Source organism: Thalia democratica, chromosome 6, assembly GCF_965202585.1.
Source record: "Thalia democratica chromosome 6, ktThaDemo2.hap1.1, whole genome shotgun sequence".
Classification (NCBI taxonomy): domain Eukaryota; kingdom Metazoa; phylum Chordata; class Thaliacea; order Salpida; family Salpidae; genus Thalia; species Thalia democratica.
The window spans coordinates 46657656-46729525 of NC_139170.1; the positions used below are offsets into that span (position 1 = coordinate 46657656).

General features: G+C 24.8%; 3 protein-coding genes across 4 annotated transcripts; 2 read left to right on the forward strand and 1 right to left on the reverse strand.

The window, feature by feature from the left end:
• The first annotated feature begins 19603 nt into the window (after positions 1 to 19603).
• LOC145839165 (TBCC domain-containing protein 1-like) lies at positions 19604 to 21295 on the forward strand. Its single transcript, XM_082946774.1, has one exon. It carries the CDS (start codon positions 19604 to 19606, stop codon positions 21293 to 21295), a length of 1692 nt encoding a protein of 563 aa, XP_082802900.1.
• A 1087-nt stretch (positions 21296 to 22382) lies between these two features.
• On the forward strand, positions 22383 to 38510 carry LOC145838454 (thioredoxin-related transmembrane protein 1-like). 2 transcript variants are annotated; one of them, XM_082946046.1, is made up of 9 exons: positions 22383 to 22527; positions 26933 to 27048; positions 29108 to 29153; positions 30535 to 30663; positions 32977 to 33022; positions 33719 to 33820; positions 36995 to 37118; positions 37336 to 37433; positions 37965 to 38510. In XM_082946046.1, the coding sequence occupies exons 1-9, from the start codon at positions 22388 to 22390 to the stop codon at positions 38151 to 38153; spliced, it is 990 nt and encodes a 329-aa protein (XP_082802172.1). In that variant the 5' UTR covers positions 22383 to 22387; the 3' UTR covers positions 38154 to 38510. The 2 variants fall into 2 exon arrangements, with proteins under 2 accessions (XP_082802172.1, XP_082802173.1); XM_082946047.1 differs by having other exon boundaries at positions 37339 to 37433.
• Positions 38511 to 48795: 10285 nt separating this feature from the next.
• On the reverse strand, positions 48796 to 60655 carry LOC145837925 (casein kinase I). The gene is made up of 7 exons (XM_082945413.1): positions 60507 to 60655; positions 59212 to 59315; positions 58752 to 58841; positions 57908 to 58144; positions 55709 to 55889; positions 54867 to 54965; positions 48796 to 49569 (listed from the first exon to the last, which is right to left on the reverse strand). Exons 1-7 carry the CDS (start codon positions 60627 to 60629, stop codon positions 49345 to 49347), a joined length of 1059 nt encoding a protein of 352 aa, XP_082801539.1. The 5' UTR covers positions 60630 to 60655; the 3' UTR covers positions 48796 to 49344.
• Positions 60656 to 71870: the final 11215 nt, after the last annotated feature.

Here is a 71870-nt window from a genome sequence, read left to right on the forward strand (position 1 = left end):
TTTAATTAAATTTTCGACACTCATTGTCAAAAGAAGTCTTATTCAGTAATATGTTAAAGAATTAAAATATATAGAATCAAATGACAAAATTTTGAAATATTTGTACTAAATTTACATTAACTATATGTTTTTTACCAAACTATAAAAGCTATTTTTTTAATATAAAAATGTATTTTACATAAGTTTTTTAAATGCAGACAAAATTGCAGTTTGTTACAAAATTCATGTCATAATGCTTAGTTCATGACAAAATTTAAACTATGTACTTTTTTTACATGGTTTTAGGGCATATAAAAAGCTAAAAGAAGGTTTTTTTTTTTCCTACTACTGCTAGGATTTGAGTGAAATTGCAGAATCTTATTTAAATAGTTGATCAACGCCGCTTTGCAAACTACTTTTTAATTAATCAGTTGACCTTTGGGTATATATAGATTTTACTTTTTTTTTTTATCATACAACTTAAACAAGTGAAAATTCTGGTATAACTTTGTTTAGTAACAAAAAATGTAACACAGTTGATTGAGTTATAAACAACGAATACTTAAAAGCCAAAATATTATTGACTTAAGTTGTATTAATAAACTGAATAGTAGGCTGTTTGTTTTTTTTTTAAAAGACTTTAAAAAAATAATAAGTAAAATATAAACTTGTCTACTTATACATCTCAGTATACAATATTTAACATACATTTCACTAATCAAAACAACACAGATTAATGATTTTTTAAGCTTTTGTACTATAGTTGCTTGTAATTAGTACAATACACTAATTAGTTGAAATGAGTCAAAACTTAAAGCTTCCAGTTAACAAAAAAGCTGTACAAAAGAGCTTACTTAGTCCATTATAGACAAATTACTATTAATAGTTAAAAACTCTAAATTTAAAACCTTCTACTAGAGCTAACTAACAATAGTAGGTTGCGTTTAATACCGTCTGATAGAATACAAAACACTCAACACAAGGATAAACACTAATCAGCCTTTTCTCTAACAAGTCGTAGCTAAAACTGTCTGATAGAGTGTAGTACATAGGTTAGAAAATAACCAGCTTTTTTTTCTAATTCTGTTTTGAACAGCCACTTGCGGTGCTAGAGAGATGAGAGTATATCAAAGACTGAAAACAGAAAAATTTACTTTTTTTTTCAGATATAGGTGAAAAAAGCGACTTTGATTTAGCAAGATTCTTTGAAATTTTAGATATTAAGTAACAGTTGCTAGTAATGTAAGAAGTATTAAACTAATTTAAAATTCATATTTTTAAAGGCAAATTAAACAGTATTCTTTCATTGTTACACTAACACATGTTTCTTTGAAATAAGGGGTTAACACACTTGAACGGAACTATGAAAATCAAGAAACATATGTTAACACAAAAAAACTTGTGTTTGTGTAATAAAGAAAGAGTACTGTTTAATTTGTTATTATTATATATTCCAGTGAACTTGTTTCACTCGGATCTTTGGTAACAAACGCTTAAATTTATATTTTTAAATAGCTAGTTATAAAGTTATAAACTACTTTTAAAACGTGCAAAACTAATAGTAAAGTTTTATTCAAAAACTAAGTCATATTTTCCGTTTTATACAACTAGAAACTTCAAAAAACCTTGTTTCAAAATATGAAAATATCAAACAGCTTCAAACAATTTAAGGGTTTGATATTTAAAAATAAACATTTCTTTTAATTTAAAAATATTCTAGTTCTTATAAATATTCTAACAACCGTCTAGTTTTTATAAACTTTTATCTGAAAATGTAAGAAATAAACTTGATATAGAAAATTGCTAAGTAGATATTAGATAGAATTAAGATCCAAAGTTATATAAAAAAAATACCCAATTTATTATTAAGCATTAAGATAATTGCTAGAATTTAAGGTATATGTAGCTTAAAATAAAACAAACCTAAGAAAAAAAATTTGACAAACTTAAAAAAATAAACTGAATGCTCAACAACTTTTAAAGCTCATAATAGTTAGTGCAAAAAAGAACGAAATATACACCACTCAGCAAAATATATAAAAGTTCAACATTACACTACCAAATCAGCAAAATCACAAAAAGTGGAACAATGCTTTACAATACTTGACAAATAACTAAACAGTGCTTCAAACTTATAACGTTAACTAATAAAACCAGACAACTTGGTTGTGTAATAAACCACAATTACTGCAATTAATAAGTCAAAAGTAAAAGTTTTGATTTCTAAATTAGTTATTTTATATAACTTTCTGCTATCAGAATCGCTATGTTGATTTATGTAAGATAAACGTACTTATATCGAACTTTTAAATAGTTATAGTTTTTATTAGCTGCGTTTCTAAACTACTCAAAACAAAATAATTCATATTGATAACACATTAACATAAAAAGATATAAACATGTTTAAAATAATTCCAAAGACAAAAACAAAAAGCATAAGTATTTAGTCAAAATAAAATTAATAATAAATTTATTGTAATTTTTAAATGAATGTCTTTTTAATAAGTTTTGTGATATGCATTTTGAAAGGATATTTTTGTCTAAAATACAATAAATGAACTTATTTTTCTTAGTTTTGAAATAAAAATTAACTATTACTCATAAAGTAAACTCAAAGACAATATTGTTTTAGTAAAAACACGTTTTCTAAGTTAACTTTAAATACTGTTTAAAAAAGGTAAAAAAAAAGAAGGCTTAGCTGCCGAACAAAACTTTTGTATTTTGATGGATACAATATTTTAAATAGGAAGATAAGTTGCGTATAAAAACACATCAGTAAAAATTGTTAAACTTTTCAAAAGTTTGTACCAAGTTAAAATTTTAGTACAAATTACTATTTTTTTGGTTGCAATTTTATTTATAAGTCATTAAAAAAAATTAAAACATATACGTTTCATATTAATGCTAGGGTTAATACAAGTATTTTTTCAAAAAAAATATAAATAAATTAATTAACAAAAGCATTTTTGATGAAAATACATTTATGAAGATAAAGCAAGCAAGTTGTATAAAGTGTAGTTTAAATGCAAAGAAAAACAAATTAACATTTAAAAACTCAATGAAACTTAAAGTGATTTCGAAAAGAACGTGTATTTTTATATTGAAAAAAAATCAAGCAACTTAAACTTGTAAAAAAACTACTATCATGTACATCTTTATTGAAATAATAAAAAAATGTTTGTGCACTTGAATTCATAAAACACCCATGAGTAATCGAACGAAAATCTTACGTAATACTGCATAAACAATCAAGTTATTACTTTGGATTTTACAGAATTTTTGATGTCATGCATTTTCTTTTTAGAACTTTTACAATTATTGAAAGGATTTATGGATCTTAATGAAAGTAAGTATTTTCTTTAGGTAGCTACTTTTGTTTTGCTTTAAAAATTTATAAATAAGTTTTAAATATCATTTCTTTTTAGTAAATATGACGATCATAGCTACCAAAGTTAAATCACCTAAATATTTTTCATTAACTATCATTTTAAAATGTACACTAAACACTATTATAGTTTAACATGTTTACATTTGGATTATTAAAAGTTCAAAATTTTTTATTTATTTATTTATATTTATGAACAAGTATGAATACTACCTTCGCCTTGCATAAAGTTTTTTTTGAAGTACTTATGACGACAAATTTTTGGAAACATTGTTATAAAATATCACAAATTTAATTTTTTGCCTAAACTGATAAAATAGTGGAATTTCAACTAGTTCTACTGTTTCTCTTTGCCTACAAAAATTAAAATTTTTAATTAACTATTGACGATACAAATAGTTCTACAGTAAAATTGCTCTAGTTGATATTAAAACTAGTTGTGGAGTTAACATAAGAAAACCTCATGAAGGTATATCGAGTTGAATAAATTATATTATAAACTTAACTGGGCCTCAAAAGATTTTATTATAAACAATCAAAAAGTTAAAAACTTAGAATATATGTAAAAATAGTCATGGTTGAGAAATGAAATTTTTTTTAATGTATTAACTTTTAAAATTATTTTTAAAACGAAGAATGTATAATATATTTTTATAGTTATTTGTAAGTGGTATTTAGTATCTTAAGTTAAAGTGTTTACTTGCTTAACATAACCTATACAAAGTTTTATGTTGTTGCTACACTTAAAACTTAAAATTTCATGACGTTTTATTACTAAAATATACTTATCTTATCTTAAATTAACCTTTAACTTAAATCCAATAATGTTAAATATATCGATTTTTACCTCACTGTCTCAGAGATAATGGATTATTTACGTCAAAAAGAAATTACGCCTTTTTTTGTTAATTAAACAAAAATATTTTCAACAACGTTTTTGTAAAAGGTCCGGTTTTAATTATTCATGTTTTGATTTCTTCACTAAAAGTTTTAAAAAATTTATTGACCTTCTAGTCGCTTAGTTTTATTCTAAATATTAAAAACAAAACAGAAAAATTGCTATAAGGTGAAATGCATATTTCGGTAGACTTAAAAGTAAGTTTATTTAAAATTTTAGTTTGTTAGGCTATTAGCTTGATAAAAAACATTTTTTACAGTAATTTTGAATACTATAAAACGAGAGCAAAACTTAATTACAGTTTTATGAGACATCTATTTATTTTTGGCTTGTAAACAGACTTTTTTCATACTCAATATGAACTTAAGTTTTCTAAATAGATATGAATTACGCAATTTCTTCCAATGTAAAAACTTCTGATATTAACATTTTTCTTTATCAAATATTTTACATTAGTACAGTCTTTATTTCTTAAAAACATTTAATCAACACAATATGATGCAACTTTTTAGTTTTATAAAGTCTAGATGTATCTTAAAATCTTAAGTTTATTGATTTTTTGTCATAACCTTCTACATAAAATCCGCATACAAATGAATTGTATGTTAGTCAAATAAATCTGTTTCGTTTTGTTAGGAACAAGATTTTTCAACAACCAATGTTAGTTTACTTTTAACTAGTTATAATCATTAATTTTTACTTAATAAAAAATAAATAAAAGTTTTTGGTTACTAATAAACTTTTAATCGTTTTTTAATTATCTTTGTATGATAATATTTTCTTTTTGTGTAGATAGAAAATAAACTAACTTTTTAAATTGAGGTAGTAGTATTCAGTTTTGTTTTTAAATTATGAAAAATACTTTTAAGTTCAAATTTTGATAATCTATTTACCTTAAGTCTGTAAAAATGTCTTGTTGCTTAATTTTTCAATAAACTTTTTTATTAAAGTATTACTCTACTTAAAGTTTAGAAATAAATTTTGTATGATTGAACAACTTATTTTACTTTAATAGAGTGTTCTGTGACTTATTAGAACTAATAGATACTGTAAAAAAAAGAAATTGAAATTTTATTTTAAGAACAATAAAAGTTTATAGTAAAATTAAGCAATGAAGAAAAAAGCTTTAGCTCCAAATTTTACATACAAGTTTGGTTAAAAAAAATCTGTAACCTCTAGGGAATTTCTAAAAGAATGTTTTATGTTTTGTGGTACATTTTTGACATTTTTTCGCGGTCAATTCACATGACATGATTATAAAATTAGGTTACTTTGCATTATATTTATAAAAGTATAGCATGAAACATGAAAACAAAATGAAAATATGTGTTGCTATGTTTTTTTTTTGTACTATTTAGTTAACAATAAACATTATTTTCTAATTAAGTGATTCAAAAAGCATGAAAAAACTTGATTTTTATGCTAGATTTTGTCATAAAAAACCACAAAAACATGTTTGACATATTAATCAAAATAAAAACTATATTTTTGCTGAGATTTCCCTTAAAATTGTGGAAATATTTCTTATTTTTCTATCATTTATTTGCTATTTTATTTCGGCTAGTATACTTAAAGGTCATTCTAATCTGACTAAAAGCTAAAACAGCAAAAAACAAACATTTTTTTTTGTTTTGTTTTGAATTATAATTATTTAACAATTTTTTTATTAATTTTTAGTATGTTTGGGTAAGGTGGGTTAAGGATATCAGTATAAATATATAAAAAATAAAACAAAAAGCATTTTGAAAAATTGATGACTCAGTTTTTTTTAAGCTTAGATTACCTTTAAGTATACTTTCCTTTAATCTTAAAAGCATATTAGATCATATGCTTTCAAATTTTGTTCAGAAAATTTATCAACCAGTTAGTGAAAAAGTGTAGGTAAAGTTTAAACCCATGAGTGTAAAAGAAGAAAATAATCATTTACAACAAAATTTTAAAACTAAAACACAAAGTTTATTTTTTAGTTTTTTAAACTTTTTACCTTTATTTATTTTAGCTCATTTTGATATTCACAAATGCTCTGTAGATACTAGTCAATGATGTAAAGCAAATATAAAATTTTGTTTATGTTTAAACTGGTAACTGAAAATTAATCAGTACTCCATCAGTACTGAACAGTTAAAAGGTTTTTCTTAGTTTAACTTCTATAAATACAAATATTGAACCATACTAAATTGTAGATAGCAAAATTTAGAAACCTTTCCCAGAAATCCAATGAATATTTCAGTAAAAACACCGTACATTAAGCCTGTGTGAATAATTTATACATATTTTTATTTCTGTCTATTTGTCGTTGAAACAAATCTAATTTAGCATAGATATAAAATGACGTATTTATTTTGTTTTATTTTTAATATTAATTATTTAGGAATTTTTTTATTAATTTTCAGTATATTTGGGTAAGGTGGGTTAAGGATAAGAGTATAAATAAACAAAAATAATATAAAAAGCTTTAAAAAAAATTGATGACTCAGCATTTTTTTCAGCTCAGAATGACCTTTGAGTATACTTTCCTTTAATCTTAAAAGCATATTAGATCATATGCTTTCAAATTTTTGATTAGCCAGTTAGTGGAAAAGTGTAGGTAAAGTTTAAACCCGTGAATGTAAAAAAGAAAATAATCATTTATAACAAAATTTTAAAACTAAAACACCAAGTTTATTTTTTCGTTTTTTAAACTTTTTACCTTTATTTATTTTAGCTCGTTTTGATATTCACAAATGCTCTGTAGATACTAGTCAATAATTTAAAACAAATGTAAAAGTTGTTTATGGTTTAACTGGTAGCTGAAAATTAATCAGTACTCCATCAGTGATGAACATTTAAAAGGTTTTTCTTAGTTTAAATTCTATAAATACAAATATTGAGCCATACTAATTGGTAAAGAATAAAATTTAGAAACCTTTCGCAGAAATCTTATGAATATTTCAGTAAAAACACCATACATTAAGCCTGTGTATGAATAATTTATACATATTTTTATTTCTATCTTTCATGTCGTTGAAACAAATCTAATTTAGCATAGAGATAAAATGACGTATTTTATTTTCGCAGAAATAAATAATCATAAGGAACATTTTAAATAGAAAACTATCAAAAAATTGATAAAATAAATATATGTTTGAAACAAATATGGAAGAAAAATTAGTATTAAAGCTTTTTAAAAATCAGAAGCTTCAAACTTTAAAAAAGGGAAAATTAGAAAACTTTTAAAAAGGTATATGAAAAAAGTCTAAATGCTTTCATAATAAAATAAAATGTGTTTCTATGCTCAAAATTTCATAACCTCAATAAAATAATTTTTTTTATTTTCAACATCAAAAACAATTTATTCCACAGTTTTCTACCGTACTAACAACCTATATTAACATTTAAGCCTTGATTTTTTACACTTTTTCTTAACCGTTATTTCTTACCTATTGTTAGTAAAAGTTTTTTGTAGTATACTTTGTAGCTTTTATCAGACTGTCTTGAAACAAGTGATAAAAAAATCATTTAAAGAGTTTTAAAATGTGATGAATACAATATTCAAATAAAAGCTTTTAGAAACTTTATTTACAATGACTGGTACATGTGACCTCATAACATGCCAACCTGACATTTCCCCTTTTTAGTTAAAATTTCAAGCCTTATTTTTTTCTTTTATAGTTACGAACAATAAAACAACTAACTGTCTAGATTTGAAAAGCAAATAGTTTTTCTTTTAATTTTCTGTGTATTTATCGAAGTCTGTTTGCAAAATGTTTTATGTTGGTTTACTTATTTTGAAATCATTAAATAAAAATTGAGACAATAAGTATAAGAAAAAATTCAAAATTTTTGCAGACTTTATTTTATATCGCTATATTTGAAAGTTACACAGTAACAAAATTTTAGAAAAAATAAGGTTAATTAAATTATGAATTAATTAAATACTTCATAAAATTCCGGTTATCTTCTTTAAACTTTTGTCATCCCTATTACACTCGTTTTAATTTATAACCTTTTTAAATCAATATACATACCTAGGAATATTTTATCTTACAGTTTAAATAATTACAGTATTTTTATTCAAAAACCAAAAACTTTATAAAAAATTAAGTTTATCATGTTATTATAGCTAAAGTTTTCTCATTATGGTAAATTAACATCAAAAAAAATAAGTTTAAATTATTTTTATAAACACGATAAATAAGCTAATAAGCTTTGTTTTTTTGAGAACATTTTTTTGTGCAACGTGAAAAAATCATAATATTTAAATAAACAACTACAAATTTTAAATTTGTAAAAGTTAGTATTTTTGATTTTTTTTTCTTTGTTCGATTGCTGGTTATATCACTTTGAATCTATCAGTTATTAAACTAGAAAAAAAAATCAACGAAACTACAGCTATGTTATTGAAGAAATCAAGAAGTACAAGAGTATTCAAAAAAAAAAAAACATGTTAATTTACTTTTAAATCAAATCGGCGACTTAATCTAAACAACTACTTCACAAATAAAAGTCTGAACCGCACGTATAATTTTTGTTTATTATTTATTTATAAATACTTTTCATCACAAGCTTTAAAATTTTATTTTTTAAATAAATTCACACTATCTTTACCATTTTACATTCAGTAATTTTCATTCAGAATTGCAGTTTGTTTGACACCACTTTTTATTCAACTTAAATTTTTTCTTTGTTTATAAAAATCTCAATGCTGTATAAATTTACAGATAGCCTAAAGCCTTTGAAACACGTGTAAAATACTCGCATACTTTTTGGTGTTTAAAAACGACATTTTAGCTTATTATACGATAACAGACAATTTAATTAACTTTTTAGTCGAACAATGTAATTATATTAAATTGAACAGAGCAATTTTTATACTTACAATATATTACTAAGTGTTTTAACTATTTTCACTTGATTATTTTTGCAAAAACTGTTGTTTCGATTTTATTAAATAAATTATGACTTTTTATTTTATTTTTTATTTTGAAGACATACGTAACTGCCTACGTTGTCGAACCTTTAAAGAGATAATTTATGAACGGTCTTAATTTTTATTAACTCACTCTTATGCCTTATTTTTAACTTAAGCTACAGCTGTCTCATATAATTTGCATTAAAATGTTTTTCAGCATAGAAATTTAGCATTTTGAAGAAACTTTTTTTTTATGAATTTGCATATTATTATGCAACAGAAATTTTTAAGTATTAAACAAAAATAAAAACCAAAAAAGTTTTTATCAGAAAAGCAATAAAGTATTGATTTTTAGCTTAAAATTTTATGTGGCTTAAATAGAACAACTTTAAGATTGACTTATATTTTTGGGTTTAAGTCTAACCCTTACTTTAAACCAAAGTATTGATAACTAGTACATCAATTTTTTAATCGTAAAAACTAATAAGAAAATAAACAGTGCAAGTATTTAATAATAATAGTTTGTGTAATTAAGCTTTACAAAAGTTTTACAGTTTAAAAATAGTTTGTTTTGTAGAAACATTTATTTTCAAAACATTACTTTTAGTCAGACTAGTGATCATATTAGCTACCTATATTTTTGAACTCATTTAGTAGTACTTTTTTTGTGCAACTTTTATGTAAATGCTTTTTTGTTGTAGGCTTTTTTTTTTTGTTTAAATTTATTGCTTAAAACAAGGTTTGATTACTTGCTAGTTTTTGATGTTCAATACTAAAGCTTTCGTAATAGCAGTTTTCATAATATAAACATTATACAAACATTAATTTTTATGAAAGACTTGTTAAACTATAATTTTAAGTTGATAACTGTTTCAACACACTAGTATATTAAAAACTTTGACAAAGTTTTATTTGAAACCTAGTTTAATAAAAATCAATAAAAATAAGCAAAAAATGTTTTCAAAGCGTAAAAACAAACAACTGCTTACAATAAAGCGAAGTTTAGTTTTTTTATCAAATTGAAAATTCAACTTTGAAACATGATAAGTAAAGTACCATTTAGTTAACAAAATTATATCCCTATATCCAAAGCCGGTATTCCAAATCTAAAAAATACCATTTTTTATACGGTTAAAGGTTGCTCAAAATCGTTTTTTAACAAAGAAATTGAAAAGACACATTTTGTTTTTTGAAGAAAGTATCCAACTGAGCGTATATAAGGTCAAATGTAGTGAAAAAATCGATAATATTTGGAATTGGTTTTTAGAAATGAAGCTAAGAAAAGAAGTTTTGTTAGAAAAAGTTTAAAGGTTCTAAACTTAGCAAATTTTTAAATATGTAAAAGGTTATCACAAGTAAACTAAAATGTTTACTTACAAATATCTAGCTTCATTGTACAGTTTATATTTTATACATGCTATGTACTTAAAGTTTTATAAACAAAAAAACTTGTAGTTTAATTCTTATAAAACTTATAAAAATGAAAATATTTAACATTTTTGTTAAATTTTTTTTTTATTTTATAGATAATATTTTCTACTTAGTTTGCCATTTTCTTTGTATTTTAAGTAATAGTTTTAAACGAATTGTACTGTGACAAAAATAAACCGTCAAAGTTCAAACTTGTAAATATTTTAACAGTAAATTGAAGTTTAAGTTGGCATTACCGATGCTAATCGTGTTAGCCTAACAAGCTTAGTCGAGTTTAAATTGCTTTTTTTTTTTCCTTAAGCTTAAGTATAAATACAAAAATAACGAGGTCAAAAAAGTTAACAAACTCCAAATTTTTAAAATTTAATATACTTTTCTTAAATTCGAAAGAACTAAAAATAGTCGTAGTAGTTTTCGGTTTTGTTTTGCGTATTTTTAATTACGAAATTTTTGTAACTTTGATGTTTTAAATAAAAACATACATTTACATAGGTAATACATTGAAACAGATTTATTCCCATAACTTAAAACACTCCTTCTAAGAATTTTTTTCTATTATTGTTTTAATCTCTATCATTTATATTATATGTCAGTTTTTTAGTCGTCAAAACTTATTTACAACGCAATTCTGTTCTAATTTAAGTTACAAACCTTAACTTTTATAAAAATTAATAAAGATGTTGTTTTTTAAAGTTTGAAAGTTGCTAACATTATAAACTTGCTTGAATAAAAAATTAATGAAAAAACTCTTTACAATAAAATATTATGAATTACACAGTTTTAAAACAACTTGTAAAAAGTATCATACTTTAACTGTTTGGTAGAATATAAGTTAGAGTTACATTTTTAAGTTGATAAAATTAAAAAAAAAAAAGTGTTCTTGTTTCATTTTATATCATTAAAATGGATAAAGTATTTAGTATTATTAGTAAAGTTACTCGTTTATTAAAAATTTTTTATTATTGATGGTATTCTAAAAATAAACAAGAAAGTAAAACATTTTAAAATTAGGTCAAAAAGCTTTATTATTGGAAACAATATTTACTTTAAAAATAAGCATGTGGAACACGAGAAAACTTAGTATTAATAATTTATTTTTAGTTAAGTGAGTATGACAGAAAAAAGTTTTATTTTACCTAAGATTAGATTTTAATAATTTAACCTAAAATTAAATATTAATTACTAAAGTAAACAAACTACTTTTACAACTTATTTAAAGTTTAAAATATAAGTAAGCTTAAAGTACTTTAATGTATGCAAAAAAACTACCTTGTTATTAGTATATTTAGGTCTAAAAATACACCCTAAGAGTTTTAAATAGGGTTTATAGGTCTACTTTCGTAGTTAAAACTTTTAATTTTTTTATCAAGTTATGTAATAGTTATTTTGTTACATAGCCAATTTTGATTCCAACACCAGTTAGGTATTAACTTCATTTTCAAAAATAACTAAAATGCATTGTATAAATGTTCTAAAAGTTGTTTTTTCAATAAATTTACTTGTTTCTTATAGAAATGATTTCCATTCACTGTAAATTTGTTTTAGAAAAATATCTTTATTCAACTTATTTTTCTCCCCTTACTTTATAACTTTTAAGTATTAAAATATTAAAAGTGATAAACAAAAACTACATTATTATTCGTAAAATTTATAAACTTTTACTTAAGGTCAAAACAATTTTATTTGGCAAGTAAAACTTTAATTTCTACTTAGATTGCATTTAATTTTTTTTTTCTATGAATATTTGTTATTAAAGTATTTTTATATTAAAAGACATTTTAATAAAAGATAAAAAAAAATAAAAATAATAATTTTGTTTTATAGAAAAAGAGTTTTGAAATTGTTGTATCACTAAATTGATATAGTCATTATCTAATAAATATTTTAGGTAGCTGTGAGAAGAAACTTTAAAACATTTAATTAAACTTTTTTAAGCGTATTTTGTGCCTTTATCGCATTAACAGACTATGTTTTATTTGACAAATGTTTTTAAAGTAGCTAACTTAACTTTTAAGTAGGTAACTAAAATAACAAGTTTTAGTTATACAAGTTAAAAAAAATAACCTAGTTTATTGACGAAGTTAAAAATGTTTTTTAATCAGACTGTATTTAAAGCGTGAGAAAATTTTATTGTGCTTTTCTTAAAACACAAGTGTTTATTTATACTACAAACATGTAAAACATAATGTATGGTGTTTACAAAACTTTAAAATATATGTTTTAAGATCTAACATTATTTTAAGTTGTGTGTTTTGTATTTAGAAATATCATGTAACAATATCGTACAGAATACAAAAGTTACTCTACTTAGCATATAAACTCTTCAAGACATTTTAAAGGACTAAAGGATTTGTTCAACCCCAAGAGTTAATCGAAAAGCATTTTTAAAAAGCGTGTCATCAAAACGTAGCTTTTGAAATTTATAACAAAAACTTTAAATAAACTAAAATGTTTAATTTTATGTAAAAACCATCAAAACATGGCTTTTTAAAAAGTCTTATATATAAGACCAAAAATAAATTGAGTTCTAACTTTTTAACTTTACAGAAAGCATCTAAATTATTCAAAATATACAGAAATTCTTGTGTCACGTTTTCGGAGGAACTTTAGCACTATAAGATAAATCGATTTGGTAAGTTAGAGTCGCTAGTTTTAAATACTTTTATTGATTGATATTTTTAATGATCTTAAATACTTAAAGCGATATAATGTCTATATAATTGATTTTTCAGTTAAAAAGTTATCTAAATAAATTCATACTAGTACAAACAATTCTTTCTAAAGGTTTATAAAGCTTATAAATTTTAATAAAAACAAAAATCAAGTATTTTTTGCAAGTTTTTTATAATTTACTGATCAAACAAACGCATATTATATTACTTGAATATTATGTAATAAATACAATAAAGACTGCAAAAAGTTCAACTTTTTCCGTTTATTTTTGTAGGTTAACAAAGTTTGATAAACTATCAAAAGTTGAAAAATGTTGATGTAGCTAATATTTAAAAATGTGTTTACAAATAGTTCTGACTACCAACTAAAATAAAACTAATCTTTATTAAAGTTGTTACATAGTTACACTTTTATGTTGTTAGTTAGTATTGTTATATTGTTAACTATTATTGTACAGGAATAAGTAGTTGAAAAAATAGTAGCTAAAAATGTCTTAGATACAAACTATAGTGGTATTCGATGGCTTAAAAACCTTTTTAGGAGAATGTTGAAATAACATTTTACCTCTAATCATACCTTTTTTTTAAATTCAATCTAAAACTTTTTTTCTTTTAGATAAAATAAAACATCAATACTCAAAAAATAAATAATTAAAATATGACTTTCGATACTTAAATTTCATTAGAACAGTTTTTATTTAAAAAAGAAGAAAAGAAAACGACTTATTTTCTATTTAACATAAATAATATATTAACTGCGAGCCTTTAAGGTTAAAGATCGTGTAGAAAGATTAAATAGAATTATATTATTGCATTTAAAACACATGTGAAATAGGATTAGCGAATTTAAACTTTATAAGTTTTTATAGTTAAAAATTTTGAGTATTATAAATTTTTAAAAACTGTAAAAATTTAGTCGAAACATAATGCAAACGGCATTATAAAATTTCAACCTTAAAAAATTATCAAGAAATCTTTAAAAGATAACTAGAAAGTTTTTTTGAACTGCTTATAATGTTTTTATACAAACTTTTTAGTTTAATGTTTTTCTTAAAAAACTTACAAATTAATGGAGCTTCACACTTTTTAAATTTAAACCAAGAGTTTTTTGACATTTATTTCTCTCTATTTGTCGGATGTGAGTTTCGATCTTAAAATCTGCTAACAAAAACTTATTTCAATCTGGAATACTACTTTTTTTAAATAAAAAAACTTAACTAGTTATTTTTTCATACAATGTACTTTATACTTCTTTTTACTTTTTACTAGCTACGAAAAATACTGTGGTAAACCTTTGCTAACTTAATGTTTCCTGTTCAGTATATATAAAGTTTAAAAACTTTTAAAGAAAGACAAAGAGAGCTTTAAATTTAAAAACAAAAAGTATATGTTTAAGGCATCGTTTTTTGTGATTATTTATTTTACAAACACTACATATACTACCATAAGTTATGCATATAAAGTAAATTGCAGTTTTCTTTCACTAATAAACCACTATGATACTATAAAAACGTTTAAATACACGAGTTTTCTAAGTTAAGAAGAAAATATAAACGTTATTAACTTGTAGCCACTTAAGTCGATAGATCATTTATTGGAAAAAATATTTAAGTTATAAACAAGCATATGAACTAAAATAAAATCTGTTTTTAATAGTTTCACTTGAAAAAGACTCAAAACTGTTTATACAATACTTTTGTATTAGAGTAACCAGAATAACAAAGCACTCTTAGAAATTTATGTAAGTCTGAAAACAAAATTAAGATCAAACAACTTTTTTATTAACTACGAAGACTTAAATTTTAAAATAGTTAGTTATGGGTTTTAAGAATTCTAGATATTTAAAAAAGGCTTTTACATTTATTTCAAAATTCATACTTTTATAAAACTTTTAACAATGTTTAATGACATTTTTATGCTTTTAACAATAGTTTAATCTTACCCACACTATTTAACAGCAACTTGAGTTTTATAAATTACCTGATTTTTTGTCGTAAGTTTTTTAAATTTCTTAAAATAAACGTTTGTACTAAAAAATTTTTGAACAGCACTACTGAAAAATTTAGTTTATTTAACACAACCATTATTCAACGTTTTTATTTTGTTTATAAAACTTTGAATTTCGTATATGTACAGATATAGCCTCAAGCTTTTAAACTGAATAAAAGCCATTGGTATGTTTCTTGGTGTTTAAATATAGATTTTATCTGCGATTTTCAGTTTTTCATATGATGACAGACAGATTTCAAAAGCTTTATTTTTAATAAAACTATAGAAAAATAAATCTACTACCATTTACAGAATGCAACGTTTAAAAATTGCGCGTTCATTTCTAAATTTTGTTGTGGTAACAATCAAAACAACTTTTTACTATCTCTTTCAATCTCTATAGCTTTTGTGACTATCAAACATTTTTTCAATCTTCGTTTTGAAAAACAATTTAAAAATAGTAAGAAAAAACAATATTTGGGCCCATTTTTTCTTTAAATCTTTACTTAACTTATAATCATATAATCTTTTGCTATTTAAAATTTTTTTCTCAATTTACAACTAAAAACATTAACTTCTTGTGTACACCTTCTTTAAGTTAGTTTATAATGGGAATAAATAAAGTAACTTTTTTCAACTAGCGCAAACAAATACTAATAGCAAAATAAATAGTTTTTATGACTTAAACAGAAAACAATTACTCGGTTAATTTATGCATAAGGTTTAAATAAAAATACAAACTACAAATTTTTATTGTGAGAAATATTAATTTTATTTTTTAAGAAATAAATTGTTTACTTGTTTTTCCAGACTTCTACTAATAAGTTTCAGTACAACATTTGAAAAATATATTTTTTTATCTAGTCCAATGAAAATCTTCAGTTTAAAAAAGTATGTACAACGGTCGTTCGATTTAAATACTTTAATAAGGTACTTAAGTATCATTCAGTAAAAGTTTAAAGTTTTTGTGTTACTAAATTTCCTTATAGGCTATGTAATTTAATGTTTTAGTACACTTTACTAGTAAACCTTTTTAATTGTATTTAGAAACTATACTTTTTAATTATTATAAAGTAGTTATTTTATTTCTTGAGAATTTATTAAAAATAAGCTACTTAAAACTACAATACTATTTTGAAACAAATTTATTACTAGTTACAGAAAGTTATATGAATCTTAATTTTATAACAATTGAAACGCTAAAAGAATTTTTAATAAGTTAATACACTTTGAAAAATATTTAATAATTTATATATCATTCAAACCAGACTCAAAATACCAAGTTATGTAAATTAGATCAATAACCATGAAAACTAATTTGAAATGTGATTTTTTTTATTGTCAGACTATTCTTTCTTCTTTTCAAACCTAAAAAAATCCATAAAACTAAATAAACTAAATGTGCTCCGTATAGCCTATCAATACGATTTTTTATTAGCCAACTAGTATCGATTGGTTAAAAGGTAAGGTTTTTTATAACTCATAACAAAAATACACATTATCTTTCGTACTAGAAGTGTTTGTCGTTGCTTTATTATCAAAATATGTAAGGTTTCTTAAAAGTAGCTACAATCAATTATGAAATATCAGGATTGTAAGGTAAATTTTTGTCGATCTAAATGTAACGATAACAACTATCAAAATTTTCTTTTAAACTAACATCTGATTGCCTGAACAAGGTTATTTATAACGAGATATTAGTATAAAGACTAAGAAATCTTTGTATATAACCATAGCTGAAAAATAAGTAATACTTTTTGTTGTTGATATTTTATACTGAAGTTTAATAATTAAATGTGTTGCTTTTGTTAGTTGATGAAATTTCCTTAATAAATAATTATCTCAAACGACTATAGCATAAACTAAAATTCTCAAACAAATCAACATTATATCTAAATACTAGTTAGCTATACTTACTCAGCTACAGTACAACATTTTTTTAATGGTAGAAGTTTTTTTTTTAGTTTTAAGAATAACTTTTTTATTACAAATTTAAGAAATACAAAAATGTGACGCTACTTAATATAGCCAATTAAACCTTTTGTATAAAACTATTTGAGTTAGCAAACTACATTTTGCTAACTATTTAAAGCTATAAAAAGTAAAAAAGTCTGAACTTAAACAATTAAAAAACATTTAATAAACAAAATGACAAAATTCAAAGTTTATCTAATAAAGTTTTGAATTAAAAGAACTGGGTTTAAAAACCAAGACAAATTAGTTCGCTGTTATTCATAGTTACTAGCTCATTTTTGTCTATATCAAGGGTCGTTAGCCTTTTATAAAACCAGGCTAATTTCCTTAGAAAGACTGCTCGCGGGTCACTATATTAAAAAAATGTCATCTGTGGGCCGAAGCTATTTTGAACAATTATAGTTAAATTATCAACACGAATGCAATTTTAAAATAAAAGTGTAATCAGACATGCAATATTAAAGCAGAAGTAACTACTAATCATGAAGCTAGTTGTAAGTTTTTATAACATTAAATTTTTTCTACCATTTAACAAAGTATGTTTTTAGGTTAAAAGTACAACGCACGTGGTAAGTTTTGTTTACTTAAGAGAGTCTTTTTAAAACTAATAATTTCAACTTGTATAAGTTGAAAACGTAAGAGCATTAAATCCTACGCTAATGTTCTTCATGTTATAAAATATACATAGATATTTTCTTTTTTTTTTTCAATGTAGCTTGTGATAGTGAGTTTAAAAATCTTATTCCGACGCAAGTTCCGCAAAAAAACTACGTTTCAGTTTTAAAATGACACATTATTAAACTAAATAATTTTATCTTTAAATTATTTGAACTATCAACAGTACATTTGACCAATCAATGCTACAGTATAGATTCACAAATTCATGCAACTAAATCGTTAATTTTATAAAATTAGTTTGATCATGCATTGTGTATTTTAAAGTTCCATGATAGCAACGTTTTTTTTTTTACTGTAACTTTGAAATAAACTTTATTTGATTTTAACAAGTTAGAAAGTTTTATTAAAAGTGAATTAAGATATTGTTAGTTTAGATATCCTTATTGAGCTTTAGATTTTACTTACAGTTGGTATCCTGTTATTTTGTTTTATTTTTAACAAAACTACTTAGACAAACGACAATTTAATCTAATTAGTTTGAAATTAGTAAATTTCAATCACTTTGTCTAAAAGTGTACAAGCATTAATGTTTGTTTTGAAATATAATTTTTTCTACTTTAAAAGGCTTTATAGACTGTATCTATATTACTCATATCATATGTGATGTGCTTTATTTTATTGTTTAAATTATAAATATTATCAAGCAGATATTTTATTACAGTGTAGGTAAATAACAAAAACGTTTTTTATTTTTTTTGTTACTGCTGAATTTGAATTGAAAAAAATTTCACGCGTACTTTTTGTGAAAACATAATTTAATATAAACAACTCGTTGTTAGATTACATACTATCCGAATTCCGATTATACAACAAACTTTTTGTTTTATTTAAGCTTAAAATAAATAAAGTTAACAACTGGTTTGTAGCTCGATAACAGAAATGTTTTTTTTTGCATTTATTGTTCATTAAACGACAAAAAAAAGCGCTCAAAATATTTGGTTCTAAGACCAGGTCCACGAAAAATCCTTTCGGTTATTGAGTCTTGTCGCACACTACGAAATACGGAACGGATACCTTTTGATGTCTTTACATTAGGTCCTTTGACCAATATATTTTAGCGTTGAAATTTTTATAGTGTTAAAAAAACTAAAATAAGATTTAAACAGTTACAAATATTTCAAACTCTTACTGATTTATGTTACTAAGTATTTATACGATAACTTACTTATACAAATCTTTATTATTCATTAAAATTAACTAAAGTTGTATAATTTTTTTTATTTAACTTCTAATATTCTAAGATTATATTTAAAAATTTTATTTCAAAACAATTGAATAAATTATTTTTATCAGTAATTTATTATCTCTTTTTTAAAGTGAAATGTTGTTTTAAACAAAAAATCTTAAAATATTGAATTATTCTCGTTATTAATAAGTTGATGTATTTAATTATTGTCTTACAGGATATACATTTGAAATTTTTTATTTAATGAAGATGCTTTAATTTATTTTAAACATCTAAAATGATACTTTTATAATACTTGTTGTAGTTTATTATTTGCGTCAAAAGTGCGAATGATTCCAAGTTCATCAACGAAGACAAAAATAAATTCTGAGTTATTTCAAAATCACTCATAATCTAATATGGTCTCTAACAGTTTAGTTTCAAATCTCTTCAAAAAGTGATGCTTAGTTAAAGCTTTTAAAGTGATTATATTGATAGTAAGCAAAACCATTGCACAGAACTAAATTGTTAAATTTTTGACATGAGCTCAATTCAACTGTGGTTAAAACCAGAAATAGTGCTGCATGGGGTGGTATGTGCTCACCCCAAGCTAAATTTTTCCTACCTCAAAAAAGTTTTGGCCTATGCAAAGAGCAAAAGTGACGATGGAGGTTACCCCTACTTGTCATGGCCAATTTGGAAGCACATGGCTGTGAACAAAATGCTTTTGTCTGAAGAATTGGCATGGGCTTATTTCAATTTGTTCTACACTCTCACAGATAAAGACAGGTCACACTGGCTTCAACTTTCTGAGTACCAGCAAAGCTGTTTTGAAAATGGTAGACCTGAAACTTACAAAAACAAAATGAAGGTTTCAACCCTTCAGTTTTTAGTGTTTTTATATATACAGCAAGCTTGCAAACTAACTAAGAGAAAATCTATGCTTGGTGAAGACTGGCCAGGAAAATCTCCCAGAAGTAGAACAAAACAAGATAGGGATTCCAAGCTTTCTAATGACAGACAATACTTGGACTTTGTCTTAAGTTATGTTGGTCAATTACTTGATATTTTATCAGAGTCTAAAATAAACAGCGAAAACAGCAAACTTACAACAGAAGTGATTAAAGCATTAAGTCCTTTCATACTTGGAAGAATCATTGGCCAATCAAATGTTTTGAAACTTCATGAAATTGCCAAAAAAGACTTGTGCAAAGCTGATAATGGGTACTGTAGAGAAACCAATACATTTTTGAAATCTGAATTTTTAAGTTGGCTTGTCAAAAACTTAGTCCACAACCCCTGCGACGTGCAATCCTGCATTGAAAAGGGTCATAAGCTAAAATGGGTCCAACCTGACTTAAACAACTCTAAAAACAACAAGCACAAAATATGTTACAACCCCAGCCTTGGTTTTGGGTGCAGCAAAACGGTTGCATTCCACAACGTGCAGGATAACACAGTGGCCCAGCAGTGCAGCATTCTCAGAAGAAGCAACGTCATGTTTGACAATTGCCACAAGTCTTTTTTCTACATCCTCAGCCCTTTAAAGTGTGTCAGCATTGAGTGTTGCACAGACACCACTTTTGTGTTTGGACCTGTTGGAACCTCCATTAAAATTTTAGACTGCAAGAACATCACAATAATTGCCCCTTGCAGGTTGTGCATTATATGTGATTCAGTCAATGTAACTTTACATTTGAGCACCCCGAACCAGCCTGTGGTTGTACAGGACAACCTAAATGAAAAGATGAAGTCCACAATAACTTTAGGGCCTTACAACACCTTTTACTCAAACTTGGGGTCCCACCTGGTCGACGCCGGCCTGTCCATTTCTCCTGACACAAACCAGTGGAACAACGCGGCTGTGGTTGGGGTAGATTCTAAAAACATCAGAAAAACAGAAGGGGCAAGTGAGGAAAGTGTTGAAAAGAATTTCAAACTCATGCCAGTTGAGGACTTTTACCTTTTTTCAATTCCTTTCAAATCCAAAAAGTGTGACAATGAGGACATGATTGAGACAACAGAGATTCCGTGGAAGTTGCCAACAGTTTATGAGAAAGAAGTCAAAAGAAAACAAACTGCAATCACAAAGTGGAAGAAAGCGTTCAAAGAACTAAAGTTGAGCAAAGATCAAAGGAAAATGTTTCAGGAAATGATAGAGTCAAAGTTTGATGACTGGGTTTCCAAAACTGGTAATAAAAAGCATTTAGATGCACTTAGAGTAAAACACTAATAAAGTATTTTATTTGAGCTTGATTTTTAATGTGTTGTAAAATACAAGGTTTCTGATCAGTTAAATAACATACCTTGCAATAGTTATTGTTTACTTAAACTCAAAATTTAGTATATCATATGTAGCAGAACAAAAGATATCAGTTTTGTACTTTTTATTAAACCACTGTTTTTTAGTACACTTCATATACAAACAAGTGAAAATAAAGCTTTTTTTTTTTTTTCTTACCTTGATGGTGGTTTGAACTGTTTAGTTTGTTATGTTTAATTTTTAGATTTGTGAACAAACTGCATTTATGATTTAATTATATATTTATTTAAACTAATGAACTTTAATTATATTTTTCCAATCAACACTGTAATTATTTTTATCTATGAACTATATATGGCTATGTGCTTTTTTTTACCTTTAATGTTAAATATTCTTGGATTTAGAATTTTGTTAGTTTTAAACATCCCAAGTTAACTTAATGTGCTAAATATGTTTTACTTTTTTTAAAAATGCACTGTGACATGTTATTTATTTTAAAGTACCTTTTAAAACTTAAGAGTACAAGAAATAATAGTACAAATAGCTGAATGACGTGACATATACTTATGAGCTCTATATTAGTAGTTGTTTCAGTTTGTAGTTAAAAATTTCAACATTTAAAAAGCTGCAATTTGAACATTTTGTACTCAAGTTTTAGAAGAAGATATTTGTAACAAAGTTACTTAAGATTTTTCTAAATAAGTTATTACACAAAATATGAATAAGTAAACAATACTTCTTTGATAATGTTTTTGTAAATTATAAATTATTTTATGTATTCTGATACTTTTTTAATACTATTTATATATTAATATATTTATTTGTTTGATCTATTATAAACAACCTAAATTATGCAATTTATTATATGTTTAAATTTTTACTTGATTAATTCTTCTAGAGAAGCCTTGCATACCAAGCTCTGATGAGATTTTGTACTTTTTTTAAATTTTTTGTTGTTTTTTTTAATAGCTTTACTGAGTTTGTTTAATGTTGTTATTATTTTAAATTTTGCTACAGTTAGTTATTTTAATGTATAAATCCTGTTTTTCCAGAGATATAAAAATGAACTTCTACATTTTCACAATTTTGAGTTTTCTGCTCTTCAGTAATGTCAGTTCTGAAAGTCAGGTTATTTTGCCTCTTATAGAGTTGGATGATTCCAACTGGCAACAAATTTTAACTGGAGAATGGATGGTCAAATTGTCAGTTTAATTTTTTATTACAATATTAAAAAAATTTCATTATTTTATTAAAGCTGTATTGTAAAGTTTGGCAATGTATAGCCAACTTTACAATACAGCGGGAGGGATATGGGGTATATGCACAAAAAAAATTAACATTTGATCTTTTATGAAAGTTAGTTAAATTTTTAGTTTTACATTAATTGCTTAAAGCTCTGTAGTAGGGGTGGATATTTTTATACCCGATTGGGCCCAGAGAGAGGGATAATGGTTATTTTTAATTAAATTTACAATGAGTCTTATATAACAGCTTAAAATTATAAGTCTGTTTTTATAGTATACAAATTGTTTAAATTACTTTTGAGATAAAGTAGTTTGTAAAATGTTGTAAAAAAGAAACAAATAGGTTGTAATGTTTTCACTGTTGTTTTTCTTGGAAATTTAAAAATTAACTAAATATCCTTTTACTTTTTTATTTTTGAGCTTGAGTCCTCATTTTTTAGGTTTATAAAAGTTGTTTAAAATAAATTAATATTTGGATTTTTAATGTATTGAAAAATTAAAGATAAAAAAAGGAAAGTGGAAACAAAATTGATAAAAATCTCTTTTTTCACTGCTTGATCTTATCTTATAGAGTTTAACTAAGCTACAAGTTACTTTTTACAGATATTTAAGACTCTAAATCATTTTTAAGATATAGCCGGTCAAAGTAGCAGACTATAATAAGTTCCTTATGGGAGGCGTAAACTAAAACAGCAAAAGTAGACTATTTCACCAAAAATATATTTTCACATAGGTTTTTTGAAATAAATACCTCAAATTTTCAGGAAATGTTCCTTGCAATATTTAGAAAGTTCTATCAGAACAGAATTAAAGAAAAACTATAAAAAGAATAAACAAAAAAAACAGTTTTTTAATTGTTTTTGTCATAAAATTTTTATTTTTTAATTTTCTAAATATTGCAAGAAACATTTACTAAAATTTTGAGGTATTTATCTCAAAAAACAGATGAGAAGACAGACTTTTAGTGATTTAGCCTATTTTTTCTGTTTTAGTTTGCGCCTCCCATAAGGAATTTATTATAGTCTCCTACTTCGACCGGCTATATCTTAAAAATTATTTAGAGTCTTAAATACCTGTAAAAAGTAACTTGTAGCTTAGTTTTAACTAAATAAAATAAGACTAAATTGAGAAAAAGGTGATTAACCTACTCCTATGCCCTTAATTAAGTTTAAGGGCATAGGGGGGTAAACACCTTTTTTTGGTTTGTGATCTTATTTTATACAGTTTTTACTAAGCTACAAAATGCTTTTTACAGATTTAAAAAACTCAAAATAATTTTTGAGATCTAGCCGGTCAAAGTCGGAGGCAACAATAGGTTCCTTATGGGAGGCGCAAACTAAAACGGCAAATAAATAAAAATCTATCTTCTCCTATGTTTTTTGAGATAACTACCTTAAATTTTCAGGAAATGTTCCTTGATGTATTTAGAAATTCTGTCAGAACAGAATTTAAAAAAATAAAAATTTTATAACAAAAAAAATCAAAAAAAAACTGTTTTTTTTGTTTATTTTCTATATAAAATTTTTAATTTTTTTAAATTCTGTTCCAACAGAATTTTCTAAATATATCAAGGAACATTTCCTGAAAATTTGAGGTAGTTATCTCAAAAAACGTAGGAGAAGATAGATTTTTAGTGATTTATAGTTATTTGCCGTTTTAGTTTGCGCCTCCCATAAGGATCCTATTGTTGCCTTTAACTTTAACCAGCTATATCTCAAAAATTATTTTGAGTTTTTAAATCTGTAAAAAGCATTTTGTAGCTTAGTAAAAACTGTATAAAATAAGATCAAAAACCAAAAATGGGTGTTTACCCCCTATGCCCTTAAAGTTCTCTTAAATTCTTCTTTTTATATTTTACCAAAATCCTACTATAAATAATTAAGTCATAGATGAATCCACATTATTTTAAAATTTGATCTTGTTTTTTAGATTTTTATCATATCTATCAGACAATGTTTACTATTTGAAAAATTCAAATTACTTTTGACATATATAAAGTCAAAGTTAAAGATTTCAATATGCTCCATATAGAAAGTCCAAACCAAAATGGCATAAAAAACTAACTAAAAACTGTCTTCTCTTTCATTTTCATCTCAGGGTTGCCACACACTCAGGATTTTTTGAAACTTTTAAAAATATCAGTAAAATTCAGGGTATTATGAATTTAGTTTTTTATTTTAAATCAGGCTGACTCATGATATACTTTGTAACCCACAATAGTTTTAAGATATAAAAAAAAATAGCAGGAATTTTTTTTAAAGTTTTGAATGAGATTTAGTCGATATAATATTACTTTTTTGTTATTTTATACATAAAATTTTGATGAATCTGATTTAGTTGATTATGAAAAGTTTTTTAGATTCCTTTAAAAGGTTTTTAAAAACTAGACTGACTCAGGACAGTTTAAGGTCACTCATGACAGAATTTTTGACTCAAAGAGTGGCAACTCTGAAATTTTCCTCAAACTTTTAAATTTAGCTATTACTCGTGTTTTAATTTTTAATTAAAATATAAAATACTTTTCCAAATCTAATAGTTTATATTAAATTTTATTAAAATTCCAATTTTAGAAATCTTATAGTGTATTATATTTATTTAAGGAATGTTTCTAAAAGTTTTAGATATTTAGTACAAAAAATAAAAAAGCATATATTAACTGTATTTTCAAATTTCTAAAATAATTGACAATAAGAAATTTACAGCCCTTTCTTTATTTTAAAGCTTTTTTCAAAAATGACTGAGTTTTGTTAAAGTTGATTAAAACTTTTTATTTTATAGAAACTTACTTGTTCTTTTTTTATAAACTCTCACACAATATCCAATAATAATTTTTGTAAAATAATATTGTGGCCTCTCTTATGGCCTACAATTATATAATTTAAGATTTAACACCCTTATACGCTAACTAAACAGCAGTAAAATACTTTAAAAGTTATGTCAAACTTTAACTATGAAAACTAAAACTGCAAAAATTATAACAATAGTTTTTCAAATAATTTTCTTCAAAAATTTTAATACTGTATGTAATAGCAGATATAAAACTAATTAAATGGCTTGAATTGAAGTTATTTATATTTTTGATCATAAAAATTATTAGTAAGTATAAAAATGGGAACGGCCAAATATACAAAAAGAGACATTTTTGCACAAAAGGACATTTTTTGCACAAAGGCTCACTTTTGCACAAGGGGTCATTTTTGCACAAAAGTAAAAAAATATTAGATAAAAAGATTTATTAAAAAAACAAGAGAAAAATAGAAAAACAAAAAGATAAATTAATAAAAAACTAATAATGAGAAAAAAAAGTTATTGATCGAGGGTAAGAGCTAGGGGTAACAGTGATAGTAAAAATAAAAAATAACTAATAAAGATTATTGATAAAAAAATTGAAAACAGGAAAAAAACAAGAAAAAAGTTACCGACCGAAGGTAAGGGTTAAGGGTAACAGTAATAGTAAAAATAGAATAAATAAAAATTTAAAATTATTAAAAAAGAAATTAAATTAAAAAATTTAACCTGTTCAAAAGTGATCCTTGTGCAAAATTGTCTTTGTGCATATTTGACACTTACCCATAAAAAATATACTTATTTTGATAGTAAGTATTTACATTATTAGTACCATATGTAGGTGTCAAACATTTTTTTACAAAAAGTAACGCTGTCTCTTATATTTAATTATAGATGGACATACTATAAGTTGCATTTAAAGTTTATAAAAATTTTAGATAAAGAGAATTTTTATAAAGTTACTGATACAAACGTATTGACCCAGGTTTTTTTTTTGTTTCAGTGTTCTGGATAGTTTGTTAAATCAGCAAAAGTCTATCTGCTTTTTTTTTGGTTTTTAAGCTAGAGACCACAAGTTTTCAGAAAGTATTCCTTAAATAGTAAAAAAAAAGTGACTTTTTAAAAATCTTAAGTTGTTAGAAAGTATAACTTTCAGATTTTCAAAATAAAAGAAAGCTAGATTTCAATTGTTTTCAATTAAAAATAGTAATCAGAAAATTATTTGAATACTAGTAATGGACTAGCTCTAAAACTTTGTAAAATAAAATAATATCAAGTTGTAGAAAACAAGGTTTATTTTTATTTTACTGTTTATTTTAATAAAACCTTTTAAGTGTAATAGATTTGGAGTTGACCAATATAACTTTTTACAGCTTTATTCAACAATAAGAAATTATTTTGGTAATGTGCTCATTTTTAAACATTTTTAGTTAAAAAAAAAACAAAAATTTGCTATTTTACCAGGTGAATAAAGTTATTTTTCCACCATGATAACGTGGTACTTTTTATAAAAATCCTTGTAAGTTTACAGATTAAAAGTTAACCATTATATTTTAACCGATATGTTTTCTTTCAGTTATGCACCATGGTGTGGAGCTTGCAGATCTGCAGAAGCAGAATACAACAGGTTGGCTGAAAATTCACGAAAACTCGGAATAAGGGTAGCCGAAGTTGACATCACCCAGCAATCTGGTTCGGTTTTGTTATTTAAATCACTTAATTGTTAAAAAAAAATTTCTTAGTATATAAGGCTTTATTTTATTTGAAGTTTATTAGCTGTCGAAAAAAAATTAACAGTTTTTTCTGATATATCAACAGCAATCTAGTTAGTAATTGTTTTTGTGTTTTCTGTAGTAATAAAACCTTTTTAAAGTTGTATGGCATGAAAGTGATCTTCTGGCTCTAAAAATACTTTATAATTATAATTTTCCTGACTCTCTAAGATGCTAAAATTAAAAAATGTTTTAATTTACTAGCTTAATTAAATTAAATTTTCTATAAGTATTCTTATTTTAATCATTCAAATATTAAAATAACATTTATTTGTCATTTGCTTAATTTTTTTGAATCTTGATATAAATTTTCTTATAAATTTTGTACATTGAAAAAATACAAAATATGTAATTTTTAACTTTCTTTTCAAAGTATAATCAATTGACAAAACCAAAATTTATCCATTTCTGCTGATTTTTTAATATAAAGAATCAAATCACTTGAGTTTATAATTATGACCTTAAAGTTAACCCTGCTATGGCCTTGAACAATTTAATTAAAAATTTTTTTAGTATATATTGGACTATTTTAAGTTTGTATTATACCCAAATTAGTGCATTAAAACAACATTAAGTAATTATTTAAGCTATAGTGGAAAAGGTTAAGTTCAGGTCTAAGTTTGTTGGATTTTGCTTTAATTTTATAGATGTTTTATTCAATTAAACAAAGATTAATTAAAAACTTGTTAACCTGAAATATAAAGTTAAGGCCATAGGGGGGTAGAAGCCATTTTTTGACCAAAAATAACATATAGACTTATATTATAGTAAATTTCATAATTTTTCAGATGCTTTTTTTAGATTTTAAAAATATTAATTAACTTTTTTTTTTATGACCGGTTATATAAAGGGTTGTCTTTATAATGGGTAACTTTAAAGCCGTTTTTCTCGAGTTTTTAAAAACAGGCTTTAAAATCTATCTTCTCCTTCATTTTTCAAGCAATCTTCTTCAAATTTTCAGGAAATGAGAAAAAAATGTTATTTGTGAATTTTAATAATTTTAAAAAATAAAAATTTTATGACAAAAATTAAAAAAAAAAGTGATTTTTTATCAAAAATTTTTTTTTTTTTTCAAAAAAAAGGTATTTTTACTTAAAATTTTTAAAAGTCACAAATAACGTTTTTTTGTTATTGTATAAAGAATAGACTGTGAAAGTTTGAAGAAGATTGCTTAAAAAGTGAAGGAGGAGATAGATTTTGAATGCATTAGTCTTTTTTCGCCGTTTTAGTTTTTCCTTCCCCATAAGGAACCTGTTATGCGGCCCGACTTTGGCCGGTCATATCTCAAAAACTAATTCGAATTTTTAAAAACGGTAAAAAGCAACTTGAAGCTTAGTAAAAACTCTATAAAATAAGACCAACTTGTAAAAAACATGGCCTACCCCCCCTATGGCCTTAAAAACGTAGAAAATTTGCTGGACCTAACATTAGTTTTATAAAAGTTAAAAATAAATTTAAATCAACAGAAGTTTAAATCTTTTAAAGGTTGGTTTATTAAAATGTACCAGAGTAAGCTTAAATTACTTCGACAAGTTATGTGCCAACAATACTGTTTACATTTTTACTGTTTACTTGTTGTTTTAACAAAATACTTCAAATTTTGACCACTCAAAACTTAACTTTTTGCATTAGTTGTATTTTTACTTTTTTTTTTATATATAAAGTAAATTTCAAGAGGTTGAGTAGTTTAAACTTATTTTTTTACAAAATAACAATAAAAAATATAGTAATATTTGCTATTTGTAAGTCTATCTGTTTTAAGTTAGCGTTTTATATTTCTTAAGTTTATGCAACATGTGTGTGTAAGCTTATTAAGATTTTACAATGTTAAATTTTATCTTTCCTATGTACTGCATTTGTTACTTTAATTTTTTTTGCCTAAAGCGAGTCATGTCCTAGCAATTCTACCAGAAACACATTATTAACTTTTCAAAGATGCAAAATCTTGTATAAAAATTTTGAATATGCTATACTTTCAGGTTTAGCCGGGCGATTTTTGATCAACTCCTTACCAACATTTTACCAGTAAGTTTCTTACTTTGTTAAACTTTTACACAACAATTATATTTTTATAAACTTTTAAACTAGTTAATGTGTATTTAAACTGTCTGTACTTTCTATCAAAACAAAGTTTTTGTAATTTTTTAATTAAGTTATACATTCCGGTTTCAAACTGTAGTTCTATAGCTGAGATGTTATTTTAGAAAATCTATTTAAAACTTCTTATTGAATACTTGTTACCTTTGCTAAAGTAATTCGAATTTAAACAAAACATATCCCACCTATGTCAAAGTAAAAGTTTTCCAGTTCAGTTCTTTACAGACAATAAGGCATTGAAAACTAATGTATAAAACAAATACTCATACAATAACATTTGTTTACTGTGATTATTGATGTAGCGGTAATATTTGTTTTATCTTCAAGTTTCTATTTTCAATGCTTAATTGCGTGTAAAGAATTTTGTTAACTTAATAGTTAAATTATTGTAGCAAACTTATGACAACTCAAGTTGATTTAAGTATAATTTTTTTTTATAATGCTTAGTGTAAATGGTTTTTACTTCTTTCTGTTCTACTTAAAGTAATGAATATTTAGATTTCAAGGTTTTAGGACTTACAATATAAAATACAATTTAGTTTCAAAGTTGGAAAAGTGTCATAAAAAACATTTATAATCGTAACAAATGTTGTTTAGAAAAAGCAAGTTTCAAACAATATCTCAACTTTAAAACTATCATCTTCTACTTCCTTCATTTCAGCTTAAATTTAAATTTTTATAATGACTCATGTCTTTTGCAAAAACTTTTACTTTTATTTAAAAGCTGTATTAGTAATCATCAAAAGGGTATACAATTAATTTCAATTGAATTCAACTTAAAATTTTTTTATTGCTATTAAGTTTTGTTTCAAAGTTAAAATGTTTAAAAGTTTTTCATATATATAAATAGTTGATATTTAATAAATTTAAACATTTTATAAATTATTATAGTTATGATCTAATAAAATATTAGTAGTGTAATCAGTAAAAGTTGAGCAAAAAAACCTGTAGTTTTTAAGAACAACCCTCCATTTTTTATGGCATTAGTTAAAAGTATGCGATTTTAAGTACATGTGTACAATAATTAAATATTTTTCTTACTAATAACTAGATTTATAAACAAGTAATATAATAAGCAAAGTGCTATTGTACTGACAAGAATGGACAATTAAGTCAAAATATAAATACTTTTCAAGAGGACCCTTATATAATCATTTTCAAATTACTAAATATTTTTTTTTAATTTTAGACACAACCATTTGTTTATTCTACATTTTAGCACCAAACATGGGCATATACTTATATTAGAGTCTTGTAATGAAGTTTTTTCCATTTAGTAATAGTTATTAACAATCATGCATATTTACAGTGTGAAAGATGGAGTGTTTACGAGATACAACGGAGATAGAACATTGGGCGCATACAGCAATTACATACAGAGGAAAACTTATGAGACTGTTGACAGTGTTCATTGGCTGAGACATCCCAATTCTGTTCAGTTAGTTAACACTTTTATTCAAAAAATCATAAGTTTTATATACAATTGTTTGATGAAACTGCAAAATAGTTCACTGGCTCAACTATCCTAACTTTATTCTATTTAAATAGTAATATTTTCAATAGTATTAAAAGTAAGATAAAAGGTTTATTAACAGGCATACTTAATTATGATATTTAAAGCATGCTTCTTTATTTGTTGTATGGTCAACTGTATATTAGAATTCTATTGAATTATTTGAATTACTTATCATATATAGCTAAAAGTATAAATATTTCCTCAGTTAGATATAATTGTCTCTTAATTATGTTTTTAAGTTTAATTTTCCTCAAAATGTCTTTTATTTATGATTATAAAATTATAGGATTATGATTTGATTTAGGATTAAAAAAGTCAAACAAATCAAACAGTATTAAATTTTACTCTGTTTTACAGGTTTGAAAATGAAACTACTTGCTGCTTAGTTGTTTTCTTAAGTTCTACTTTAAAACTTATTAGTTGCAACTAACAAGCATTTATAGTTATGATTAGTAATCTTGATGAAAGTAGAGTATATATGTGTAAAGTATAATAGTAAAAAGGTTAGGTTTATCACGTTTCGCACAAAACGTTTTGGTAAAAATAACTTAAACTATACAACCTTCATGAATAAACATCATGAACAGTTTGCAGGGTTGAAAGTAAATTTTTATTTTGGTAAATTTTTTAGGCTAGTTTAAAATATATGTTATTTTAGATGCTAATTCTTAAGGTTCAATAGTTTTGTTTTAACATCGAAACAGCTATATTTATGAACATAGTATTTATTAAAACAACAACAAATTTTTCTTCAAACTTCAAAAATTAAAGATAAATACAGCTTCTATTTAATTAACAATGTATATATAAGTTTTTTTTTGCTAACATTTTTATTATACACGAAACATTCTTTGTTGACAAAAGAACTCTTTAAAAATAATGTGTATGAAAAATTTACATTTATGCATTTTTATATAATATTTCGAAGTTTATTTCAAAAACGAAAGTATATAAGTTGATAAGTTTTTGTACTTAAAGTTTTATTTAAGAGTAAATTTACACAGAATTTATTTTTTTAATCGTTAAAAAACACTTATTACTGCTTATGAATTATTTATTGCTATGAATATTTTGTACTACCTTTATAGGTTAATATCTAACTTTCTTCATTTAATAATATAATTTGATAAAACGGTTATGTTTCTGGATACTGAAAAGTATAAAAACAATATTTAGTACGTATCTGGTAAAAAAAGAAAGTTTTTGATTACAAAACATTTAAGTAACTATATTGTTCTGATGAAACGTGTTAAACGTTGAAACTTTGTAAACAGTACGAAATTTAGTTGTTTTTTTTGTATTGTAAATAAGTGATTGTATTAGATATTAAACCAAACTGATTTATTTAAACTTTAATCCAGGCCATGCTAGAATTAATAAAAAAAAGTTTAGGTCATGCTGGTACTATTTTCTTGAAACTTAATCTAGGTCACTATAAACTAATCTAGTTTATTTACTTTGCCTTTTCTTGCATAAACTTTGCTCTACTGAACTTTGCTTTAAAAAATAAATTTTAATGACGAGTTTGATTAGTACGTAAAAACAAAAACGTTGTTTGATATTAAGTTAGTTTGTGTTAAAGGTCAAGTAAGTTAAAAACTAATAAGAAACACAAATTTTATAAAAAAATATGGAGTTTTTCTTATAGTTTCTTTAGAATACACATCAAAATAGTGTCATACTGTTTATTTTAATAATTTAATAAAAATAATTGTTATGTTTTATTTTATTCATCTAATACTTTATATTATGAATATGTAAATTCTGTGTGAATTTAGTTTTAGTTTTTTTCAACTAACCATTTTACGATTGAAAATTTTTTTTTTTTTAATTTTTTACTTCAAAAATTTATATTATCAATTATAACTACATATATAAAAGTATTAGATAATTAATTTGTCAACAAATAAATAAAAAGAATGGTTTGCCATGTTTTTATCTGTGCCGGATCTATTCCATTAAATTAGTAAATTTTACTTGGAGTTTTTTGAAAACAAAACAAGTTTTAAAAAGTATATTAATATTAATTTAATTGTTAGAAAACAAAAACAATTTTCTGTATTACTTGGTACAAAAAAATAAAAGTTCAAATACATTTATAACACATTCAAAAACTGTTTCGAACAAAAACAGTTCAGATTTGTACATTAATAAAAGTATATACATATGAATACTTTTAAATTATGAAACTAATAGAACGTTTGAACTAACAACTTTTTTATTACTTATACACAGAATGTCTGCTCTTTCCCTTCTGTTCAAAAGCTCTGAAGTTATGAAAGTGAGTTTCTACAATTGAAATAATTTAACTTGAAGTTGTACAAGTATTAATTAAAGTTTATTGTTTATAAAATACAACAAGCAGTAAAAGTACATGTGTATGTTTCAAAAAAATGAAGACCTGTTAAGAGATTATTTTAAGATATTTGATAGCTAAATTCTAACAAATACAATTTTTTAAGCAACGTAGTTGACCATATATTAATATCATGAGTTTTTTCACATAAATTTAAATTAGATAACATTTATCACGTGTTGTTTTTAATAGACATTATTTTTAAAACATACTTAATTTTTTTTTAAAACTTTTTATAATTTGTTCTACACGTAAAAAAACCTATATTTTTTACAGACTATAAAAAAGAACTTGTGTTTACATTTGTTACTTAAAACATGACCGAAAGTAGTATTACATTTTGTTTAATAAAAGTCAATACACACAAAAATTATTGTTAAGTGATTCGTTTTTAAAAATTTTAAAATAGTTATATGTATATTTATCAGTAGTCGCTCAATACTTACTGCTGAGTGATTGTTTTATAAATAATAAAAACAACTTTATGATTTTTTAATTAACTTAATATATTAATCAACAGTCAATTCACACAACACTTACTGTTGAGTACGGTTTACATGATTGTTTTTATAAATATTATATTTTTATCTAATAACAAAGTTTTTTGTTGTATTTTTACAGTCAATTCACACAACACTTACTGTTGAGTACGGTTTGCCTGATTGGGCTTCATACGTCGCTTTTATTGCTGCTACCGTTATCATGGGACTCTTACTCGGAATGGTGAGTTGTTTTGAATCTATTGAAGGATTAATTTTTGTGTGTTTTTTTAGGGGTAGCTGTCTAAATTGCGCGAGCGTACAAAATTGCACGAGGGGACAAAATTGCACGAAAACACAAAATTGCACGAAGACTAATTTGCACGAGAGCACAAAATTGCACGAAGATAAAATTGCACGTAGACAAAATTGCACGAAGGTTCACTTTTGCACGAAGACACTTTTGCACGAGGGTACATTTTTGCACGAGGGTACATTTTTGCACGAGCAGACAATGATGCACGCAGACACTTAAGCACGAAGGGTCATTTTTGCACAAGTGACAATTTAGCACAGAGGGTCAATTTTGCACGAGTTTTGTTTCCTACCCAGGATTGGGTCAAAATTGCGCGTAGACATTTCTGCACGAGGGGACAAAATTGCACGAGAAACTCTTTTGCACGAAAAAATTTGTATAATATAATAAAAAAAAATCAGAATTAAAAAAAATAATAACTAAATAATAGAAAAATACGAAAAAAAACTATATAATATTTAAAAAATAAAAAATAAAGTAAAAAATATGAAGTAAAAATTAAAAAAACAATTAAAAATAAAAAAGTAAACAAGTATTAAGTAAAAAAAACAAATCAATTAATAAAAAAAAATTAACTAGAAAAATAAAAATAAATAATATTTTTAAGAAAAAAATAAATATTAAATGTTAAACAGATTAAAGTAAATAATAAAAGAAGTCAGAACTTAAAAAATCAAATAACTAAATAATAAATAAATTTTGAAAAAATCAAAAAATAAATAAGATTTATAAAAATTAATGAACTAAATAATAAATACATAAAATAAAAGTCAAAAACAAAAGATGATAAAATTATTAAAAAATTTTAAATAAATGAAATAAATAGTTAGAAAAGTTTAAAAGAAATACTTATAGTTAAAAAACTCAAAATGAACAAATTAAATAAAAAACAAAAATCAATCAAAAAAAAATTATAAAAATAAAAATAAAACTAGATTATAAAATTAGATTCTAACCGTTATTAAAATATAATTACCAAAAAGAGTTTTGTTTGTACTAATAATTTTTTTTGTTAAAAATAGAAATTAGGTAATACTAGCTGTTGTATAATTTTGTTTGTTTTTTTTTAGTCAAGAGCTTGTATCTCCTTTTTATTCTAAAAAAGTAAGAAGAAAATTGCTTCTGCCAGTGCTTTTGCCCAAGTCTGGGTTAGATAGAAAAAACAGAGCAGGAGACACTTAAAATATAATTAGAGTAAAACGCGTGCAAATAGTAATGCAACTAAGATAAAGTTTAGACAAATAGAAAATAATGATATATAAATTATGTTTAAAAGTTTTATAAAAAAAATAATTTTAAGTTTAATTTATGGAAGTACACAGCCATAACAGAACTTTCTGTACATTGCACAATAACAATTTTATCAGACGGATTTTCTCCTTTCTAAAATTATCTAATTGATTCACTGTTTTGCATGCTTGTTTTTTCTGTGCAAAATTATCTTCGTGCAATTTTGTACGCTCGTGCAATTTTAACACCTACCCATGTAAATATTATTTATTTACTATTATTTTAATCTTGTTTTATTTCATATTGAAGTTTAGTATAATTTTAATTTAATTTAAGTTTACATCAATACATGTTTATTCTTGAGTAAGAGATATTTTAATAAAAATAAAACCCTGTTTTTATTTTTACTAAAAACTTCTTAAATTTTTTATTAGTTTTTAAACATTAGTTTAGTTTCAATTTAAAAAAAGCTAAATAAATTAAAAAAATAGATAAAACTAATATAAACCTAAACAACTTAAAATTAACTACACTAATACATGCTTTTTTTTATTAAGTGTAAAGGTTTTAATATATTTTTTATTTAGTTATTTTAAGTTAGTACTTTTTTGTGCAAAATTGACCCTCCGTGCAAAACTGTCTGTCGTGCAAAATTGACCTTCCGTGCAAAATTGTAACTCGTGCAAAATTGAGCTTTCGTGCAAATTAGTCTTCGTGCAATTTTGTCTCCTCGTGCAATTTTGTGCCTGCGTGCAAACTAGTCTTCGTGCAAAAGTATCTTCGTGCAATTTTGTACACTCGTGCAATTTTGTACACTCGTGCAATTTTGTTCTCGTGCAATTTAGTAACCTCGTGCAATTTTGTCTTCGCGCAATTTAGACCCGTCCCCTTTTTTTAGAGTTATAATTTTCTTTTAAGTTTTATTGAGTAATGTTTTGAATCATCTAAGTTCCAAAAGTTGAACATTCTTAGTGAGCTTTGTACAACCTAAGCCTGCTTATTCATTTAGTTGTAACTTTTTTAATGGAAAAATTATAAAAAAGTAAAATAACTTTTATTGATAAAATCAAATGTAATCCTGTGATATTATTCAAGTTATTTTTTATTTTGAAGCGGCTTTTTATCAGAACTTTATCTGCAAAACAATTTTAAAAAGTATAAATTAACTAACTTAGTAAATTTGATGCTAGATCTTTTAAAAATATTAAAAAAAAAAATAACCAAGCAATGTTGTTCTTTAGATTTTTATAAGGTTAATACTCTAAACTTTTAATTCACTGTATTGCAAAGAATATTTGACTTGCGACAAAAGCTTTTCTATATCAAGATATTTTGTTTAAAAATTAATGAAGAGATCAATGTCAAAGATAACACTACTTTGAAACGAACTTTGGCGTGTGGTATAAAATATTATTTTTCCTTTTTTGACTAATTAACAACAGAATAGCAAAATAGATTTATTATTTATTTTTAAACGTTTTACGAAAATTCTTCGCTGATATAAAGTTATAAACATAACTAATTTGTATACTTATTTTCTTAAATTAAGAAAAGATGAATAAAATGCTAAAGTTTTATTTTAGTATAATTACTAACCACAATTTTTTTTATATTGTTTTACTAGGTACTAGTAGCCTTTATGGTTCTTATATATTAAATTATTATTAATTTTTATGTATTGTTAACTTGTGTGTGATTTTTTCATGTTTTATTAATTAATAACAATTACTTTCTATCATCAGTTTGTTTTATATATATAAATAATCAGGTACTTGTTGCTTGTATATGTTCACTTCACAATTATTCGTAGCAAATTATGTGTATTCAATATTATAAATTAGTAGTTTGTGTAACAAGTAACTATTTGTTTAGGTACTAGTAGCTTGCATGGATATGTTCACATCTCCAATGCCATTGAGATCACCAGTGCCTTGCATTCAGGGAGCACACAAGCAAATTAAAGACGATGGTGATCAGATATCTGATGGAGAGGAAGGTTTGTTTTGAAAAAATATTATTTAAACTAATTATAGCTTGACAAAATCTGTTGGGTATAAAATTAAAATTTTCTTGATTATTTTTGGAATTTAGTAAAAAATTCTGATCTTTTTTCAAGGTGTATATACTTGTGTAATATTTAAACGAACGTACTGAATAAATCTTTAGTTTTCTGCCGAACTCAACTAAATTTAAATTGACTGTTTAATTTTAAGAAGATGAAGTGGAGAAAGAGCAATCGGAAGAAGGAAAAGAAACAATTGATAAAGCTGAAAAGGACGAAGATGTAGTCGATGAAGACAAATCGCAGGAGGTTTTGTTTTACAATAAGTTAAAAACATGGTAAAGTATTGTCAGCTCTTTGTCCTCGGCTATCGAAATTCTATTTCTGTTAAAATTTCAAACTAATCTGGTTATTTAACAAAAGCTGTTTAATACTGTTTTGTTCTTTTCCTGAAGCAGTTTAGCCAAACAAATGTTTTCTGAGATGTCAGACTAAAGTTGGTGGCTGTTGCTTTAACAAATACAACATTCAAAAATGTGCAATACATCAATCTGCAACAGCTTCTGACTTTTTTTTTCTGAAAAAAATTAGTTTTTGATCCGTCAACTTAATAAATAATTTAAATTCTTCCCACATTAGAACATCATATGTTACATTTTTAATACTTTAAATTTTCTCCAGCGAAGAAATAATTATTTCACTCATTATAACATCCTCTCTAAGAGATGCAGACTTCCAGATTTTCTCTAAAAAGTCTTTTTTTTTCTCTGCCAGCTTTGAATAAACAATTAATATCTGCCCCTGTCAGAACATTAAAAAAAAAAGTTTTTATTTCCCCAGGGAAGCGAGAGCTCAGCGCAGACGGGCAAGAGCTGGGAGAAGATCCCGACCGAGGGAGAGGAGGACGAGGACAAGTTGAAGGTTCAGATCAACAAGGAGGAAGACACGAACGATGAGCACGGAGACTCGAAAGCGAGGAAGTCGCTGAGGAAGAGGAAGAACGCCGCCAAGAAGAAGAATAAGGAGTAATTTATTTCGATATATTTCAAGTTTTATGATTTTGTTTTAACTTTTTTTTACATGCTGGTTTTATGCTGTACAGTTGCTCCTAAGAGAAAAAATATTTTTGTTATTTTACTCAACTTATTGTTTAAAGTTTCAACGTGATTTTCTAAACTTTTACTAATATTATATAAAGTATTTTTATTAGTTTTATTTCATTACTGACTTTATATGCTGTACATTTTAGCTGCACCGACCAAAATTTTATGCAGTAATTTTTTTATTAACTTTTTACATTTTTATTCAAGTTCTTTCCTATTGTTCATCAGCAATTTTTTCCGAGTTCTGTAATGTTTTTGTTCGTTCTTGTTATTAAAACAGCGTTTATAATTACATCGTTAAATCAACTTAAAAAAGTTAGAAAGAAGTCAATACAACTTAAAGAAGAAAAGTAAATCTAAAATGTAACGATTGTTACTGGTAGATTGATATATACTATTTTCTATGTTAGGTAATCTACTCTTAAAACTGAGGTAAGATAAAAATAATACTTATTTAAAACTAGAAATGAGCTGTTAAATAGTTTTCTATTTCAATTATTAATTTTAAGAATGAGTTGATGTATTTTAGTTTCATAATTATCTATTTGAAATTAAAATCTTAAAAAAAAAACAGTTTTTATTTTAATTAAATTTTACGCCCGTATACAATTTTTAATATTTATTATAGTTATACTATTTAGTTAGTACGACAAAATTTAAAAGAAATATTCTTGATCGGTAACAAAAGTTCAAGAAAACTTAAACAAGTTTAAGAATAATTACTTGTCCTAGATTAAGGAACATTATGAAAAAATGATAAATAAATTAGCTTTTTAAGTATTGTTATTTATACTGAGAAAAATAGTTTTCCAACAACAAAACTGCCCTTCCTAAAACACTAACTTGAAAATTTACGGTTGCAAAACTTTTAAAATTTAAAGCTTTTCATTACAAAGCTGTATCAATGACAATTTTTTTTTATAAAGTAGTATTTAGAACTACCTAAGTTTAATTTAAACCTATTTAGTACTTTGTTGATGTATAAAATTAGTTTTGATCGACTAAACTTAAATATATATAAGTTATTCGCACGAGTTTACTTGCTGACATTGAAACTTAATGTTTAAACGACTGCATTTCATCAAACTTTCTCATTGGTTTTAAATACAGACACCTCGCGAATCTACGCACTATTGTATGGTTACGAATTTTAGAATTCTTGAAATCCTTAATATTGTGCAAATTAAGTTTATTGTATGTATTGAATTAACAAATACTTAATATTCTACATAAATATCTAAATGCTAACTCATCACTACACATCTTTAGACTTAGTAAAATTATGTTCGTTGACCGATGGATAAACACTTATTTGTGCCTCAGTTTACCATAAATTTTAATAATTAACAAAAGTTTTTATTCAAGTTATGAAAAAAAAATTTATAGTCTGATTAACAATAAAGTGTTCACAGCATAAAAATACTATTAAGTGCTTTCAAACTACGTAAGAATAATCATTAAGGAAGATTTTTTAATGTCTTATTATAATTAAAAATCTTATCCCCCTGTTATACTTTTAAATCAAACAAGGAATACTGTTCGATTTTTCACATCATAAAAAGCATAAAGTTTCATTTCAACTTTATAAATATCTTATTATTACTTAATTTATTTCTTGCCCACCTAAGATTAGACTAGTTTTGCATGGTATTAAAAAAAGATGTTTCTTAGTATTAAACAAAGTTTACAAAAAAAAAAACTTTTAACATATATGAACAACTTGTGTACAAAAAGCGTACTGTACTTAGTCGAATGCACCTTAAGATAATAACTAATATAATATGTACATTTTCTACATCTCGTCTATTAACGCACTTATGTTGTGAAGAGAGTTTGCGTATATTCGCGATAGATGACTGTATACGAACTCTAAAAATAGTTTTGAAACTTAATAAGATTTGTTTGTTTTGAATATCATAGGACTGATACTTTGAATGTTGTTAACCAATTTCTAATAAATCTTGTTTCATGTTTACATGAAGGGTGTTTGTTTAAATAACTTAATACTTTAATGTAAAAATGAAACTTAATTTTTGAGATAACTTTAATACACTGTTTAGATCTAATAGCCTTTTTACTTACTACTTGACAACTATTATCAAAAGAAGATCATTTGGTTACTTTTCACGTTGAAAAATAAATACACAAATACAAAATTATACTTTACTTAGAGTTGTTACAAAATTATAAAACAAAAATAATAAAACATACTGCTTTACGTGTATAGTTATAACAAAAAATCGGTTCTAAGTTTTTACGTTACCTTTTGTTTTGTTTTTGAACGTACATGTAAGCTAGCATTGTTTACTACTTGAAATTTAAGCAACAGCTAGTTATAGAAAATTTTAGAAAACTACGACACGGTATATAAAACAATCAGATCTAAATTATTAAAAAAATAAAATTGTGAAGTAATCTATGGCCACAAAAAATGGACCTCATACCACAAGCATTTAGCTAATATGGCCAGAAAAACTACAAGATTAGCGGTGAACCATATGTAATATTTTGATAGTTAAATGTTATTAATACGCTATTTTAAATAGAAAAATTTAATGTTAGGATTTAGTTACTATTTTGTAGATATTTTGTTTTAAAAGATCTTCGGCATTAAATTTTTGTACTGTTTTTAAATGGCCGTTTGAAAGTGCAAATCACTAAGGCTTAGATACCAATCCCCAAGGTAACCAAACATCTGTTTTTAAAAGTATCAATTGTATTAAAAGATTATTATAAGAACGTTGTTCAAAATATTTGAAAAACTTTTATTCATTATATAAGTAACATACGCACTTTCAATCAATTTTATTTGAAAAACTTTATATGTTCGTATGTTCTTTGTTTCTAAGTTTTAAGCAAAAAAGGCAAATTGGTAGTATGATTAGTTAATAAAGTTTTACGTTTTTCTACTTATAAATTTCAGTTTGTAAACATATAAGTTTAGAGAATTGAACAGTATGCCTCTTTTGAGAATAGTTATTAAGCTCCAAATTACTTACATTATCAATTTGTTTAAGTTACTTTTAAAGAAACTGTTTTAATAAAACGTTAAAATTCAAACAAAAAAGAAATCGAGTCTCTATCGAGAAATTAGATTATGGTCATGGATCTGGTGTGTAACAATACCTTTCAGACATGAAGCTAATTTGATTTAATTGCTCTAAAAAATCCTACAGTCTTTTCGATATACTAAATATTAAAGGTACTACTCACTGTTTTAAAATTTACCAGGTAGTTTGAGAAAAATAAAAAATTGTCGATGTAAACTGTGTAGTTAAATTTATAAACTACGGAATACAATGATAAACAAATTATTTATTTATTCTGAACTCTAAATCATCACCAATATAAGTCTGCCTTATTAAAAATTGCAAACTGAACGCATGTATGTAAGAGAAGAGTTGATATAAATTAGTGTTTGTAAAAAGTTAACTTTGAGATATTGAAGAGTGTTTATTATAAAAAGTTTCACTTAAGTGTTATTTTTAGTCCTCTTAATTGAGTAAAAAAAATAAAGACAAGTTGAGTGTAAAAAATACCAGTCATTAAATCTGGTTGCAAATGTGCAATAATTTGTTAAAGCTATGAGACTGAAAACTTTCACTAAGAATACTTGACAAGTATGCAAAACTTAAATTGAATGAGTTAGTTTAAGAAAAACAGTTGTTTGAAATTTGATATTGTATGAAGACAGTGTAATTAATAATAACTGTTTATAAATATCTATTTACGAATTCTACCTTAACCTTAAAAATTGTTGTTATTTGTTTATGCAAAAATAATTGAATTACTTTGTTTTACAGTTGTTGTAAATGAATTTATATGATAATGATGAATTTTGTGTTTTCAACAAAAAGTACTAGTTGTATTAATAAATTATTACAATGATGTCAATGAAATAAATCAGTTGTAATTCTTTTTGTATATTGTACATTTTTAAGGGATATATAAAATACGTTCTACTTAATAAGTTTTTTTTTTTTATCTTGAAAATTAAAACATAATAGTAAAACTAACATAAGAAAGTATTATCTTATCATACTATCAAATAATTTTGTTGTAAAAAGATCGATAAAATGTTCATTTTTATGAATAATAATATAAAAGTTACCTACGTTTGTCTGATAAAATTTCATACTAAAGTTTTGATGATTTTCCAATGTTTGTAATAAATTTAATAAAAATTTTAATAAATAAATAAAAATTAAATAAAACTTTTTTTACAGAAACGCTAATTCTCTTAAAATTTCTAAACTAAAAATGTGGTAACACATTTTGCTCAAATACTCTCTTAAATATGCCGTACAATAATGTACACAATCAGAAACTTTTTATTATTACAAGTTCTTATTAGATGTCGCAAACCAGTTCATTAAACTGGTTTTAAACATAACATATGATCTACACTTTCATCTTATAATCATTTATAAAGTAAATGAAATTTATACAAAGTTTATAACAAAAACTAAATACTTCAATTATGTTACGTCACTTACAAGATTACAGGCATTTTCATTTAAATCTACTAAACATTAAAGTACTCGCTATTTTTAATTTACCAAGTAATCTGTTAATTGAGGTAGTTTAAAACCGTTATATATTATAATTTTGGAAAAAAACTTTAATTTTTTTTTTTTAATTTTATATGCGTTAATAAATTTTAGATCTCGGATTTATTTAACTTTTTTGAAAATATCTACTCTACTTTTTTATTTATACAGAAAACAATGAATATAAAGTTGATAATCATACTAGGAGTTAAAATCTGTCTCATTAACCTTATAAGCTACAAAATAGAACGATGATTTATTGATTTATTTTATAAAGTAAAAAAGATGGTTGTTTTTAAAAAACTGCTGGTTTGGAGTTATCAAACTGCGCACAGAAAGAAGAATTAATTTAATGTTTATGAAAAAATACTATTAGATAGATATAAGAATGTTGCTAAGCTACTTAAAAAATGTATTAAGTATCTTTAAACATCTATAAATTTTATAGCGTAGTAATATATGTCTTTGTTGGGAATTATTGTAAAGTTTTACATTACTTGCGTTTTATTTTTTGTTTACTGTTGTTTTATTAAACGACAAAAAAGACGCTCAAAATATTTGATCCTAAGATCTGGTGCACGAAGAACCTTTAGGTATAAATAACTATTGAAGAAACAGTTTTACAAAAACGTTAAATTTCTTTAAAGTTTTTTAACTCCATAATAGTACATTTATTAATCACAAACAAAAAATGACGCTCATAAATAGTGTCGAGAAATCTAGTGTATAAAACGACATATCAGTCACTGATACATTAAAAATAGTTTTTTAGAAACGATTTACGATAACGACAGTTACAATATATTTTGTTTTTAAACAAATGTTCTGTATATAATGTCAAATGCCAGTTAATTAAACTGGTTATAAATAGCATTTTTTATTAATCGCAAAAAAAAGTAAGGTCAAAAGATAAAAAACTTATAAATATATAATCAAAAGTATATGATCAAAACTAACTGATTCAATTTTGTTACGTCACTTACTAAACTACATGCATTTTCATTATTTTTTTCTATGTATTTATAAAAGTACTCGTCATTATTAAATTTACCAAGTAATCTCTTTACTTAAAAAATATAAGATGCTCAATAGAAATTGTTGAAAATCTTCATACAGTTATTTGGTTGTAAACTTGGTACATAAATCTATTAAATATACAAAATACGAACAAGCATCGCTTAAGCTCAAACCATTGACTTAAATGAATTATGTTATAGTATAAGAAGAATGGTTGCACATTGTTGTTTACAAAAATATGTTTTAATTTTTTAAACACAATCGTTAAAAACAATTTTAAGCAAAAAGTAGCTTGTATTAATAAAAACCTTTCTTTTAAAAGATATAACTGTATAAAAAAAGTTTATTTAACGCTTTGGTCTTGGCAAATGTAACATAAGTTTGTACCTAAGTATAAAAAAAACGGAATATTATTTTGCTACTTAAGAACACTACAACTTAAATACTTCGATTAAGTTAAAAAATTTTAAGTAGTTAAACTTTTTGACAATAAAATTTTCAATGTAAACTGTCTTATAAGAAACTAGTTTAAATTTTAAAACAACTTTTATGCAACACAATAAAATTAATGAGTAATATTTATAAAAACTTTAAGTACAGTATTAACTAAACTTTGTTAAAATCTATAAAAGTAAATTTTTTTGAAACTAAGTCATTGTCAAGGATTAAATTTTACACGAGTCTAAATAAAACTCTTAAAAGCAAAAAAAAAAAAAAAGCCTTTAGAAAGTAAGTGTTTGATTAAAAACAAGTCTGTTGTAAAGTCCTTAAAGTGTTTTAAAAGAAAAATATTCGACTCGATATGTTTTAAACATCATGATAATAAAACAATTAAATGTAGAAAAACGTAAAAAGTGCAGCTTAAATATAATATTTATAAACAAAAAATATTACATCGGTTTTAAAGAGCAACTTGAAAAATAATAAAGTTTGTAAACTTAAAAAAAAATCATGTCGATGTGATGTAGCTGTGAAAACCTTCAGTACTTTCACTAAACTAACAACTAAACACATTAAAATGTTTATTCTACAATAAGTTTAAACTAAAGGAAGGAGTTGACAATTCTTAAATAGTTCTGTTGACACAAACAACTTCAACAATAAGTTAAAAAGTGAAATATACTAGCATTACAGCTAGTTGTTTTTTTAGATGGACGACAATAAAGTTTTTAAAGTTTTTAAATACTTTATGATGCTGAAAACATTAAATTCTATTTGTTAAACTTCGAATTATATACTAGAGTATATTTTTGAAGTAAGTTTAAACTATAAATCTAAAAATAAACAATGAAACTCATTTAATATAAAGAAACTAACAAGTTTAGCACTGTAGTTTTATCTGATCCAGATGTTTTAACAAGAAAAAATTGCTGATGGTCCATGAATACTAAAAAATCTAGGTTGCAACTTTTCAACATTCCAAGTTATTACTTTAAAATAGTACAAACTCCAAACAAATTTAAAACTGGTAAACTGTCGTTTTCTGATAACTTGAGAAAGTTTTTCTTATACCAAATAAAAAATAAAGTTTTTCCGCTATTATTAACTTTTTTTTAGGATTTTAGAATTACCAATTATAGTGCTGTAGATTTTAACGTGAAGCAAAACCGAAGGTCATGTAAAAAGTTTTTCTTAAACTTAGATACACTTTGAAGTTGAGATTTTAAACAAGTTTACTAATGATTATTTAATCAGTATGTACAACTACTTATGATGATACTAAAAGTGTAGTTTTAAATCAAGTATATATTTGTAAAACAGTATTTTATGTGCCCACTCTGAAAAGTTTGTGTCCAAAAATTAGTCAGCTAAAACTAAAAGACAGGTTTGGTACATACTTTTTTAAACCGTACTCCGCAGATATTTTATTTTAATTGAGGTAAATACGACAAAGTCTTCGAGTTATTCCCATTGTAAACGATTATAGTATAGCTAAAGTCTTCGTATTAAGAATGAATTTTTATTTTGGTGTTGAATGTATATTGTCAATAAGATGTTTCAAGTATTCAACTATTACTGAGAATATTTCTATAAATTTTCGCAAACTTCTGTTTAAACAAAGCATTTAAAACTAAATTGCATCTTTGCAAAACGCTTCTCTTCATTTCAAACTCCAAATTGTCTAGTGTGTAGAAGTTTTAAATTTCGCTTAAGACTTTTCATAACTCCCGAAAACCGATTGTACTCTCGGGTCGCATCTCATTAATAACAAAAGAGCGAGTCGGAGTTTACCGACCCCTAGTTTAGATTGCTGGTTTTATTCATGGAATATGATTTACTTTAAAAACTTGTATATTTGATTACCAGAAAAAAAAACTACATCACAACTTTTGTTAAATAACTATTTAACTAGGCGGGTTTAAGACTACCAAGTTAATTATTTTATGGTAGATATTGCGGCAGGAATTGAAATTAATTCATATTTTTATGTCTTGGTAACTATTTTAATGTTTTCACAATCATTGGTAAAAGCAGAGTTTTAATTTTGTATACTAGATTACCAATATTGTTTGGATACATTGAAAACTTATTGTAGTCTTAATAACATATTTATGCAGCTGTATATGAAAAGTAAACTTACTTACCATATAAATAAGTGTATGTTACTCGTGCAAATAAGACCTTCATATAAACAACGTTTTTTTATTATTATTTTAGTACATATCAGACTACTAAGAACAATACAAATTTAAATATGTAAAATTTAATATTTTTTGTTGTATAAGAAATATATCCTTTGTAAACTAAACTTAATCTTCAGGGCGACTTGTTTAACATATTTTCTTCTGAGCATTTATGTTTATTGCGACTTCTTTACAAACCTTACGACTATTGTTATCCAAATAAAAATGAATTCAGTTTTATTTTTATGCACACATAAAAAAGTATTTCAAATTTGGATACCTTTTTTTCTTAGACTTTTAGTGAAAACTGTCAGTTAAATTAGTTTTAAAAAGCATTAAGCTTTTCTGACTTTAAATTAGTTCTGAAATGTTAACACGTTTTCACTTTAAAAACTGTTACTAAGTTGCACATTACCCATGTTTAATTACTTTTATAAATAACTTTTTCAAGTAGTAATTTTTATAAAATCGTTTAACTTTTTAAATTCACAAAGTATTACGTTTACTTTATTGTTATGACGCTCATAACCATTGGAACAATACTGGTTTATAAAAAGACCTTTCGGTCAACGATTTGAATTTTCTATTAGTATCTTACACAAAATATAACTTCAGAGAACTAGATAATTAATACAAGTTTTTCAAACATACTCTTAAACGCTAGTTTATTTAACTGGTTACAAGTAGAAGAACAAATGATAAATATTTTAATTGATTGAAAACCACAAAAAATATGTATGAAATTATCATTTGAAACTCATTGATTTTATAATGTCACGTCACTTGCATTTTATTCCAAGAATTTTCTCTAAAATCTACTCACTATTGAAACAAACAGTTTTAAAACTTATTCAGTAACTAGTTTTATTTAAATAGTTTAAAACTTTCAAAAATGAATATTTGTTCTTAAAAAATTTCAAACTGGTTGAATTAAAGCTTTAAGAAAACACAAAAATATTTTAGTAAGTTTTGCAGTAAAACTTTAAGTCTGGAAAAATACAAAAATAAGCAATTGAATTTGTTCCATCTCTTTTATACGTTATCACTTCAAAGAGTCGTCATAATGTTTTAAACATAATTGATTAGTATTACTTATTAAAAAGTTTGAAACCATGTGGTTAAAAACTGATACAGGGTTTCGCAGCCTTATTTTCATGAACACCCTTTAATTAGAAATTTACATTCCGCCCATTTTTTAAACGTTGCCCCTTTACTCAGAGTTGCCACTCGTTTTTTCAAACTTTTTTCAGGTTTTCAAAATTTCCCCAGGTGTTTATAAGTGCTTTTTTTGGGTCTATCTTTAGTTTAGAGTAAAAGGCTGTGTTAAATAGTATAAAAACATTGTAAAGATGCTGTTAAGCTACTTCAAATGTGTTTTTTGATAAAAAAAATTCGATAATGACTAAATTTGTTTATCTGTATGGTAGATTTTTTGTGCTAAATGAAATTTTTTCAACTTACTTGTAAAAATTGTTTTAAGTTCCAGGTTTTTTAGTGATTTTTGTTTAAAATTCCAGGTTTTTTGCCTAAATTGTCAAATTCCAGGTAGAGTAGCAACCCTGTTTACATTTTCACACCATTACTAATTAACGCCCCTTAAAAGTCAAATACAATACACAGGGGTCGAAAACCTGATCTATGTGTTTTTTCATCAATTATGACAGAAGTGCTAATCCAGTATTTAACTAAATCTTATCTAGTTTGGCTTAGTTCTCTTTTTCATAAAGAGGTTGGCGCATTTTTATTCAAAGTATCAAGTTCAGGCAATACATACTTTTCTAAGACTTCTCTTTTAACTAGCTTTCAGATTTTAATCAAACAATTTAAATTTTGATTAAGTTGGAGCGGTGGAGAAACAACACTAAATAAATACTTTTACATTTTTATGCCGAACCTTAACCTTGGCTAGAACATATATTTTCCATAATTTAAAAGTCCGATTTGTATCTTTAGTACAGAAAAAACAGGTTATTCGTTCCTCAAATTTTATGTAAGATTAAGCATAATTTTTCAAAATCTGTTTTTAACTCATTTCTTATTTATAATTTGGAACATTTAACATTTCAGTCCGCTTAAAACTAGTAGACTAATTTTAGTACTATTTTAGGTTTAGTAACAGTTTATTTTTATGACTTATTTGTTTACTTAACTTACTCTTCAAAGAGACATATTCGCTTCTAATTATTTATATATAGACCGTGACGTTTTTACAAGCCTTATGACTATTTTATTAGAATAAAAAGCTGATTTCGTTTATACTTTATTGTTTTTATTCATAGCCATACACGAATATAAGAAGTTTTTTCAATAATAAAAATAAGGGACTTTCCCGTTTCAACGACGAACACAATCACCATGCGCGCAGAAAAACCCCCAATCGGAGAAACATTTTTTATTTTCACGTCAGAGAAATTAACGATGCACACAACTCGGAAAATAACGCAGAAAAATTCAACATTTCATATATATGTACAAACTTTATACAATAAAAACTTATAAAATATAAACTTTTTTTTGAGTTTTTCTTAGTTTTTTCAATGTAAAATAGAAAAAAGTGCCGCGCTTTGTTAAAAAAAAAGCTCAACCAAATTTTAAATGTTAAAGTGTCTTACCTTATAAACTAGAAACAACTGAAAACTAATAGAAATGTAAACAAAAAAGTAAATTCCTTAATTCAATTCAAAAAACAAAAGAGAGCTTGTAAAGTAGCTGCAAAAAATTAAATTTAACCTTGATATGTTAAAAAGTAATTGTGGGAAAAGAATATTTTAATTTATAAATTTTCGAGCCAACTATATGCGTTAAAACTATTTTTTTCGAGTTCAGAATTTTTCTCATAGATTTCTACTCAAAACGAACTTTTAGTTCAAAAAACAACGAGAGAGAAACGTTCCTATACGGGGAAACCAGAAAAAAAATCCCCAGGCTAGAACCCGGACGGCTTCCTGCCGCTGACGCCGGCGCTCTGCTTCGCCGCGGTCTGCGACGGCCCGGCGGACGCTTGCGCCACCTGCTGGCTCCCGGACTGCTGAGCTGGCTGGGTGCCGGACGCCGTCGAAGTGGCCGCGATGGCCGCCTTCTGCTTAAGCATGGTCCAGTCGAAGATGTAGTCGTACTGATGGTTGAGTGTGCGGAACAGGATGCGGAACAGCTGTGGAAAATATTTGTGTTAATCGACTGTGTAATATTTGAACATGTATTAGTGGTTGTAAATTCTGAAGAGCTGTTTAAATAATTGTACTTTTCCAAACTTCTTCCAGGTTTTTAAAAGTACACATTTTTGGGTCTAATTTTAGTTTAAAGTTAAGTTAAAGGTAGGAAACTGTGTTAAATAGTATAAAAACATTTAAGAGATACTGTAAAGCTACTTTAAATGTGTTAATAAAAAAAATTTTGATGATGACAATAATTTTTTTAAATAATTGATTTTTTGAGTCAAATCGAAATTTTACTACTGAAAATGTGAACATTGTTAAAATTCCAGATTTTTAATTTGTAATTTTTGATCAAAATTCTAGGTTTTTACAGTTTTTTTTCCAAAATTTCTCAACTTCCAGGTTTTTTTTGCCTAAATTGTCAAATTCCAGGTTTTTCAAGTTTTTTCCAGGTTTCCAGGTATAGTGGCAACCCTGTTATTAGCACTTACATATTTTATACATGCATACAATTGTATATGTACTAGTGGTTCAGTGTACGGAAGAGATGTCAGATTTATTTTTAACAGATTGAGTCGATGAATGCTAAGTTATTTAAAAAAAATTAAATAAATAGTAAAGTGGTAAGTTATAACATACTGGTAAAAACATTTTAAAATTCATGCAAAAACACGGTGTAGTTTATTGAAATGGTTTGTTTAAGTAATAGCTGAAATCCAAGGGAAAAAAACTTCTTTAAATTGTGTAGGTTAAACGTTGTTGAAATAAATTACACAAAATTCTCAATTTAAACGGCTATAACTACCGAATTTTTTAATGACCAAACTTTAAAATGGAATAAAACAGCCTTTACACATATATATCATGGTAATGCAGCATTTATTTATGTAAACTTGACATTTAAAGTTAGGCGAGGTGTGCTAATATGTGACAATCATCAAAGAAAACTCAGGAGAAATAAAACTTTTAACTTAAAATTGCGTGTAAGCTTTTATTTGACGTTATTGCTTACAATATTTAACAAATTTATACACTTTAAGAAAAAACATTACAAGTAGTATTTGTTTAAAAAATATTTTAGTTTTATATATTTTACAGAATGCTTAAGCATATGTTAAATGTTTTTTTTTTGTATGTACACTAATTTGTAGAAAATTAATAGCATAATAACTTCAATGAAACTAATTTTTTAGCGTAGAAAACTACTTAAGTGACAATAGAAGGACAATTAATTAATAATACTTGCAAACTATCGTTATTCCACTGTAGGATAGCTTAACTTTAAACAAGTTTAATTTTTTAAGTTGGTTATCACTCTTAAAAATTAAATTAACTAGAAATTTAACTTTCTGGAACCTGTTAGGACAATAAAAAGTGTTTAAATTGTTAAATTTACCAAATATAGAGAATATTTTTGTAACAGAAATTTATCTTTAAGTATAGTTAGTTACACTAAGCTGCTTAAACAATGAGTTGTTTGTTCAAGTACTTTTGTCTCCATAACAAAAACAAAACAAAGTATAATACAAAACAAACAAGAGCTTTATATTGTATCTTGTTGTGCTTAAGTTCACTATCAATACTTATTAATTATTCAACTTTCACTTAAAACGAACTTTGAAAACTGACTGAAATTAATCTCAGTTTAACATAATCCAGCAAGTAGTTAAAATTACGCTCAAAGCGAACATTTACATAATACGTTTACATACTTGAAAAAACCGCATAAGATAAAAAGCCTGTTAAAAACGTTTTTTTTTGCGATTTCAACACTTTCAAAAGATACCTGTAATTTTTATTTTGAGTGTACTGAATTTTAAAGGGTGTTTAGTAAGGTGTAAATACAATTTTCAAACAAATTTTACCATTCTCACTTATTCATTTAAAGACAGCAAGCTTTAAGAAAATAAAAACAAATATTAACTGTTTAAATATCTGTGTTATTGTGCAATACAAACAATAGAGAAGAGAGATGAAAAAGTGAAAAATCTTGTCACTAGTGGGCGCTGGCAAGGCGACAACAATATTCTTATCTGATACGCTTCACTGCGCACCCGAATGTTTATTCCAACATTTCCGATTTTGAGGAAAAGTAATATTTGGCTTTTGATCCGAAAAAATCACTTTGTATGCTTTCAAATGCAAATGCATTTTATATCAACTTGTTTAATTTCCTAATTTAATTTGAACTTTAGTTTTTGTGTTTTCGTACATTAATTGTATTTTTATTTTCTTCGTTTATAACTATTCAGATATTTAGCCACAATTATTTTTGCCAAAGCTGAATGAGAAATTGAGCAAAAAAAAATTCAAAATATTAAACACAAAAGGAAACATTTAATTGTTTAAACCAATTACACTGTAACATACATGCAGACAAAAAGCAGCGAAACCGCAAGACAGTCACGTCACAATCAACTGACTATTACGTCACAACTCATAACAATAAACAAAACAGACAACTAAAACCTAATGACGCGTTCGACTTGCATGTGAGCACAATCAAAACTGCTTTCATTAAATGTTTTTTTTTTGAAAGCTGTTACCCACTTGGGTGTTGAGAATAACAAATTTTTTGAAATGGGTGGCTTCTTTTGTGAAAAATGAGTGAAAACAAGCGAGTTTTCTTGAGCAAACAAAAAAAAGAGAATCTCGTCAGTGGGCAGTTTTATAAGAAGTTTTGTTATTTTGTGTAATTTTAAAAGTTTGTTTGTTTTAATGAGATAACAGTATTTTATTGTGTTTACGCCGAGCAATAAAATACATCTATATTGAATGAGAAACGATATACGGTTATAAATAATTCAAAATGCTGTTTTAAATCGAACATGCTTTTTGCGCTAGAATTTTTTTCTATTTGTACTAATAATAATTTTTTGGACAGGTTGATAAAATATATACTTCCTTTGTTTGGAATTCACACTATAATTTTTGTTCAAGTTTGTTATTTTTCACTAATTTCAATAGCTCAAGGCTATATGAAACATCATTTAAGCTGCTCAGGATGATTTAATTCAAAAACAAACACAATTAGCTCAACGAGGAAGCAGTGCTTGAAAATGTATTGATGAACATAAATAAACTGAAAAATACCCAATTAAATTAAAAACACATTAGCTAATTAAATGTCGGTAGCATCTTTATATTTTGTCCTTAATTGTAGAATGTAATTTGATGCTAACTAAGACAGACTGCAATTATGCTTTGAACGATTCAATGACTATTTAAATATACGAAACGTTACAAAACGAATTTTTTTTGATTAAGTAACACGAGCAAATATTGATTTGCGAGGAAATTTTCCACTTCAAATGTGCATTTCAAACATTATCTTATTTTGGTTCAAATTTGTTTTTTATTATCACTTATTACGGTTTTTTGTTTATTTTTTCTGTGCAATTAACTGTGATGAACTGATAAAAGTATGGTAATTTTTCAAGCTTAATCACGCTGTTTATAAATTCTGACTTATTTTGATGATATTTAATTTGTTTGCAAGTTTAACACAAATTAAAACTGTTTTTTTTGTTATTACTGTGTAACACTATGTCTTTTTATGTGGAAGGAGGCATGTTTAAAAATATTCTTAAAAATATTTTATATTTGTAGATGATATTCAAAAGTTTACTTGTTTGGTCGAAATACTTTATGCTGACAGTTTTCAGAAATTTTACATAAATGGAACTTTTTTATTAAATTTACTCGAAAAAAACGTGTTTAATGGGTTTAAATTTCTCATCAACTATTACGTATGTTAATTAACTAGTTCAACTTAAAATTTATGAAATTTCGTGTTTTTACAACTTTACTGCTTTATAATTAATTGACAAACGCTCATTAAATATTAACTATGTTGTAAATTTAAAAGGTGTTTTTGATAGGGAGTAGTACTGCTTGCAAGGCAAATATTTTAATTTTTAACTGTTGCTTGATCGTAAATATTGTTTTAACTTGATAATAAATCCAACATAAGTTATTCAATATATTTACATTAACGCATGACGAAAGAAATAATTGATTGTGAAAATATATTTAATACCAAACAAAAATCTTCAGTAAAATATAAAGGAATTTAACTTGAACTTTTTTTTCGATGTACATGTATACATATATTAATTTTTAAAAACTCTTTTAGAAAATTATAGTCTCAGCTAGTTAAGTTAAAATAATAGACATACACTAAAGAGAATAAGCCCAATCAAGTGACAATCAAATTGATAATACTTTGACATTTTTGAAGTGTTAACTAATGCTGATTTTGTTATTATAAACGAACTTCTATTTATTCAAAGTTATTCAATGTACTGATTTCTTTTCAAAAAGTAGTCAATTTAGTATGAAATAAAACATAAAATTATGCACTTAAACCTTTTTAAACTTTGAGTTATCTATCCTTTGTCTATCTAAAAATCTAGATTAATTTCATTATCAAGTTTAACAAAAAACAATACAACTAGATATAAAAAGTTTCGATTCTGTTTAATTCTTTTTTTATGACCTACCTAAGTGTTTAGTTGTTCGAATCTAGTTTTTTAACCATTAAAAAAAATTTATTATAGTTTAATAACCTGCTTCAGATAAATTAGTTTATTATTATTATGCTAGCTTATCTGTCCTGATTATAGTTTTTACGAACTTGAACATCTTTTATTTACGATTCTCTTATTATTTTATTAAATTAATATTCTATTTACCTGTGTAAGATTAACAATTATTTAACCAATTTTTGAGTGAACCTAGTTAATTACGGATTCAATTAACCTGTCTGATGTACCTTATAACAAACATATTCAATTAATGTTTATGCGTTCAGGGTTTCCAAATGTTTTTGTCAAATTTTCTCCAGATTTCTAAGATTACAAGTTTTAGGGTCTATTTTTAGTTTGAAATTAAGTTTAGGTAAAAAACTGTGTTAACTAGTGTAACGACTTAAAATGATACTGTAAAGCTTCTTTCAATATGATTTTTAATAAATAAAATTTTTGATGATGACATTAAAAAATTTGTTTATACAATATATTTTTTGTTTCAAATCAAAACTTTACTACTTAACATGAAAAAGTTGTCCAAAATTCCAAATATTCTAGTGATTTTTGTTCAAAACTCTAGGGTTTTTTTATTTCTTAAATTCCAGGCTTTTCTAAGCTTTTTTAGTCTAAATTGTCAAACTTCAGGTTTTTAAGCAATCCTGTGTGTTGTCATTTATAATGAAATTCCTAATTAATCTGTTGTACCTTATAATAAACATATGCAATGAGTGTTTACGTATTTTTACCAACTATTAATTAATAACCTGTCTTAGGTACATGTAGTCGGGAGCCTCCTCGAATCTGAGTCCCCTGCAGTAGTTGAGGTACATGGCGAATTCCGCCGGAAATCCCTTGCAGAGAAGCTGCAAAAAATAACGATATTTAACATAACTTAACTAAAAATTTATAAAACTCAAGGCTCAAAGTTCAAATTGCTCTTGCATTAATATTTTTCTTCATAACGCCTGGGAAATTTCAAAAAAACAGGAGTGGACATATTTTATGCTTATCTTCTCATGTTAAAATATTTAAGCCTAATTTAAATACTTTTTAAGTAAAAATCTTTTTACCTTAATGGAAAACGGCATTTTTTTTTTCAATTTTAATATTTTTTTACTTAAAAATTCATCTACCTGAATGGGTGTGGACATTTTTATTAAATAGTTAAACAAAAATTTATTTTTTCCACCTTAATAGATTGGACATATTCTTTTCGCTTATCCTCTCATATATATATAAATTATTTAATCATAATTAAAATATTTTAACTCATTTTATTCACCTCAATAGGAATGGACATTTTTTTAAAGAAAAAATATATTAATGTTTTTTAAATATTTTTGTTAACCTAAATTTGGGGTGGACATTTTGTAGCCGATTCTCTTGTACATATGAAAGTTATTTAAATTAAATCAAAATATTTTAATTGACTTAATAATAATCAGTGTATTTATTCTACTCACCTCAATTGAGGTGGACCTTTTTACTAAATGAATCTCTCAAAAATTATCAACTTATTTATTTTATTAATCTCAATAAGAGCGGACATTATCTTTTCGCATATCAGATCATATTAAATTTTTTTTACAACATTTATTTTTTTCACCTCGATAGGGGTGGACATCTTCTTCTCGCTGATCCGCTCGTACTTCTGCTTCTTGGTGTTGGCCTTCAGTCCCTGCCACGGCAGGCACGTCCTGTTGAAGTACATGAGGACGTAGCCCAGCGACTCCATGTCGTCCCTCCGCGACTGCTCGATGCCCAGGTGCGCGTTGATGCTCGCGTACCTGAAATTATTATTATTATATTAAAGTATCTGAGTTTAAATTATTTCATTTTGTAAATCAATCATTTGGGACTTGAACGGGTGTGGACATGTTTATTTTATACTTTTATAAAAAATATTTTTTTCAATCTTAATAGATTGGACGTTTAATCAAGCTTATTCTCTCGTATATATATTTATTTTATTTAATGGTAAACAAAATAATTTGACTTATTTTATTCACCTCAACAGGAATTTTATTTATCAATTTAGTTGATGCTCGCGTACCTGAGTTTTTAATTTAATGATAGGTGGCATGCGGTTGCAACAATATTTTTAGAAAGTTCTAATTTTCGCATGTCTGAGATGGTGAAATGGTTTTTAAATGTTAATTTTTCATGGGTAAGTTTAATTTCTCTATAAACTATTTGTTGTCGGAAGTGGGATTCGAACCTCTGCCGCAACTATTTTTTTAAACTTGATGGTTTTAATTTAATTGAGTTACAGAACGAAATTGATTGGGATAGGGGTTGTGTAGAATGGTTTGTTTTTATAAGGTAACATTGTCTCGAACATTAAAGCTTTTGGTACAAATTATTCAACTTCAAAGTTGACAGTTTTAATAACCCTGTCGGTAGCCGGGCGGACGTAATTGAGGTAATTAATTATTTTTATTTAATTAAAAAAATGTGGTACTTATGTAAAAATATTTTTGGAAACTTTTATTTTTGTTGACCGTACCTACAGGTTAATTTGTTGAGCTATTTATAAAAGACATTTGAAGGTAACTGGTTTGCTTTTTATAAACTAACACTGGCTCATTAAAAACATAGTTTTAAAATGACTAGTTTGTCTTTACATTAATAGCTATGAAGTAAAATGTACACAAGAACTAAAAAATAAATACATAAACTTGTTGGTGAATTTTTTTTGAATATTAACTTAATCAATCTAATTTTATTTATAAAATACACCAAAATTTATAAAAACTAAGAAACATTTTCTTATTAAAAAACTAAGTCAAATTAATTCTCTTCATTATTTTCTTTGAAACCCACCTAGTAGTACCAATGAAAAAAAAAAAAAAATTTTGTTTGAGAACATTTTAAAACCTAAACTTTTAAAACCTAAACTTACTAGGCATAAATTCAATTAACGTAACTTTTTTACGTCATAGTAAAATTTTACCTTTAAACCCACAAGTGACAGTGATAACATTAAAGAGAACTTTTTAGCAGGTTAAACTTTAAAGATATATAAAAACATGTCTGTAAAAGTGTTTAATTCAAGTAAAAATTTAATCAACGTTAACTTATCTTCAAATACTAGTACATCAACTAAGAAAAACCATTCAAGCCCACCCTAGCATTACCATGGAGGTTTATAAAATATTTCTTTTTCAATTTAAATCAAAATTTCATTTAATATACATTTTTTACATCATATTAAAAATATTCATTCAACCAACCTAGCAGTACCAGTGAGATTTTTTAATTATTTATGGAAAAAGTAACAACTTAAGAAAAACTAAACAGAAATAAGCATGATTTTTAAATTATATTTGAATCAATATATTTTTTTTCCATCATGTAAAAATATTTCATTCAAACCCACCTAGCAGCACCAGTAAGGTTTCTTAATTCTTTTAAAAGCTACTTATAAAAATAATGGTTACTTAAGTATGTACCCAATAAACTCAATTGTTTTAGAAAAAATAATGCTCTCATTACCCACCATTTTATCAAATTTAGAAATAATTCAATTTATTAATTTTTCACAAAACACCATTTTTAAAACCAACCTAGCAATTACTTTATAAAACACGACCCTCAAAACCCACCACTAAAGTTCTTAAAGTTTGTAACTTTTCTAATTTAAGTATATCTAAAATCTGTGCAAATACATAGTTCCAATACATTAAATTTTTCAAACAAAACACAATTGAAACCCACCTGGCGGTGCTACAATTTTATTAAGCTTACAAATCATTCAATTTATTATTCTTACACATTCTTGTAAAACATCATTTTTAAAACCCACCTGGCGGTGCCGGTCAGGTTCTTGTCCTCCCTGTACAGGATGTGCAGCCGTGTCCTCGAGTCGCGGTACTTCTTGGCCAGGCCCAGGTCGATGACGAACAGCTTGTTGCAGTGCCGCCCGATGCCCATGAGGAAGTTGTCCGGCTTGATGTCGCGGTGGATGAAGTTCTTGTTGTGTACGAACTCGATGCGCGACACCATCTGGTCGGCCAGCATCAGCACCGTCTTCATAGTGAACCTGTGTGTTGAAATCAAAAAAAGTTGGAGCGTTTTCATTCACAGAGGTGAGTGGTGCAGTTGAGTCAGTTTTTAATTGTGTGTTAGAATTTTTTTTGAAACATTTTTTAAGAAAAAAAAGTTAAACTATATAATATATATATAAATATTTATAATTTATATATATATATATATACTAATACAACACTACGTTTTAAAATTACAATTGTTCCGCTGTTCTGTTGGACAGTACAGCTCTTCAGTCTGTTTATTATGATAGTATCTTGAAAAATAAATGAAAATGTACATGAAATTAAGCAAAAAACTTTAAGGATTGTTGCGTCACTCAATAAATCAATTAAAATATAAGACAAACTAAGTTTGCATAAACGATCAAAATAATTTAAAATAAGGCTTGTAAATTGTTTACAATTACTAAAAAGTTTACTTAAAGCTAGCACAAGTATATATATATATACATATATACAACAGATTAATCTTTTAAAGTAAGACTAAAAAATAATTCAATCAAAATTGTTTTTAAGGTAAGACATTGTAATGAATCCCAAAACTTGTACTTCAATCAAAAAGTAACAAAGCACTGCTTTAGCAACTAAAAAACTTCAAACCTTCTCGAGCAGAAGTTGAACAGATCTTCCAAACTGGGTCCGAGCAAGTCCATGACAAGCACGTTGTAGTCTCTCTCCTGGCCGTACCACCTGATATGAAAGTAAATTTTATAGTATTTAATTTATTTTAGATAAGCGTAGGAACTGCCTTTAATAATTTTATTCTTGAATTATTTCTAAAATATTTTTAGTGTTCAAGACTAACGCATTTTTTTGAATTTTCCAAGGTTAAATTTTTGTTTACCATTAATTTTAATAAACAGATAGTGTCATACAAATCAAAGTCAGTTGAAAATCAAAAAATCACTTTAATGATAACTATTTATAGTTGTTGGTTGTTGTACAAAACGTATTAAACTTTGAAAAAATATTATCAAGCAATCGAAGTAATTTGTTACCTGATGTGTGTTATTACAATCATAATAGAGTAATATATATAACCTTAATTATCAATAATAACCTGATGTGTGGTATGCCCACTCCGGCCTGCAGTATTTTGTACACCTTGGACTCGTACAACAGCTGAGGGTGACGCGCCCTTTGCGACTCCAACTTTACTGCTACCTGTTTGAAGTTATGTTAACTTTTATTAAATATTATTTACTATTGTTTTTTATTGTTATTATTATATACATTTTACATTATAGCTGCGGCTCCAACTTTACTGCTACCTGCGATAAGTTTAGTAAGAATCACAAAATCAATTGGCCTCCACGACCAGTTTTGCCGGCAATAAGAACGCCAGAATATGATACATGTAAATGTCTTGAAAACGAACCATACTTAAAAGAATATTGAATTAATAACTTTGGCTTTGAGTTGTTATGCCACAGACTGCTGCTTAAAGTTTTTTACCTATTTAGCAGACTGATATTTAGCATACCTATTTAGCAGAGCTGATATTTCTGACATTTTTGTTATTTTTATATATAAATTTTATGATAACAAATTAATGTGCAAGCTACAAATTAATTTTTTGGAATACAAAAATTGCCTTCTACTTTTCATACTTGAATGCAGTTATAAGAAATGAGAAAAACTTTTTATAAACTTAGTTAAAATATTAACACATCTATGTACCAGTTTTTATTATGTTCTGTGACCTTTAACTTGCTGCTAAAACTTATATTGCAGTTTGTAACTTATATGTTTGTTTTGTTTTATTCTTTTAAAAATTGTGACGTTAAAAAAAACAACTATAATTGGTTAAGGCTCAAGGGATTAGTAACTTTTAAGCTACCTGAAAAATTTTTTATTTATTAATTTATTTTATTTTAGCTGTACTCATAAATAATTATAAGAACAGTATGCTACAATAATGTTTGACTGTTTATTTCAAATATTTTCAAATCGCTGCTTCCTGCTTGTTTTTTTTTCTCAAACAATTTCTAAACTTTTATTTTGTTTTAATAAATAAAATATATCCAGACTTAAAATAAATAAGAAAGAAAAGTTTCTAATCAAAATTTTACATTTTAACATGTAAAAATTGTTTGAAATTCCAGGTTTTTTAGCCTAAATTATCAAATTCCAGGTTTTTCTAGAATTCGAGGCTTTGTGGCAACCTTGTTATAAGAACAGTATAATACGATTAGATTTGAAATTCTTTTATTATTTTTATAACCCTGCTTCCTCACTTGCTGTTTACTTTTGCGTAGTTTCATAGAAATCATTAAAAAAAACTGTTTTACCAACACTAGTAAACAAATAAATTAAATATGTTAAAATATATTTATATATAACAAACAAAAGTACCTCTTCTCCATTGGCAATGTTGATTCCGAGGTAGATGTCTCCGAAAGATCCCGATCCGATCTTCCTCACCAGTCTGTACTTGCTGCCGACTATAAACTCTCCTTTTGATCCGGTTGACGTCATAACTTACACAATGACTTTATAATAAAAATTCTGTGAAAATCATAACTTATAAGAATTTTTTCATATGTCTATGTGATAATTATTATATAAAACCTCTGTTTAACCATTTTGATGACATATTTAGCATATAAAAAGATATTTGAATAAAACTTTAAGAAATTTATTATATACCATAGTATTTTTTAAATATATGTGAAAAATTTAAGATATATAATGATTTCTAATAAAAATTTATGCTATGAGTTTGTTAGTATAAATCAGTGGTTATTAAGCTGATAAAAGGTTGGACATCACTCATTAAATTAAAATTCTAGGCACAATAAATTAAATTGACATATTTATTTTAAATGTTATAATGGTTGGGTTGTCTTTTTAATGATAGAAATATGCTAAAATCTTATATTATCAAAATAAAAATAAAGCTTCCATATTTAAAATTTGAATTATTAAAAAAAACATTTTAAACAACAACATACTAATTTAATTACTGTTGACTTAATATAAAAAATATGTTTGCATTTGTTTGTACTTTAATGTCAATGCACTAAAATAAATAAATATCTATATTACATCTTTTACAAATTTGAGACTAAATTTATTTATATATTACTATGAAAAAATCAATTTCACTGTCAAGCTAAGCAAGGTTACAATAAGATTCTTTGATTGAAATAAAAATGAACAAAACCAAAGTTATAAATTATTTGAATAATAATTTTTATTTTAATGTGCTTTGATTATACATAAATATTGAAATGTTACTTACACACAGTTTTAAGTTTCTATTGAAAACTATTTCAATTAGGTTTTACTTTTTTTCCTTATCTTTATTATAAACTATAAACCAATTTTTTTTTAATTTTTTACCTATCTATTTTAGACTGTAGATCATAAAAACATTGTTATAATAAAATTATTATAATTTCAAGAGTTAACTTTTGTATATTTTTTCTAATTTAATGTTTAAATTTATAATTTATTAGATAACTTATAATTTATACAAATATTTGATAGAATAGTTACTGGGGAAAATTATAAAACATTTTTTTTTATTTTAGAGTCAAATAGTATTTATTTTTTAATAAAAAAAATGTACATATTACTATTTCTATACAAAGCATTTTCACATTTAAAACTAGCTACATTATACAAAAAAGCTACAGCTTTTAATGCAATATAAAATAAATTTAAGTCTTCATCTACCTATAAATAAAAACTGTCAAGTTGTAATATAAAGCCTTTTACATCTACTAGAATAATTCAAAATCATACATTTATCATGTTGCCTACTACCTAATAAAACTCAACAATACAAATAAAGATAAGTATAGTAAAACTTTTACAAGGTAGATAAATTATTATAATAAAAAAAATTATTACCTTTTTTGTAAAAAACTTTTTTTTAAATTGATAAAAATTATAAAAAACTAATTATAGTTATTTGAGGTTTAATCTACTTAATTTTTTAAAGCCAAACAGAACACTTACACAAATACAACTGATTACCATTCATACACTTTTAGTATATTCAGTATCTAAAACTAGCTAAATCTAACAACAACGCATATATTTGACAAACTATAAAAATTTATTGCAAAAAATATTGTAGTCTTGTCTACCTAGAAACAAAAAATCTGAAAGATTTAATTTTAAGCTCTCTTATCTAGTAAAATAATTTAAAACCAAATACCTATCTAATTGACTGCTTAAAACTTAAACTCAAAACTAGCGCAAACATAAGAACAAGCTGAAATTATCTGACAAGTAATAAAAAAAAATAACAGTGAATAAGATCAGTTTGATTTACTAACAATAAAAATAATCTTATAATATTTTTTTCTTAACTCTTCAGTATACTTTTATTAAACCAAAATTTTTCATATAGTCTTAAAGAATTAAGACCGAAACGTTGAATTTTTAATGTGAAGTCTTAATCAAATACTTATAAAATTAAGTTTATCAAAAAACTATAAACAACATTTTTAACATGTAACTGATATTAAACTAATTATCTTACCTAACAAAAATTGTTTTAATTATTTCATGTTATTTTAATTAGAAACTAATAAAATAATTTTAAATGTTTAGTTCTATAACTCAAAATTTGTATATGATATTACTGCAACATAGATATTTTAAAAAAAGTTCAGTCAAAAAACATAACTTTTCAAGTAATTTAATTTCAATAATTAATTTAAACTCTATTAGCCTATTGGCCAGAAAATAATACATCAACACTTTTGTGAAATACTTAACAAATATAAAAAAGCAAAAGTATCTAGCTTATTGAAATTAGTTTTTAAGAAACTTAATCAGCTGAATAAGCTAGTTTAAACCAGTGGTTCTTAGTGACTAAAAAAAGAATTCTTTTAATAAAAAAATCTGCACACTAAAGCGGTATTTCAAAGATTGATTTTTCTAAAATAAATCAACTATTAAATTGATATAACTGTCAGTACTAGTGACAAGTATTAATTCTAGTTTGAAATTAATTAAATTTAAATGAATAAAATATAAATCTTAATCAGAATAATTATCAATACTCATTAAGTATGTGCAATAAATAAATATTAGAAACACAAGTAAAAAATACAAACTACAGTTCAATTAATTGTGCACAAATGCACAAACCTACTTGTCAAATAACATTAAAAATTGTGTTTAAAAGTCAAAGATTATGTTAATAAAAATATAAGAGTATCTATGTAGTTTTCTATTTACTAACATTTCAGTAACTAATCAACAACATTCAAAAGTTTAACTGATACGAAATTTATTATGTGAATTCTTATTAACTGATTTTAAATTTTGTTTGCATACTTACATTTTTTTAATTGTTAATTTAAGCAGTTTACTTTGAATTATTTAGGGTAACCTATTAAATTTTGTTACTTATTTTTCATAAAAATGAAACCAGCTCAAAACTAAATACAGGCAAAAAAAACAGTTTGAATTTACAAAATTTAACTTGAGTTTGTGAATTAATTGAATATTTCTCATTAAATATAGTCAAAAAACTGAACGAAATTGTTGTTTTTCAAGCTTGAATACTAAAAAAATCAAAAAATAAATTTATGATAAGAAAAAAGACATAGACTTTAAAAAAAAGCAAGTTTTCAAAGTCATAAAAACCAGCCTGAGATATTTCTATATAAAATTTGATAACTGGCTTTTTTTTTCTAGTCTTACAAAAAAAAACTGCATTAAAGACTGAGTTTTGAAAATATTTTGAAAAAGTTTCAAACTAGCCCGAGTCTTTTTTTACAAACCCTAGCGTGTAAGTGTGGCAAATAAACAACTAACATACTTCATTCAAAATTTGTACAGATTAAAAATTAGAAGTGTTTCATGTTGTTGTTCTAATTCAATTATTTACATTCTTTAACAATAACGCATAGCATTTAAAATAGATAATTTCAAGAGCTTAGTATATCTCCCATATTTAGTTTTTCAGCAAATTCAGTACTTTTTTATTGTTTTTAATTTGCATAAATAAAATTGACTAATGAGTAAATGAAACTTTAGCACCTCACTTATAGACAAAAACTTAATAACTTAGAAAAAAAAATTCTTAGACAAAAAAATATTCTAAAAAAAACTTAAGTAAATACAGAGTTTATAAATTAAAAAGTATAGACATTGTCTATCAAAATTTTTGTTTTATTAATCAATTTAAAAAAAAAATCAACCTAGTTTGCTGATATAGTTTAAGTATGAAATATAGAAAAAACAACTTTTTTATTTAAAATAGTTGAAAAAATTTTATCAAAAAAAAAATTCATAAATTAACTTAAACTTACCTAAATACTCTAATTAGTTATATTCATAGACTAAAAGTTAAAAAAATGAATTAACAAAGTACTAAAATCATAGAAACTTGGGCTTTTAAAAATCTGAAATAACTACAAGTATTGTATTTAAAAGAAATTTTTAAATCTTTGTCTAACTTAAGTTTCAAGCTACCTATAAAACCTTTTGAAGCATTTATACATGATGATTATTGTATAAGCTTTTTAATACATCAAAAACTTTGTTAGCTAATAGAACATTATTTAGCACTAAAAGCAACAAAAACAATCTAGTTTTTTAAAATGTACATTTTTAGTATTATTTTTCTGTTCTTTCAACGCATTGATATAAAAGATTATTTATATCACTACTTTTTTATAAATCTATAAACTTATAGTTTATGAGGTAAAAATATCTATACAATTATTTTGTGCTCTAGATGTTAATACACAGAAAAAAATTTAACACTATACTAACTTAAAAAATAAACTTCACACTTAATTAAAATAAATTCCTTTTAAGTTAAAGATAAGATATTTCAACAGTGAAAAACAATTATTTGGTTAAAAATGGTTACTACAATAAAATGAAAAAAGAAATATTCAAAAAAGTCTACTTTTTAAATGTTACAGTCAAATATATTACACACAATACTATTTAACTTAAAATTATGTAAGTCAACTTATATTGTAAAAAGATTTTTTTTTTGTTACCATTTTTAGGCTGAATAGTATTCTTTTGTCTACAATTTAATACCATCAAGTCACATGATTGATTTCAAATTGACAAAATTAATAAACTTTGAAAGTTAATTGTTAAAAGGGATATTCATATTATAAATCTTTTTTTAAAACTTTTTACATGACTGGCTATACCTAACACTTATTTAAGATTTATACTTAATACAGAAAATTATTTTAATCACTTGACTTCAAAAACATATTCAAACTGTAAAATTTTGTTTGAAACAAAAACTTATTTTATTCTTAACAAATTTTTAATCTATTCATAAAGATTTTATTCTTACTTTGATAAAAAATAACTGTATCAATTTTTAACTAAATTTTACAGGTATAATAGTGAATAATAGAGGTTTTAATTTTTTTTATTATGTCTTGCATTTAAAATTTTTCTTTTTTCATTATAAGGTTATACTGTTTTTATGTTTTTAATTTTAACTGGTTTTCTATATAACACAAGTTCAAAAACTGTTTAATTAATTTTTACTTTGTTTTTGTTAATAAAACAACTAACAAAAACTAACATATACCACATCTAAGCTAATAAATGAACATATTAAAAATATATGAGGTTGCACTTGGTTTTGGAAAAATATGTGAAGGATATATTTAGTTTTTTGCCATTTTTTACTGTGTATTTCAAGTCAAACTAAAACAATGTTCATGTAATCTTTAAAACTTAAAACAACATTTAAAAAAAAAAATATTTAATACATTTAGTATTTCAGGGTTGCCACTCGTTTTTTTAACAATTTTTGAAAGGTTTTCCAAATTTTTTCCAGGTTTTTTAAAGTACACATTTTTGGGTCTATTTTTAGGTTTAAGTTTAAAGTAAAAAACTGTGATTAATAGTATAAAAACATTGAAAAGATACTGCAGAGCTACTTTAATTTATCTTTTGATTAAAATGACAAAAAAAAAAGTATTTATAAAATAGATTATTTAAATTGAAATTTTACTACTGAACATATGAAAATTGTTAAGATTCCAGGTTTTTCCAGTTTTTTTTTTTCAAATTTTCTATAAATCCAGGTTTTCAAAGTTTTTTTTTGCCTTCATTGTTTCCAGGAAAATGGCAACCCTGGTATGTAAAAATATAAGATATAACACAGTCAAACAAAATTCTAATGTTTTAAACAATTTATATTGATAAATACTTAAAACTAAATTCTACAGATTTCTATTTTTCATCAAAGAAAATAGAGTTCCCAAGTTTGTCTTACAAATATTATTTATGTATAGCTACTGTAAAAAAATACTTACAATTAAAAACAAAAGCTCAATGTAAAAACTTAAAATACTTTAACTCAAAAACATCTATATTCTGTTAACTGATTATTTATTAATTCAATTATTTGTTTATCAATGTAATTAAATTAATGAACGGAATTTTAAAAATTGATTTTATTTAATTATAATGTGTATTTTTTATATTTCTGTTGTAGGTAATTACAAAGATACAAAGATATACAGAGTTGCCACTTGTTTTTTCGAAATTTTTTCCAGGTTTTCCAAATTTCTTACAGGTTTTTAAAAGTACACATTTTTGGGTCTATTTTAAGTTTTTAGTTTAATTTCTGTTTAAGAAGCTGTGTTAAACAGTATAAAAACATTGAAATGATACTGTAAAGTTACTTTAAATGTGTTTTTTAATAAAAATTTTTTTGATGACAAAAAAAAATTATTTTTATGATAGATTTTTTGTGTCAAATCCAAATTTTACTACTGAAAATGTTAAAATATTAAAAATTCCAGGTTTTTTGATCGAAATTCCAGGTTTTTCTAGATTTTTTCAAAATTTCTCAAATTCCAGGTTTTTCCAGGTTATTTTTGCCTAAATTTTCAAATTCCAGGTTTCCAGGTAAAGTGGCAACCCTGGATATAGTGACCATGCAGGAGTTTGGTTTTATGTGATTTTCCATTCAACATATGGTTTAGCGCATATTTAATACTAAAAAGATGCAAAATCTAGATAAAAAAAGAGGGATTATCAGTAACTAAAAATCTTTTATGAGCTGAATATGATAGATTACTAGTAAGGTTCCAAATTTAAAAAATAACATAATTTCAACTAAAAACATTATCAGTTGTATGGGTTAATAAATATTTGACTTTGTAATTTGTCAAAGCATTGATTTGTCAAAGCATTGACAAATTATTGCAAATTACTTTTAATTTTTTTGTAATTAGATTATTTGTAATAAATAGTACACAATCACAATATGTTAAGTATTTAGCAACTTAAACAAATGACAAATTTCAAATTCAAACAAAATAAATTATAGACAAGCTTTTCAGTAAGATTTAACAACAATGTATATATCATTTTTGTTATGTATACAAAGTTGGAAAAAAAATATTTTCATAATTATAATAATTTTTATGAAAATTCAACATTTTTCTTATACATATTTCAATGGATTTATGAGATTAAAATTAAGAAAATAAAAGTAGCTACAAAACTTTTCAAAAAGTTATCCTTTTTTGCTTACTATAAATTGAATATATTTAATAATTTATACTAGGTTAAATTTTATCTTTTAATTAAATAAAAAAGCTGTATCATTATCAACTTCAAACTAGAAAAATAATCATTAAACCAATATTAAACTTCATTAAAGTTCAAATGACAGATTAAAATTTTTAAGGTATTTTTCACATAAAAATAGTATAATGTATTAAATAATTTTTTTTAGATAATTTCACTTTTCAGACAAACAACAACTTGTAGCTAATTAAGAAAAATTATTAAAATTTGTGGTCTGTAAAAACTAATAAATCAAAACACAAAATGACTAAATTTAAAACCCTTATTTTAATTCAAACATTTTGCAAGAAACACTTAGACTAAGAATATACTTAGACGTCAAATCTTAAAAACTATAACAAAACATAACAGAATAGAGCACACAGCAGATACTTCTATAATTTTTCTGTACAAAATAGCTTTAATGTTTATCAATACTTTAAAGTACTTTTTTTGAGTTACGTCAACTAGCCGCCTCACACTAATAAAAATAGTTAAAAAAAATGGAATATTTAAATTATATTTATAACAAAAACATATATAACGAAGAAAATACTATATTTCAAAGTACACTAGTTAATTTTTTATTATAAAATCAAGCCTGAGGTTTAGTAAAAAATACTATTTTGCTGGAGTTGCAAAAAAACTTACAACAATTCTGAGTCAGCCTGAGATTTTTTAAATTAAGTCAAAAAAAACTAATTAGCTAGGGTTGGTTTGACTTTTTTTTGAGTTTTAAACTAGTTTAAGCAAACTGAACAGCATATTTTTCTGCAGTTCCATTCATTACAAATTAGGTTTTCTTTACAGAAAAAACTAAACTCATTATGCAAACTGACTTCACTTGAAAACTTAATGTTTATATTGGTTTTCTTCAAAAAAAAATCAGTATTTTTATTATTTTGGGTTTTTAAGCAACACAATTTCAGTGCAAATAAATATGTTTAGTTTACTTAAAGCCATAAGGGAGTTGTACTCATTTTTTACAAAGTGCTCTCGGAGGAGTTTTGTCTAACTAACCTATAAGATACAAGTTACAGTTAAACAATATTATATTTAGCATTTTAAGTAAAATTTCAAAGTTTTCAAAGTTTGTGGACTCAATAGACTTCTGATAGGTGTGATCAAAAAGCATAAGAAATGGTAACTTATTAAAAATCTGTCCGATCTACAATTTATAGAGCATAGGGAGATTAAACATTTTTTTTTTACAAAAATTAACATTGGCTCCTACTTCAAAGCTTAGAGTATATACTGAAAGATACTTTTTATAAATAATTTTGAGATATAACAAGTTTTGTAATAAATGCCATTACAACTTTATGGAATCAAAAGTTATCAAGGCTGATTTTCTCAGAATTTTGAAAAATTTATTACAAATCTAGCTCCTCCTTTATTTAAAAACAATTTAATACAATTTTTCAGGAAATATGCTTTTCAATATTACAAACAATTTATAAAAAGCAGACTTTTGAAAAAAGATTTAAAATATATTATGATCAAATTTAAGAACTTTTTTTTGTTTTAATATTTTTTAGAAAAATTTAAAAAATTTGTTACTTACAAGTTGTTTTAAATTTATTAAAGATTACTATGAAAAATTTTTAAAACAATTGCTCAAAAACTGAAGCAGTAGATAAATTTTTAGTAAAATAGACTATTTTTGCCCTTTTAGTTTACACTTCCAATAAAAAAAAATATTAAATGCTCTAACTTACATCACTTCTTTCTCAAAAGTTACTTAGAATTTTATTAAGCCAAAAAAAGTAACAAGTAGTCTACTTATGTTACCTAATCATGTAACAGTAAGACTAAATTTGAAAAAAGAGTTTTACCCCCTATGCCCCTTAAGCAATCACAAACAAACCTTTAATTTTTTTTGTTGAGTATAGTAGTTTTTTTAATATTAAGAAGACAGTTTTTTCAAGGAAATTGTAGGGTGTTTTGGTCTCAAAACTTATTTTTTTCAAAATTATAACACTCAAAAGAAAATAAAAACTAAAAAATGAATATTTCATTAAAACTTTTCACAACAAAATAAGTTTTTGATGAAGTTTTTATCACAAGAAAATAAGGAACAGATATATATTAGTGTTAGTTCACTATTAAGATTTTAAGAATAAAGGCAATGAAGACCTTATTTACTTTCAAGTCTGAGATTTTATACAAAACTGGTTATAATTGAAAATAGATAAAACTTTAAATGTGTCCTTTTATTGAAGATCCAATCTTGATTTCAGTAAAAAATGTCTACCACTTATGGCCTTATTCAAATTATTGCTTTAGTACAAAAACCCACAATCATTTATAGTATAGATAAGGAATAAACTAAATTTCTTAAATACACATCATTTTCATGAATGTTAAAAATATCAAGGTTTTTTTAAGTTCTGTTATTTTTCCTGCTTTCTTTAACATACCAGCTAGCTTTTATAGAATAATCTTTTTAAAATTACTAAGCCATCTTTACTATCTAAATTAATGAAACAAGACAACGAGTTAAAAAAATCTATAAGACTAATAAATTATTTTTTTGTTGATAAATATCAATTTATTTATTAAATTGTGATGTTACTGTTTTAAGATATCAGGGATTCAGTTCAGGGTTGCCACTTTTTAAGGCAAAGAAGTCGGCTTAAACGACCAAAAATATTCTTAGCTACATTAAGTTGGTCTGTAGAGAATCAAGTGGTATGAGCCCAAAAACTTTTTAAAAAATGTAAACAAAGTTTAACAAAATATAAGATAATAATAATGAAAGTTATTTCAATCAGAATATCAAAAAAAATAGGATTTAAGTCAGAAAATGGTATTCTGAGTTTTAGCTAAAATAACTAATTTTCCTGAATTTTGATAAAGATATCAAGCAATTCTGAGGTTTTTTTTTAAATTCCAAAACAGCCTGAGAGTGTGGCAAGACTGAAAATTTATAAAACATGCTTTTTTGTTTTAACTTAATATAAGAAATTCAACATAAGGAGTAATACTAAACTTACAAGTAATTCAGTTTTATTTGGTAGTTTATTATGATTGAAATGTGAGGAAATTTTACATGAATAGTATCAATTGTGATAAAAAGAATATTAAACACATTTTGCATACAACATAATAAACTAATAGTTAGAAGATTTAGTTTTCTTTGCTTTTTAACCTATATGCTTATTTTCAATAATTTTATTACACAATTACAAACCTAATAATAAATAGATATGTTCACAACTAAAACTCCAGGGAAAAACAGTGCAGCAGGAACCCAATATAAAAACAAAACTTGTACACAAATATTGATATAAAAAATTTTGCTGATGTTTAATCTAAATATACCCTGTTCTAATATTTGTTACTAAAAAAATTACTATTTATTTTTGAAAATTTTGTTTTAATCCAAGCTAAGCTGAGTGAGGCAGTAACAAAATTGATCTGTTTTGCACTTTAATTCTTTTTTTTAACAGTTAGTTTTGAGTTTTACATTTTATGTTAATAGAATAAAATAATCAAAAACTTGAACTTTTTACAAAATCTATAAACACATGAACAAAGTTAAATTCTGCTGCAGTTGAAATTTGACTTAACTTTTGACTATAAAAATTTTAAGTTGGATCAATTTGAATATTTTATGATTTATAAATTATCTTGAGTGGTTTAGTGAAGTGGTTAGAATAAATCTATACTTGTTTAACTAGAATTAGTTAGGACTTAAAACTCCTAATTCATTCAAGGAGTAGAATACAAAAATTGTAAATAAAAACAATCAAAAGTTGTAGACGTAATAAATTATGGTTTTTAACCACTCCTTAAAAGAGTCTACAACTAAATTTCCCAAAATAGAGGTAATATCACAATATTAGGGACAAACAACTGGAATTCAGACTTTTATACAACAAAGCTAATAGTGCCTGAAAGTAGGAAATAGAGCCTCCATACTTTGGGACTTACTAATATATGCTTAACAATATACAGTTCAGAAAACTGTGTAGTTTGTAGATGTACAAGTTAACTTTATTGTTTAAATTTATTGCTACTATTTGCAACAAATTGAATTTAAATATATTGTATATACAGGGTTGCCACTTGTTTTTTCCAAATTTTTTCCAGGTTTTCCAAATTTCTTCCAGGTTTTTCAAAGTACACATTTGTAGGTCTATTTTTAGTTTAAAGTTAAGATTAAGGTAAGAAACTGTGTTA

Bases quoted from the DNA above. Each gene is read 5' to 3' on its own strand.
- LOC145839165 (XM_082946774.1), top strand. From the start codon at position 19,604: ATGAGCTCAATTCAACTGTGGTTAAAACCAGAAATAGTGCTGCATGGG.
- LOC145838454 (XM_082946046.1), top strand. From the start codon at position 22,388: ATGAACTTCTACATTTTCACAATTTTGAGTTTTCTGCTCTTCAGTAAT. The intron at 33,023-33,718 runs GTGAGTTTCTAC...GTATTTTTACAG, and splicing joins AAAGCTCTGAAGTTATGAAA to TCAATTCACACAACACTTAC. The intron at 37,434-37,964 runs GTTTTGTTTTAC...TTATTTCCCCAG, and splicing joins ATGAAGACAAATCGCAGGAG to GGAAGCGAGAGCTCAGCGCA.
- LOC145837925 (XM_082945413.1), bottom strand. From the start codon at position 60,629: ATGACGTCAACCGGATCAAAAGGAGAGTTTATAGTCGGCAGCAAGTAC. The intron at 59,316-60,506 runs GTACTTTTGTTT...AACTTCAAACAG, and splicing joins ACATTGCCAATGGAGAAGAG to GTAGCAGTAAAGTTGGAGTC. The intron at 55,890-57,907 runs GTGGGTTTTAAA...TAATAATTTCAG, and splicing joins AACCTGACCGGCACCGCCAG to GTACGCGAGCATCAACGCGC.